General features: G+C 42.0%; 1 protein-coding gene across 1 annotated transcript; it reads right to left on the bottom strand.

Annotated features, from left to right (window-relative positions):
* Positions 1 to 484: 484 nt before the first annotated feature.
* RGSL1 (regulator of G protein signaling like 1) lies at positions 485 to 50,688 on the bottom strand. Its single transcript, XM_061161266.1, has 21 exons — positions 50,676 to 50,688; positions 47,226 to 47,308; positions 42,790 to 42,864; positions 41,230 to 41,359; positions 38,080 to 38,241; positions 36,050 to 37,017; positions 33,252 to 33,314; positions 32,598 to 32,820; positions 28,805 to 28,912; positions 22,421 to 22,526; positions 18,726 to 18,919; positions 16,445 to 16,562; positions 15,924 to 16,038; positions 13,362 to 13,488; positions 11,537 to 11,708; positions 8,478 to 8,616; positions 8,115 to 8,239; positions 5,168 to 5,277; positions 3,207 to 3,299; positions 2,088 to 2,154; positions 485 to 970 (listed from the first exon to the last, which is right to left on the bottom strand). The coding sequence occupies exons 1-21, from the start codon at positions 50,686 to 50,688 to the stop codon at positions 934 to 936; spliced, it is 3,228 nt and encodes a 1,075-aa protein (XP_061017249.1). The 3' UTR covers positions 485 to 933.
* Positions 50,689 to 60,639: the final 9,951 nt, after the last annotated feature.

Below are 60,639 nucleotides of genomic sequence, written 5' to 3'. Positions count from 1 at the left end.
TAGCAGGATACTTTGTCTGGAAATTAGACCAGATTCTTCCAATAAGCTTTCTAGTTTTTCGTTGTCCTGCAACCCATGGAATAAATGAGCCACATGGAGGGCTTATTTAGGATATTCTGACCCATTTTGCTCCCAATTGTCTGCAAAGGACAGAAAATGGGCCTGGCCACTCTGATGACAGTAATTTGGCTTATAGGCTAGACATTTCCCTGAGTCTCTTTATCAATTAATTTGGCAAATGGACAGAATTCCAGGAAGGACTCTTCCTTTGGTGTGGAAAGTTGGGCAGATGGTCACCATGCAATAACTGGCCAGAGAAGTGGTGTGTTCTGGTCCAAGCTCTGCCACTTACTACTTAGTGATCTTGAGAAATTCATTAACCTTCTCTGTGTGCCAGTTCTTCATCTATTTAAAAATAAATGATCTCAGACATGGTCACTCACAGGATTGTGAAGATCTGCTGAGACAACAGGGGTGTGAGTCATTGTCCGAACGGGAGGATCCTAGCAACAAAAATCCAATCTGATAAAACAGTACCTTGCTTCCTAGAGTGTTTAATGCCATCTGCACATAGGTCTCCTGGGATTCTTCAACCACCTTGCATCAAGGATTTGCTCAAGGCCATGCGGCTGCAGAGTGCAACAGGTGTCCAGACCCCGAGGGTAGGTGTTCTGTTGCACAGCCACCATGGAAAGACTGTCTCTGACTCCAGGACGGGATAGGGTAGGGGGCAGAGGTGCTTCTGTCTGTGCTCTCCACTCCCATCTTAGCCACTGCAGTCTGGTCCCGCCACATCCGGGCTGCTCCCCCACTGATCTTTCATGGGGCAGATGGTGTCAGGGCATTTCATTTCTGACCAGAAAAGGTTCTGTCAGTGGGAGGAGGCTTCTGAGAGATCATGTGCCTCTGTTGGGGGTCTGACTTGATTACTGGTTACTTCTTCTCCTTTTTGGTGCTGGGTAATTTTGGCCTGAAGGAAGAGAGAAGAGCGGCCAGTTATCACAGTGGCATTGAGGTAACTAGCACTGTACTCTCTGCTGGTTGGTTGCTGTCCTCCCCTTTAAGTGTGGCGATGGCCAAAACTGAAACCCTTTTACCGTCCACATTCTTATCCTCATCTTCCTCTTAAAGAACTTGTAACTCTGAAGCAACACATTGCCTTTCTGTGCAAAGAGCCCCCAAGTCTCTGGCTTGTCTTCCAGGTACTAGCACCGGCAAATGATACTTGGGCAACTCCAAGCCCCTGTTGGATTTACAGTAGGTCTGAGAAGGTGGGATGACTGGTGAGAAGCCAGGCCTGCCATTCATAGAGCCTACTGTCTATAACCTTGACCTTCCAGTAGCTCTTTGGCACTGTTTCCATGATGCCCCTAGGGATTCTCCTATAGCCCTAACTTACCATCAGTCCTGCTCTGATGCTTGTACAGATGTGAATTAGGCTGAATCAGATTTTGACAGTCTCAAATCCTTTCCATCCTTATTGCAATATCTGGCCATGCAGAAGAATAGCTCTTCTTTCCTGTCTTATACATTATACTTTGGAGGACTGGAGTATTAGTGTGCTATGTTGGTTCAGTCAAGTCCGACTCTTTGCGACCCTATGGACTGTAGCCCACCAGGCTCCTCTGTCCATGGGATTTCTTCAGGCAAGAATACTGGAGTGGGTTACCATGCCCTCCTCCATGGGATCTTCCCGACCCAGGGATCGAACTCATGTCTCTTACATCTCCTGCATGACAGGCGAGTGCTTTACCCACTACCGCCACCTGGGAAGCCCCCGGAGTATTAGGGCAGCCAGCAACAAAAGATCTGGGACACTTCCCCCAACAATAGCATTCTACCGGGAGGTGGGTCAGGGGCTCCAATTTCTTAAAAAGTGTCCGTTTTGATGGAGGTGGACAACAACCCATAGAGAAACCCTTCCCTCACTAGCCTGACTATAAGCCTCTTGAGCAGCTCAGCTTCTCGGTTCTGTATGCCAAGGGGTGTCGGGATGTGGAACTAGGTTTCTCCCCACTCTCCCATCATCTACTTGGACAAAGCAACTTCTCCTGGACCAAAGAAGAGGACTTCCGGCTCATGCCTACCCTAGGACAGGACACAGCTGGATGGCAGAGATCGCATGTCTTGACTGAGTAAAGATGCTAGATGAAGCTAAAGACAAATACAGAGAAAAATACATCAGCACTAATGGCACAGGCACTCATCAGAGGGTCATTCCAGGACAGCCTCCAGGGAAGGAGTCGGGAAAGGGAGGGGGAAGCAGTGGTGCTCCAGGGACAGTTAGGAGCCTCATTTCCAGGCTGCAATATATATATTTTTTGTCTTAGGAGACATTTCATTTGGATGCAGAGGTCATGATGCCAACCTCATAGACCCAAGGAAGTAAAATAAGGAGATTAATCTGCCAGATGAGCACTAGAATCACAAGACTTTAGGGCTGTTTGGATTTTACAGATCATGGCAATGTTCTGTAGCTGCCTCCCTCATTAAGCAACAAGGGGACATAAACGAACAAGCAGGTAGGGCAAGCTGGCATCTCATGCCTTCAGGAAGCAGAGAAGCTGTATCTCCCGACCTGGAAACAAATGCTGACAACTGGGATAGACAGGAAAGGTTGGTTGGGAGAGACCATGTAGACCACAGAGGCAGGTTTACTGCTTGGGGGTGGAACTGACTCGAGGCTGAAGATGGGGAAGAAAAAAAGGATATAACAAGGACCCCAAAATGTGAAGCTAGAGCCAGAGAGTTTATTACAGGGTAAGATCAGTAGCAGGAGCCTCTGGAAAGTAGAAGGTGTGGGGCGGAGGTCCTGTTTCAGTCAGCAGGTACTCTCAGTGGGAGGAAAATGTTCTCATTGGGATGTTACAATTGTCTCTTAATAAAGATCACACACCATGCCTGGAAATGGTTGAGAGCCAGGAGAGAGACAGAGAAGCTTAAGGCATTCCCCTTCAAGGGTCTATACCAGGAGCCATCATCAGGAAGATATAATTATTCAAATAAGAGCTGTGCATGGAGCCCTGGAAGGGTGGTCGGGAGACCTGGTTCTCACCCTCCATCCCTTGTGAGTGGCAGTCACTTCACATTTTGGGGGTCTCAGTCTCTTCCTGATCAGTAAGGAGACTTGGCTGAGTTGGCCTTCCCGTCACCCTCTAATTGAGCAGTGCACTTTTGATATCAGTGGACTTCCACCTCCAACTTACAGTTTTGGATTGGACTTCCTAGCGCATCCCGAGGTTGAGGCTGCAACCACTCAATACCTCTGCACAAGGTGAACCTTAGGACGGCTTGGTCTCCTGGGGAAGGAAGAAGGGGCACAGTACAGTGATGCCCAACAGAGTAAGTGTGTGTAAGTCAGCAAGAAAGGCCCTGTTTACATTCTTCAGATGATAGGATGTGAGCGATAGAACACTGCCTGCACCCACACCTCTGCAGCTGAGATCAGGGGCGTGAGGCTGAGACAGGGGAAGAAGAGGGTCCAGGGCGCTCCAGGCTGAGAACCCAAGCGGCCTGCCCCTCGCCAGGCACCCTGCTGCCCTCTTCAGACATCAGAAAAGATCTGGGCATTTGCCTCCTGGGAACTCAGCAGGAGGAAGGGAGCCACCCCCAAGGGACACTTTCTGGCCCTTCTGAGTGAGCAGCACTTGCCCTGCCTGCCCCGCTCGCTCTCCTTTTCCTCTAACTGCTCCTCTCCTCCCCCACCCCACCGGCATCCCAAATAAGCCCTCGCACTCCCAGGGACATTCTGCCCCACATCCTAAATAGACTGCTGATTTCCGTTTGCTGGTGTGACACTTCCGTCTGCTGAGACAAGGATGACGAGCAATATTCACTGGCCCTTGGGGTGACTGCAGCAGGAGAGGTAGGTGATGCCTTTCGGACTGAGGTGAGGACACTCTCAGAGGGGCAGGACACTACACCAGCCGGCCTTGCTTCCCTTCCCATTTGGGGGTCAGCCAGAGATGGACTGAGGTCTCAAGGACCCTTGTTTGCACTCCAGGAAGCAGGTGGGGTGCTTGTTTGTGGGGATTGGAATAGGGGCAGGGGTGAGTATCTGGGGAAGTGGACGTGATAATGGGACGGGTTTGAGCTGAAACGACAGAACGCTCAGCTCCTGTTGTCTCAGGACAGTTAGCTGCCATTTTTAAGTTTCTTGTCCTGTCTCCGTGTTTTGTCCCGATGCTGGTACAGTTCACAGACCTGTTATCTTTGTTCCCTGAAATTTCTACTGCAGAGACATCCAGCCTTACTCTCGCCAGGCACTTCCCTGTGAACCCGCCTCCCTCTCTTTAAAATTCCCTTTTTTGCTCAAGTACTGATCTCACAGCAGGTATCTGGGAAGAGGCTGACTTTAACTGCTCTGCATTAAGAAAACATACATATGTATATATTTATTGATTAATATATGTTAATAATAACTGTATAAGCCTCTCATAATCACACTACCCAGAGATAATTCTATTGATTCTTTATTTCTAAGTTCTTTCCTGTGTTTCATAAAAATTACATAAATACATATTTATATATACTTACCATGCTAAAATCATACTCTCCCTCCACTTCCTAATTTTCTCACTTAACACTATAAAATAGATGCGCTTCCCCGGTGGCTCAGACAGTAAAAGATCTGCCAGCAATGTGGGAGACCCAGGTTTGATCCCTGGGTCAGGAAGATCCTGTAGGAGGGCATGGCAGTCCCCTGGAGAATCCTAGAGAATCCCATGGACAGAGGAGCAAGGTGGGCTACAGTCCACGGGGTCAAAAAGCATCGGACACAACTGAGTGACTAACACTTTTGCTCTTTCAAATGGTAGGGTTGGATGGAGTTGGTAGGGTTGGTAGGTTGCAGCAGGAACTTTCATCCATGGTAGTGAAGTAGCTTGCCACCTCCGTTACTGACCACGGAGTCTGAGACCTATGTTCCCAGAGGCACCCTGGGAGGTACTGCCGGGGAACAGTGTGTGGGTGGGGTACCCTTTTGCTAGCACCGAGAGCCACAGATAAAATAAGGTGTTAATGCTTCTCTGAGGGCCAAGTTAATAAGATGGCCACCTCCCAGCAAACACCCTCTGTGAAGTCTTACAGCTGGTCCTTCCAGGCTTTGCTCTCCCTTTGTGAGTCTCATCTGCTAGAGAATGGGGCTGTGGGTCACAGTGAAGCTTACCTCCACTCCAAGGAGGGTACTTGCACACATGTTTGGGAGAAATTATTGTGTCCTTGAACTTCTTTCCCATGTACTGGAAGTAAGAGTGGATTGCCTTCCAGGCACAAAACCTGTGAGAAAAATGGCTTCGGGTCACAGAGAGAAAACCACCCACTGAAGGGCTGGACCACTGAGCACAGAGGAAGTGGGTGGGGACCAGTCCTCACAGAAAGGAGGTGGTGTCCTACAGAGAGGAGGAGAGCCCTGGGCCTCAGAGTGCTGCCTGTCAGAGGCCCTGCTGAGGCCGCCTCTTTGTCCAGGCCTGGCTCCAGTGAATGCCTGGCCTGGGCGCGATGTGAGGACTTTCTTCTGGAATCCCAGTGAATGGAGTCTGTAAAGAATGTGCAGCACTGAGGCCTGGGTGAGGCTAACTGCTGGGATGCTGACTTCAGCCTTAGACTGGGGGGGTGAAATCACTATCTATAACCCTACCTGGAACACTCAGAGTGTCTGACTGGCCTCCTCCAGGGGTCTGATTCTTAGTTTCCAACCTGTCCCTTAACTGGGGGCTGTGATCCCCTCAGCTCATTCCCTAGAGCCCTTTCCCTGGAGTAGACCCTGGTTCCTCATGCAGACTCACTGCAACCTGGGAACTCTCGCTCCCGAGAAACCCTGGAACACTCCCCACCCATTCCTCCCAGGCCTCTAACCCTTTGCTCTCTGTCAGCCTGCCCTTGGATGGAGACCTCTTGGAGGTGGGTCTTGGTGTCTTGACCTCCACCCTTCCTCCTCCTCCCAGAAGGGTACTCTATTCATTCAGAGTTGGCTTTTCCCATTCCACTTACTGAACTGGGTGTCCCTGTCATCATGAACCACCCACTATGCCACAAATGCATTTTTTATGGTGCTTAATAGACCAAGCGACCTGGTTTCTAGTCCTGGTTTTACTACTACTTACCAGGTGATCCTGGGCGAGTCCCTTAATCACTCTGAACCTCAGTTTCCTCATCTATAAAATAGTGACAGGAAGACTTTGCCCCACCCACCTCACAGTGTTGATGAGAGGCTATCTGAGGTAATGTGCATGAACACAGTTTGCACAACATGAAACTCTTTGTAAGTGCATAGGAAAGGAAGTAAAGAACCGGCTCCATGAGGATTAGGGATTCAAAGCCTGCCTGAAGCACCTCTATACTTCCTCAATAGGTCTGAGGAAGAGCTGAGCACTGACTCCAACCAGGAACAGCATGTATTTCTCAGGGCTTCTAAACATCTGGAAAGTTTCAGGATGAGTTTCCATTGAGTCCTAGTTTGGAGAACTAGAATCAAGTCCAGATTTAAGTGCTAGATAAAAATTGGTGTTCAAAAGGCTGACCTGGGGGCTTCCCTGTTGGTCTCATGGTTAAGACTCTGTGCTTTTGCTGCAAGGGGCACGGCTTCGATCTCTGGTTGGGAAACTAAGATTCTGCATGCCACATGGGGTGGTCACACACACAAAATAATAATAATAAAAAATAAAACAGAAGGCTAAACTGATTATCTTGATCTTAGATTTTTGTATTTTTTAAATTCTACATTAAATAATTTATTATCTTGGTGATTTTAAAGTAAAGGGTAATGATGGGTAAACAACCTATGGTTTAGTCGCTGAGTCATGTCCAACTCTTATGACCCCATGGACTATAGCCTGCCAGGCTCCTCTGTCCATGGGATTCTCCAGGCAAGAATATTGAAGTGGAGCCATTCCCTTCTCCAGGGGATCTTCCTGACCCAGGGATTGAACCCCGGTCTCCTGCATTGCAGGCAGATTCTTTACTGACTGAGCTATGAGAGAAGTGTAAACAACCTTTACACTTCTATTTTAATAAACAACATTTTTTTTTTTTTGTAGGAGAGGGAAACCCTTAAGAGTCAGAATCACATAATAGTCTAAATGTCCAAATTAGCCTGGTCTGGGAACATTTCAGCCAGCTGTCCTCTGGTCACTATCCCCTAGGGTACTACCAGTCACTATGTCGATGGCATGAGCTGGAGCTGGAGTAGATAACTGGAGTTAATGGCTGGGAAGACTGTGAGGACCTGGGTTAGTCTCTCAGCCCAAACCATGACAAGTAGGTTCTGAAACAAGTGGGCCTCATGTATCTGCCATGCAGCCATTTGGTTAGTTTAATGTTTGTATTTTGACCTTCACAGCTTCCTCACCATGTTTTCATTTTGAGTTAAAGGCCACATTTGCTACTTTAATCTTGAGAGATATGGCATGCAAATCTGATTGTCTATCTCCTTTGAAAATGGAAATATCTAATAGCCGTGCTCCTAGTGATAATTATGGGATTTGAGCCTAACAGAGCAACGGTTTTCTGGTTATTGCCTCCATGAGGCTCCTTAAGCACAAATACAATTGTGTTAATCTTGACAGAATTTCCCCCCAAGTAGTTGCAGTCCACTCTCATCCTTGGGGCTTTCCCAGGTGGAGATAATGGTAAAGAACCTGCTTGCCAATGCAGGAGATGTAAGAGATGCAGGTTCGAACCCTGGGTTGGGAAGATCCCTTGGAGGAGGAAATGGCAACCCACTCCAGTATTCTTGCCTGGAGAATTCCCATGGACAGAGGAACCTGGTGGGCTGCAGTCCATGGGGTGGCAAAGAGTCAGACATGACTAAAGCAACTAAGCCCACACGTACCATCATCTTTAGGCGAGGAACTGAAACCTAAGAAAACCTAACACCTCTTCCAAGCAAGCCCAGAAGAGAGGGGGAGCCAGTTACCCACCCCTGCATGGCCTTCCACCCTCTGATTCAGTGTTCAGTGTGAGGGATAGAGTGGGTGAGCAGGATAAGGATATACTACTGTAGCTCCCACGAAAGTAGAAAGTAAAACAGAGGCCTCGAGGAAGACAGAAAAGTCTCTCAAAAGTCAAACGTGTTTTTCTGACCTCATGGTCCTCAGATGAAGGGAGATAATTACCTTTTCCAGAAGTACATAATGATGGGGAAGAGAGACATGATAGCCCCGTGGAAGATGCTCCTATCCAGGTGGCCGTCTGAAATGGCAGCAAGGATTGTGTCCTTCTGGGCATCAGAGATGTTCACCTACCCGCAGAGTAGGAACCTGTCACTGGCAGAGGTTCCAGGGAAGGCAGGAAACCTCTTTTGGACCTCAGGACTTTTATGACCATCCCCTCCCCAAAGGCAGTTTTTAATGGGACTGCTAGGTAAAGGTTATCGGGTTGACCCAGATCTAGGAGGTGCCTTATGAAAGCTTTCAGGATTCTTGTAGTGGGAAATGCTTCTTGGCAAAAGGCCAGAGAGGAGTGGGGGTCCTCCTTACTCTCAGCCTTGGAGGGACATCTGCATGCAGGTACAGCTTTAGGATGATACTAATTTTGGACTTCATTAGGGCCACATCATTTTCGTTGTATGCCCGGTTGACTTGTAGCACACGAGCTGAACTCACCAAATCATTAAATCTAAAAAGAAGTAGTAAAAAGGAAATTAGCAAGGAGAAAATGCAAGATTAAACAGTGTTTCTGGCCCAGATCTATTTCTGTCCTAAAAGCATAAGAGCTAGTCCTGGGCCAGGTCATTCATTCAATCATAATTCATCCATTGGCAAATGTTGAGCACCTACCACATGTCACAGGTTATGCCAAGTGCTTCTTCAAGTATATTTCTTCACTGCAAACTCCCTTCTTTATCCCGTCCTCCCTTCTTTACCCATCCTGGACCTTTCATCAGTTTTGCCTGCAATTATTTCAAGAGCTAAGTTTTATCTTCCTCTTTTTTCCCCTCCTGTGCTGACCCTCTCACAATTACCACTACTCTCTGAAGCAACATATTCCTTTTCTTAAATGTTTTTATTATAGTAAAATATGCAGGACATAAGATTTCCAGTTTAATCATTTCTAAGTGTAGAGGTCAGTGACATTAAGTACATCCATATAAACTGTGAAGTCATCACCATCATCTGACTCCAGAACTTTTTTCATCTTCCTAAACTAAAACTCCATACACAATAAGCACTAACTCCCATTTCGCCTTTCCTCCAGTCCCTGGCAGCAACTACTTTTTGTCTTCTAGCAGCATATTCTTTTACTAACCAAAATATCTGTCAGTTATACCTTAAGTACACAGCATACTTCTCTCAGGCCATTTTAAATCTTAACTGTTTAAAATCTTCCTAAGAGTAGAGTACCATGGGCCTCCCATTATAAGCCTATTCTGCATGTCCATTCATATACTTGATCAGTGGACAGTTAATAAGGTTTTACTCTGTGCAGGTGCAGTTCCAGGAGCAGGGGTTCAGCAGTGAACACAGTAAACAATATCCTGCTTTCCAGGAGCTCATAATCAGTGAGAGGAAGAAGACAGATTTAAGTAAACAGATGAATAATTCAATATGCAGTAGAATGCTAAGGAGACAACAAAAGGGGATGAGTGACAGGTAACGGGGTAGGCACTGAACTTGTACAATGAAAAAGAAAAAGATGAGGGCAGGGGCTTCTTCCCGCCAAAAGGGCAGGGGTGCAAGGGCTCTGAGGCAGGCACCATCCTGGGAGGGCACTGGTAGGACAGAGCAGAGACCCTCCTTGCTAGAGCATGGGGCAAGTGGTAGGTAGCATGTGGTAAGCTCCAAGATACAGGCAGGCTCTGTTCATCAAGGCTCTTTAGGCAGTGAGAGGATGTCTGGACTTCATCGCAATGGGAATGGGAAGCTGCTGGCACGTTTTAAACAGGAGAGTGATATAATTGGTCTACACTGAGAAAAGGCTGCTCTGGGCTGCTGTGTGGACAAGTTTGTAGAGGGCAAGTGAGAAAGCAGAGACGATGGTGGCAGGACTTGGAGCACCAGGGAGGGCTGTTCACGGTGGTATTATTTTTCTGCCCCTCAGTCGCCTCCCCCTTGAACACTTAGAAAAAAACCTCACTAACCGCTACTCATCCTTCAAAGTTCAGCTTAGGTGACCTGTCTCCCAAGAAACCACTCCTAAGCACTCAGTTGTCTAAATGTACTTCCTGGGCTTGACTTGACAACTATCATCCTACTTCTTAACTTCCATTTGTGTTTTTTTGTCTGCCATCCCATTAATTGGTGGGGTCTTAGAGAACAGAGAACATGCCTTGGCAGGGTTTTTTTTTTTTTTAATATTTGCAATGTTAAATTCAGTGCTTAAGAAATAATAAACAATCAATAAATATATATGGAACTGAGCCAAACTCTTCCTTGGGGTACCAGTGGAAGATCTCTTAACCAAACACCCTTAACTGGTGTGCTGAGTTACCAGGTAGGTGCCCTGCACGTCTAAAGAACACATTGCCTGATACCAATAGCACACCCACCATGTACATTGCTGGGACCGTTTCATGAACTCTCTCACTTTTCTGTAACTAACTGAGGCAAATAGTTACAGAGAGTTATTCATATCTCTTCCCAAATATTTTTGCCTGTTGTTACTTTAATTTGTAATTTATGAAAATTGACAAACTATGAACATAAAAAGAAAAGGAATTTGTTGTTTTTGTGAAAACAAATTTGAATGCTTTGGGATGTTCCAAGAAAGGCAAGTTTCTATTTAAAAAATTGCTATTGGGACTTCCCTGAGGCCTAATGGCTAAGACTCCCCACTTTCAAGGCAGTGGATGAGGGTTCAATCCCTGGTGGGGGAACTAAGATCCCACATGCTAACATAAGTTTTAAAAACTGTATTTAAAAATGGCTAATGAGATCAGCTAGACTCCAATTTTTAAAAATTAAAAATTACTGCTGAGTTAGATAGGTGTGGAAGGCAATTTTAAATGTTGAAAAAACAAGTATAAAAATCCAGAAGGATTAAATTGCTTTGCAGTAACTATAGTTTCTCCTTCCACTACAGAAGAGAAAAATTAGAAATAGTAGATTGCATTTTGGGTATGGTTTACACAAGAAAAATATGTAGACCTCCAATTAGTGGAATGGTTTTGGCTTTACTTCAAGTTTTACAGGTAAATTTACATGAATATGTTTTAACTTAAAAATTTATCTGCTTCATGTCATACATTCACACACACACATTTTATAATACCTTGCTTTAACGAAAGAACTATTGGTCCAGTTATGCAACATAAGTGGACATCTATCATATTAACAAATAATAGGGAAAAAGTGCTCCACTTCCTGGGTATAAATAAGTGCATTTCAACATCGGGAACTGCAGAATATGGAGGAGCTTTTAAGATCGAGAGGAAAGAATGGTGGGCATGGATTCAGGGACCTTGCGCAGTGGGATTTTCAGGTGGAGGCTGCTGCCTGGCAGAGCTGAAGTTCCTGTGTCACTTCCAGGCCACTGCAGTCTTTGCTGGGAGGAACTAAGTGTGGAAAGCTGTGAGGGGAAGGAGAGATAGGAAACTTACTTTTCCATTTCAGAAAAGAAATAGAAATCATTGACGGCATAGTTGATGATGATAATCCTGTGACCAAATACCCGGCGCTTTATAAGGACTATGTCTTCATTTTCAAGATCTATGCTCCGGGCACTGGGATGTGGTATTGGGCGTCCTGATATGTGTGGGGCTGTGGAGAAATCTGAGAGAAGGGGAGAGGGACAGAGAGAGAGAGAGAGGAGTTAACATTTATCAATGGGATCATTCACCACAATTCTATAAAAACAGCAATACTGACTAAACCTTTTAAGTGTGCATGCTGTGTGCTGTTGCCTCAGTCGTGTCTGACTCTTTGCAACCCTCTGGACTGTAGCCCTCCAGGTTCCTCTGGGCCTGGGGTTCTCCAGGCTGGAGTGGGTTGCCAGGCCCTCCTCCAGGGGATCTTCCCCATCCAAGGATCAAACCCATGTCTCTTACATCTCCTGCATTGGCAGGTGGGTTCTTTACCACTAATGCCACCTGAGAAGCCCCTACCCTTTTATAGCACTTACTATTGCCAAGAATAGTTCTAAGAGGCTTTACATGTATTAACTCATTTAATTCTTACAACAACACAATTATTATTCCCATTCTACAGATGAGGCACAAAGTCACTTATGCAGGATCCTCCAGTTAAAAAGTGGCAGATTCAAATCTAGGCAATCTGGCTCCAATATCTGTGACTCTCATTTTCTGTCTTGCCCTAAAAATGGGAAGCCATAAAGGCTGATCATATGCTGCAAATTCATTACTGTATCTCCAGCACCTGGAAAAGTGCTGGCCATACTGTGGATTCTCAAAAAGTGCACTGAATGAACAAATGAACTAATGAATGAGGTAGTTGAATAAATCTATACAAACAACATGAGGAAGTAGTTTTGTAACATGTGAGAATTCAAAGTTCTTGAGACTGAATCATTACCTTTCTTTCCTGGCTTCTGAAGCAGAATGCACTGGGCTCACAGCCTCACTATGTGGAACTAGGCTTGCCTTCATACCCAGGACCTGGAGTTCTTGCTAGACCCCAGGCTAATGCAAGCATTGAAAGCAAACAGGACCCTGCAGGGCCTTCCCAGGGACAGACACCCCCACCTCCACCCCCCAAGTCCCCTGCCTCTTGTTTGTAGAAAAGCTTTAGCCTCCTGGGCCTTCTCTGAGTTCCAAAGAACAAATTGAATCAGAGAAGTGAGAAAATGCAGCAGCAACTAAGGAAAAGAGTCAAGCAAGACAAACTAATAATAGTTATCCATAGTTTATCCAACCAAGGACCTTTGGTTCCTCTTCAAAAGCTATAGATGATAATCTATATGAGCTATATCCTTGAGTTGTTTTATGAACACTAAAACCCCAATCAGGTGAAAGAAGTTAATTGCATGCTGACCACCAGCATGTAGATCCCAGACCAGTTTGAACCAGAAGGTTGATGAGCTTGACCCCCAGTTATCTCACCACCAACCAGTCAGAAGAATGTCAATGAGCTAATCAGGTACCCTGCAACCCTCTGCCTCATCTTGCCTTTAAAAATCCTTCTCTAAAAGGCAACGTGAGTTCGGATGTTCTGAGCATGAGCTGCCCATGCTCCTTGCTTGCTTGGCTCTGTGTTGGATGCCTTGCAAAAAATGCTATACCTTTCTTCACCACAACTCAGTGTTGGAAGACTGGCTGTACCGCAGGTAAGTGAGTGAACCCAGCTGTGGTTCTGCAATAGCATGACATAAAGCAACAAGCTCTGTAGCTTCTTACCTGGGTTAACCCTTGTAGCTTGTATCAACCCTTGTATCAACAGGGAAGAGGAATAAATAGAGAAGTGACTTACTTTCCTTGCTGTATACTTCCTGGTGAAGATAGTCTTCAAGTTCCTGGCACTTATGGGGATGAGACATAAATCTGCGGTAATTACAAAAGCTCTTGATAAAGCTGATCATCTTCAGCCAACCTCTCTTCTGGGGAAAGAGAAAGGAGCGCCACATATGCATTAGCACAGCCTGCTGTTCACTGAGTCCACTATGTGCCAGAAACTTGACATTCATTACATTGAATCCTCACAACACCTCCTTTAAAAAGTGTAAGTTTTAGCTTCAATTTAAAAGTAAGGAAACTCAGGTCAAAGAACTTATATAACCTTCCCCAGAATAAGCCAGAATCACCCAGGCATGGCTGAGGCCACTGACAATGTTCTTTCTACCATCGTCTTCCTACAGTGAAGATTTGAGATGCCATGAATGGGAAAGGGCATGTGAGAGCTAAAAACAGAAAGAGATAGAGGACAGAGATAAGCATGACTCACAGGAAGGGGAGTAATAGCTCAAGCAGATTTTGAAATGATGAAGAAATAAGGAAATGAGTAAATCATTTCTAAGCATTATAAAAGAAAAATATAACTACACGTGCACACACTCATACACTCCCTCCCCACCAACACACAGGGACACATTAAAAATGCATGTTACATTTCTTCACCTGTTTCTTAATAGATTCCCAGTGACAGTTCTCTAGTTTATTTGCCCCTTGATAAGCTGATGTTTAGAGCCAGAAAGAATCTTGATCAACTAGTTCAGTTGTCTCATTTCATAGAGAGGAAACCTCAATGTAAGTTTGGCTTTAGAGAGCCAGTGAATGAATGAATTTTAGTCACTAATTTGTGTCCACCTCTTTTATGACCCCATGGACTGTAGCCTGCCAGGCTCCTCTGTCCATAGGATTTCCCCGGCAAGAATACTGGAGTGGGTTGCCATTTCCTTCTCCAGGGTACCTTCCTGGAGATCCCTCCAGGGATCAATCCCGCCGTCTCCTGCAGGCGGATTCTTTAATGCTGAGCCACCTGGGAAGCCCATAGAGAGTCAGTGGCAAAGCATATAAACTACTGGATTTAGTGTCAGAAGTTTTGAGTCTGGAGCCTATCTTCACCTGAATTGGGTAATTTGGGTCAACTTCCTAAATGTATGTCTCAGTGTCTCCATGTGTAAGAAAGAAACAATAGCCTTCAGGGTTATGGTGAAGGTTAGTCATAATATATGTACATCAATCACTATGCGCAGTGCTCGGCACAAAGCAGGCACTAAGGACATGCTGAATCCTTTTTTACACCTTCTTAACTAACAGCAACTGAAAGACCTGAAATTAAAACTCAGCATCCTGGTGTTGGATGCAGTATTCTTTTCACTCTCCCAAATGATCATTCATGGTACCCTGACATAGAGTTGAGTTGATCCACATATGGAGGAAATAAAAAGGAGAAAGAAGGGAGCAGCATGTTATCATACCTGGGGTTCTGCATTAGTGGGCATAGGCATTATTTTTTTCACTATTCTAATATAATTGTTTTTATTTCACCCAGTGGGTATATAATTTGATATAGTTGTGATTATAATACATATATGATTTGGAGTTCTGTTGGGTTAAAAAAATTTCTTTGTCACATCTTTTTTTAAAAAATTGAATGAAAACTTCTTTAAACTGTACTCTACAATTTTCAAAAACTTCATGCATATGATTTCATATAGTCCCATAATAACTCTTCCTTCCTGACCCTTATCTTGTCCCTCCCTACTTTTCTCTCCTCACTGGTAACCATAATTTCTTCCTTATATCTGTGAGTGGCATAGGCATTCTTTTCAGCGATTCTTTGGCATGATCTTTAGTGTCAGATAGAGTTGGGTACAAATCTTTCTGATGACCAGTTCTACAACATGCTGATCAAGTGATTATTTAAGAGGAGTATGTGCTTTTTTTCTCAAACCCTATGAAGAGACTTTCCTGAATCATATTCCTGTCTCCTCTTTCTTTCCTTCTTCTGTCCTCCCATGGAAGAAAGAATGAGTTTGGTAGTTGATGAGCTTGGCAGCAGGAAAAGGGCAGGCTTTGTTCTCTAGCCTCCTGAGTTCTCTCTGGGAGCTGCTGGTCTGCAGACACCTGTGTTCAGGCCTGCCTTTTGTCATACAGTAGGGAGCTCACCCGGCTAAGTGGGGGTCTCACTGTTCCTCTTTGTTAGTGACTGGACATGTAAGTAAGTAAGGGAACAGAGAGGATTATTTAACCCACTTGACTTCACAGCCAATCCATGCCCTCAAAATCAGCTTTCAGTAGTCAAAAACAAACAAACTGACATGTTGATCTCCATATGACCAGCCTCTGTGCCTGTCATTCAACTGGTTCTAATCACAAATAGTGAAGACAGGGGTTTCTTGAAATTCCCTCTGTAACAATTGCTCTGAGCCTCAAATTCTTCCGTTGTAAATGGGGATTTGAAAACCTATCCCAAAGAGTAGCTGCTTTGGTGAATAAATAAGCAAACAGTGAAACTCTTCTGTGTGGTTGGCAATGCCTAGGCAGTGGTTTCCTGGTCCCCAGTCTTGTCTTTGCTAGCTTCCCCACTGACCTGGGATTCCTGCAGGTAAACTGCTGTCCTTGAGGGCTTCTTGGGTGAAGCTAGTGGTATTTCAACTTCCTTCTCCAAAGGAAGAGGTGGAAACAGTTCTTGGTAATCTTTAAACCTGCCAGCAGGAGACCAGGAATATTAAGGAAGGCAAAAACATGGTACATAAAAGGTAACAGTCCAGGCAAACCTCTCTCAGCTTTTGGAGGAAGGGGAATTTGGTGAATGGTGAGATATTCAAAAATACTTCTGTAACCATTCCAATCCTTTGCTCATGTCAGTCTGTTCTTCCTGACCAATACTGTAGTGTTCCTTGCTCAGGTAGGTGAACAGAAATGTGTGTGTGTGTGTGTGTGTGTGTGTGTGTGCAGGTAGGCAGGTAAGAGGGTTCAGAGAAAGCTCTGCTTTTATTTTGTAGGGATGCTCTGGCAGTGAACCGTGAGAGTAGACTCTGAGACTAATGTGACTTTCAGAAGTCAATGAGCAGCTTCAGAGAATCACTGCCTTCACCCAGCAACACTCACCACTTTTCTTCCAGAGATTTCATGACATAGTCCTGGACCATTAACAATGTTGTTGTGCTGACATGATGCATGAGAGAGACTTCCTTGATAATAGGGGCATTACACTGCAGCATTTGTTCTAAAAAATGCAAGAGAGAAGAAAAGTCATCATTTTCTTATGTACCATTTCTGAGGCGGCTAGGATTTTTCTCATCCAAGAGCCTCATGGTTCCTTGTTCTCAATCTGGCCAGATTCAGCTCTCCACAATCTGGCTGAAAATCTCAAAAGTACATTTGGAATGCTATGTGTGCACGTATTTGTAGAGCAAATACTTCCTGGTTTAGTCCATTCCAAATTTCAAAGATAAGTGCATAAAGGGAAAGCAGTGTTTAAAGGACTCCATTTCTGCAGCTAGTTTGAAGTTTTCAGTTAAGGAAGAGAATAGAAGAATAAAGGATTAAAGTTAAGTGGCTGAGGCAGATGGGAAATCCAAGGTTACCAATAAATATTCTAAGGGCAGTATGATTCTCCAGGTGTTCAAAGACTACTGTGTTCATTAAAAAGATTTAAAAGCTTATTAAGGACAGGATCTGCATATTCTCCTTTCTCTTCTAGCTCATTCAAAATGATGCACAAAACTTAATATCTTGCGACTCAATAAATAAATATTACTTACAAGTAAAGACCTGCCCCTTTTACTGCTTTTTCTGCTTTCATAATTTATAACCTTATCTTGGTTTAACACAAGCAACACACACACACAAGCCTATCTGTTCATCTGTGCCAAAACAGGAGGCTTCTTCATTGCTTTGCAAGATTTGTTTACCTCCAGGATGGGATCATGCTCACCCCCTTTTGTTTTCCTCTAGAATTATAGGTCAGTACTTTACTTGCAGTTTCTGCTTCTGGACAAGATGAATTTACATGGATCAGATTTACCCTCCTGCCTTAGGCAAGAAAACAAGACAAAACTTACGCAACAAAGATTTTCAGGGAGACAGTTCTTCTCAGCACCTTTCAGTACTCTTTACATCCCATGGATGGTGGACACTCTAGCTTTGCATCCTGCTAACACATGATTTTGGATCTAACGCCAGTCTACTTGATGTGAAGGATCAAATGACTGGAGTTTGAATTCAAGTTTTACTAACTGGACAAGTTAGTTAACTTCTCCATGTTTTACTTTCCTAGTTAGAAAAATGGAGTTATTTATCCCTACCTTCTAAGTTATTTGTACCTATCTCTTAAGGATTAAATTAAATCCTACTTTCAGGGTTGAGAGGATACATTTCACATACAAGCAGAAGTGTCGTCTTTTATTTGTGGTATTATATTTTGGATTTATTATTGTATTATTATTTTAGTTTTTCAATAGCAATTTTCCTATTTAGAAAAACTAAATACTAACACATGTTAAGAATTTAAATAAAACTCCTGCTTCAAGCACATTCTGATTTTAACCCACTATCCATTCTGTCTTATCAATATTATACTTCAGAATGGTTACATATAAAAGAACAACAATGCATGTAGTTTTTTGGGCCTATGTGTCTTTCTTTCAGTTTTATCTTTAAGAAAAAGAATGATAGATTTGATTTGTTTTTTCTTTTTTGAAACACTGCATGTTATCACTTATATGTGGAATCTAAAAAATAAAGAAAATGAATATAACAGAACATAAACAGACTCACAGATATAGAGGATAAGCTAGTGGTTATCAGTGGGAAGAAGGGAGGGAGGTGGCACAAGATAGGAGGAGGGGATGAAGAGATATGACCTATGTATGAGATAAATAAGATATAAGGATATGTTGTTGGATAAGGAAATGGCAACCCACTCCAATAATCTTGCCTGGAAAAACTGCATGGACAGAGGAGCCTGGTGGGCTAGTGTTCATGGGGTTGCATGAGTCGGACATGATTTTGTGACTTCACCACCACCACCAAGGATGTATTGTATAGCACAGGGAATATAATCTTATATTAACTTTATATAATATAATATATAATATTATATAATACAATATAGTAATTTATAATAACTTTAAGTGGATTATACTCTATAAAAATACTGAATCACTATGCTTTATATCTGAGATGAATATAATGGAAATTAATTATACTTCAATTTTTAAAAGTGCATTTATTATTATTCTCTGCTTTCACGGTCTTCGGCTTTGTCTCAATACTGCCCCATGTGGCCGCTGCTCTGTTCTGCTTTCTCAGGGAGAGAGCAGTCTCTTCCCCAAACTTAAGATTCTAAAGGGTAAAGGAAACAATTTCAGGAGAGGAGAATGCATACCAGGAGAGTTTTTGCCATGGAAGAAAGTCTTGATTATGTTTTCAAAGAGAGACTTATAAATCTTTTCATTTGTCTCAACACTGATCTTCTGTATGGCTACCAGGAACTGCAATGGGGTTTCAGCCCCCCGTTCTCTGAGGAACTCCCTGAAGAACTCCAAGTGCTGTGTGTTTAGGAGGACTTCTGTCAAGTTTCTGGAAAACAAGAAAGCATCATTGGCGGAGAGAAAGAGATGGTGACCCTGGATTCTGCTCCAATTAGGGAATGGGGAAGGGTCTCTCCCAGACTTCAGGGCTTTGAACTGTGATTGAAGAGCAGAGTGGATAAACTGGTTACTCTGCTTATTTATGGAGATGAACTTAATGTACCCATCCTAAGCTTGGTCTAATCATTTGACAACCCCAATGGAAGAAGAGAAGGAGTATTTTAAAGGGGGCTTTTTGTTGTTGATGTTGTTCAAGGAAAACTTCTTCCATTATGGATTCACTGGCAGTCATTTCAGCAAGACAGAGCATGAGTGACCAGCAGTTGTTATAGATCAATATTTCTAAATTTCCACTGCTGATTTCTTCTTTCACTGTTTCTTGAGTACAGGTGTTGCCCTAATGTTTCAATTCAATTCTCTTGACTCTTGCCTTATGATTTTTTTCTGCTAGGTAATCTCTACATCCTCTGTGGTTTCAGTTTTCATTGATATGAGGAAGTGATTTCAACTTTCACTGTTACTGTGAAGCTATATCTCTAGTTTCTGTGAACTCCACAATTTCAGCTGCCCATCGAACCTTATCTTTATGTCATTTGTCATTGGTAGAACCTCTCCATACAAATTCACGAGTTGTCCAACTTGTTCTTCTCCTATTACATACTTGTCTTGTTAAGAATGATGCTAGCTATAGGTTTTTTTCTTTTTAATTTATTTATTTATCCGAAGGATGATTGCTTTACAATATTGGTTTGATTTCTCTCATTCATCAACATGAAGTAGCCATGCATTAGGCTCCTCTGTGTATGGGATTCTCCCAGCAAGAACACTGGAGTAGTTGCCATTTCCTTCTCCAGGGGATCTTACGAAACCAGGGATCAACCCTGAGTTTCCTGCAACTCCTGCCTTGGCAGGCAGATTTCTTTTACCATTGCGCCATGTGGGAAGCCCATGAATCAGCCACCCGTGTACACAGGACCTCTCCCTCTTGAACCTCCCTCACATTTCCCACCCTCTCCCACCCCTTCAGGTTGTTCCAGAGCCCCAGTTCAAATTCCCTGAGTCAACCAGCAAATTTCCACTGGCTGTCTATTTAATATATGGTAATGTATATGCTTTCACGCTACTCTCTCCATTCAGCTCACCCTCTCATAAATGTACTTTTTAAGGGTGAGATGATTCCCTTCTAAGTTTATTGAGAATTTTTATCATAAATGGATGCTAGATTTTATAAAATGCTTTTAATGCATCAATTGAGATACTTGTGTGAAGTTTTTTCCCTTATTTTATTAACATGATGCATTCTATTAATTTATTTTCAGATGCATTATTTCCATTCCTGGAATAAATCCCACTTGGTTATGGTATATAATCCTTTTAAAATGTGGTTGAATTTGGTTTGCTAATATTTTATTGAGGATTTTCACATCTAGGTTTTAGAGGGATATTGGTCTGTAGTTTTCTTATGATAATTTTGTTTGGCTTTGGGATCAGGATAATACTTGCTGGCCTCATAAACATATTAGAAGTGTTCCTTTTTCCTCTATTTCCTCAAAGAGTTTGTAGACTATTGGTAGCATTTATTCTTTAACTATTTCATAGCTTTCTCCAGTGAAGCCATGTGTCTAGACTTTTATCTGTGAGATTTTAAATTATTAATCCAATTTCTTCTCTTGTTATAGAGATTTACTCACATTTTCTATTTCTTGAGTCAGTTTCAGAAATTTGGGTATTTCTAGAAATTTCTCTATTTCATCTAATTGTCATTGTCATACTCCTTGCATTTTCTTACAAACAGGTTAGTTACTTTAGGGTCAGTGGTCCTCTCTTTTGGTCTAGGTTTTGAAAATCTGTGTCATCTCACTTTTTCCCTTTTGTCAGTATAGTTAATGGTTTATCAATTTTGTTAGTCTTTACAAAAAACCTATTTGTGCTTGGATTTTCTCATTTTTCTTCTCTGCATATTATTGATTTCCACTCATGTATATTATTTACTTCCTTCTACTTCCCCTGAGTTTAGTCTGAATATATCATCCCACCACCTTTAGTCTCCATTGTTTTTTTATTGAAGTATGGCTGATTTATAATATTATATTAGTTTCAGATATATAATAAAGTATTCACAGACTTGAAAATACTAAATTTTCAAATAGATTTGAAAATCTGTTAAAACACAGAATACACAGGGTGAAGGGACATAGAACATAATAGTAGAAAGCTAGATTGGGGGAATTCCCGGGTGGTCTAGTGGTTAGGATTCCACACTTTCACTGCCAAGGGTGCAGGTTCAATCCCTAGTCAGGGAATTAAGTTCCCACAAGCTGCATGGAGTGATCAAAAAAAGAAAGAAAGAAAGAAAAAAGAGAGAGAGAGAAGGAAAAGAAAAGACTTCTTTTATATTCAACTAAACTGGGAACTACATATTTCTGTAGACATAGTGGAGAGTGGTGAATAGTATAAACTGGAACAGCAAAAAGAAAAAATGATTGAATTTCAGGGAATAATTCCAGTTCCTTAAAAAGGATAAATGATTGAACTTCAGGGAATAATTTTAGTTCCTTGAAGAGGAGGAAGCTCCATCTAGAGAATTTAGAAGAGACAGAGAACTTATAACCCTCAATGAACATTATCAGTAACTGAAAACATACTTCTGTAAGCTTTCTCTATACAAAATATTCTGCCAGTGACATTGACTAACAAATTTGTATGTGTTAATATATCTCTATCATCTGTAAGATAACTTTTCATACAGCTAGTCATTAATAGATAATAATAAATTAAAAAATAAGTGCCTCAATGAATGGCACGGATAAGAAAATTATCGTCAAGTGAGAAGGTGGAAAACATACTTAAAAAAGTAAAAAGTAGTAAAAAAAATAGAACATGGTAAGTTCTTGTATTTTAAAGGTTTATTACTTCAGAAGAGGTGGAAGTCACAGCAGACATACAACTGGAGGACTTTATTTTGTAGAGATGGAACTTGTGCTAAGGTGAATGGAAAGAAAGAGTGGGCATTTCTGAAAGAAAAGATCACAGACTCTTTGTCTAGCATTGGGAACTTATCAGAGGGTGACTCTAAGACTGATCATAAAGGGGAGAGACAAGAAGTAAGGAGCTAGTTAGGAGACTACTACAGCTGTATGCAATCCACAAAAACACAAACTGGCAAGGACATCCAAACAAAAATGTTTCTTGGGGTACTATTCATGGCAATGAAAAAGTAAAGATAATATACATGTTCATTAAAAATATATAGTTAAATAAACCATGCAATATCCATAGTATGGAAGAAGGTAAATCTATTTATATTGACATGAAAGGATATCCATGATAGTTTGTTAAGTTTTAAAAAGTTACTGTATAATATATATTGCATGGTGCAAATTTTAGAAAATAAATAGTGATTTAATATAAAGTATCCCTGTGCATGTACAGTATGATTAAGGAGAGCTTGTGCCTGGACATATCGTTGTGACCAGATCCTATGTCTTACCTGGGTCTCATTGAAGGCTTCCTCACATTAGCCCTTCTAGAGAATGACATTCTCCTTTTTGAGGGTAAAATCACCTTTGGTTCTCGGACAATTTCTACAGTAAAATCTAAAAATAAAATTACAAAAGTGTGGAACATCATATTATAAAGAACACTGAAGACAGTAAGAAAGAACAAAGAGTGAAGGACATTATCATACATTGAATGCGTGTAGAAAAACCAAAGTCCCCAATGACCAATGGCCTGAGATAGCAGCTGTTATGGGGACTTGCTCCCTAAAACTCCTCTTCATGGATCACAGTCTTGTCGTGGCAAAGGGGTTTATATAACTCAATGAAGCTAAGAGCCATGCTATGCAGGGCCACCCAAGATGGATGGGTCATAGTGAAGAGTTCTGACAAAACCTGGTCCCCTGGAAAAGGAAATGGTAACCCATTCCAGTATTCTTAACTGGACTAACCCATGAACAGTATAAAAAGGCAAAAAGATATGACACCGGAATATGAGCCCCCCCAGGTTGGAAGGTGCCCAGTACGCTACTGAAGAAGAGCAGAGGATAATTACTAATAGTTCCAGTAACAGTGAAGCAGCTGGGCCAATGTGGAAACAATGCTCCGTTGTGGACATGTCTGGTGGTAAAAGGCTGATGCTATAAAGAACAATATTGCATAGGAACCTGGAATGTTAGGTTCATGAATCAAGGTAAATAGGACATGGTCAAGCAGGAGATGGCAAGAGTGAACATCGACATCTTAGGTATCAGTGAACTAAAATGGATGGGAACGGGCAAATTTAATTCAGAAGATCATTATATCTACTACTGTGGGCAAGAATCCCTTAGAAGAAACAGAGTAGCCCTTATAGTCAACAAAAGAGTCTGAAATACAGTACTTGGGTGCAATCCCAAAAACAACAGAATGATCTTAGTTCATTTCCAAGGCAAACCATTCAACATCACAGTCATCCAAGTCTATGCTCTTACCATTGAAGCAAAAGCAGCTGAAGTTGACCAGTTCTATGAAGACCTACAAGACATTCCAGAACTAACACCAAAAAAGATGTAGTTTTCATCATAAGGGATTGGAATGCAAAAGTAGGAAATCAAGAAATACGCAGAATAACAGGTAAGTTTGGCCCTGAAGTACAAAATGAAGCAGGGCAAAGGCTAAGAGAATTTTGTCAAGAAAATAAGCTGGTCACAGCAAACATCCTTTTCCAACAATGCAAGAGATGACTTTACACATGGACATCACCTGATGGTCAATACAGTAATCATATTATGTTCTTTGCAGCCAAAGATGGAGAAGCGCCATACAGTCAGCAAACACAGGACACAAGATCTGGAGCTGATGGTGGTTCATGAGTTCCTTAGTGTAAAATTAAGATTTAAATTGAAGAAAGTAGGGAAAACCAGTAAGCCATTCAGGTATGATCTAAATCAAATCCTTTGTGATTGTACAGTGGAGGTGAAAAATAGATTCAAGGGATTAGATCTGATAGACAGAGTGCCTGAACAACTATGGACAGAGGTTTGTAACACTGTATAGGAGGCAGTGACCAAAACCATCCCAAAGAAAAAGACATGCAAGAAGGCAAAATGATTGTCTGAGGAGGCCTTACAAATAGCTGAAAAAAAGAAGAGAGGTGAAAGGCAAAGGAGGAAGGGAAAGATACACTCAACTGAATGCAGAGTTCCAAAGAAGAGCAAGGAAATAAGAAAGATAAGCGAGATAAGAAAGCCTTCTTAAGTGAACAATGCAAAGAAATAGAGGAAAACAATAGAATGGGAAAGACTAGAGATCTCTTCAAGAAAATTGGAGATACCAAGGGAACATTTCATGCAAAGATGGGCACAATAAAGGAAAGAAATGGCAAGGACTAAACAGAAGCAGAAGATATTAAGAAGAGGTGGCAAGAATGCACAGAAGAATTGTACAAAATAGGTCTTAATGATCCAGATAACCATGATGGTGTGGTCACACCTAGAGCCAGACATCCTGGAGTGTGAAGTCAAGTGGGCCCTAGGAAACATACTACAAACAAAGCTAGTGGAGGTGATGAAATTCCAGCTGAGCTATTTCAAATCCTAAAAGATGATGCTGTTAAAGTGCTGCACTAAGCACTATATACTAGCTACTAATACATATAACAACACATATAGATTATAAGTAAATGGATAGAGAAAAATATACTATGCTAACACTAATCAAAGGAAAGGAAGAGGACTTCCCTGGTAGTTCAGTGGTTAAGAATCTGCTTGCCAATGCAGGGGACACAGGTTCTATCCCTGGTTGGGGAAGATTCCACATGCAACTAAGCCCATGCAACATAACCACTGAGCCCGCACGCTAGAGCTCATGCTTTGCGACAAGAGAAGTCAAGGCAATGAGAAGCCCACAGGCCACAACTAGACAGTAGCCCCCACTAGCCTCAACTAGAGAAAGCCCGCGTACAGCAATGAAGACCCAGCATAGACAAAAATAATTTTTTTAAAAAAGAAGAGTGGCTCAGCCGTTAAAAAGAATTCATTTGAATCAGTTCTAATGAGATGGATGAAACTGGAGCCCATTATACAGAGTGAAGTAAGCCAGAAAGATAAAGAACATTACAGCATACTAACACATATATATGGAATTTAGAAAGATGGTAACGATAACCCTATATGCAAAACAGAAAAAGAGACACAGAAGTACAGAACAGACTTTTGAACTCTGTGGGAGAAGGTGAGGGTGGGATGTTTCGAAAGAACAGCATGTATATTATCTATGGTGAAACAGATCACCAGCCCAGGTGGGATGCATGAGACAAGTGCTCGGGCCTGGTGCACTGGGAAGACCCAGAGGAATCGGGTGGAGAGGGAGGTGGGAGGGGGGATCAGGATGGGGAATACGTGTAACTCTATGGCTGATTCATATCAATGTATGACAAAACCCACTGAAATGTTGTGAAGTAATTAGCCTCCAACTAATAAAAAAAAATAAAAAAGAAGAGTGTTAATTTTATACAGAACAGTCTTCAGAGAAAGGAGTGATATCAGAGATAAACAAAAAATATTACACAATGATAAAGGGGTCAGTTCTCTTAAGACAATACAACAATTTTTAACATACATGTGCCTAATGGAGTATCAAACTATGTGAACAAAATAAGAGTTCTATGTGTGACAGAACTACAAGGAGGAAAATGTAAATCCACTTTCAAAGTTGGACACTTCAACACCCCTCTGTCACAGATGGAAAGATCCAGCAGGCACAATATCAATAAGGATCTAGTTGAAATCAACAACACCATCAATCAACTAGAGCAATCAACTAGATAGCTACAAACCACTTTATCAAACAGCAGTAGAATACACACTTGGCTGAAGCTCACATGAAACATTTACCAATGCTGAACACATTCTGGGCCATACACATACCTTAAAAAATTTAAATGAATAGAAACCATATATCTGCTGTCAGACCACAATGCAATTAAACTAAAACTCAATGACAGAAAGTTAGCTGGAAAATCTCAAACCACATGGAGATTTAAAAACATACTTCTAATAACACATGGGTCAAAGAAGAAATTTTTAAAGTATTTTAAATTAAATAAAAATGAAAACACAACTTATCAAAATTTGGGAGATGAGCAAAAGTAGCAATTAGAGGAAAATTTATAGCATTTCATGCATATATAAAAATAGAAAGAAATATCATCTAAATCAATCATCTAAGTTTCTACCTTAGGAAAGTGAAAAAAGAAGAGCAAATAAAATCCAAAGTAAGCAGAAGAAAAGAAATAATAGAACTTAGAGCAGAATTCAATGAAATTGTAAGGAAATCAATAGAGAAAATCAATGAAGACAAAACATGTTTCTTTGAAAAGATCAATAATATCAATAAGTCTCTGGCTAGACTAAGAAAAACAGAGAGAGGACACAGATTACTTGTATCAGAAATGAAAGCAAGAATATCACTACAGATACCATAGACATAAAAAGGGTAAGAAAAGAATACTAAGAACAACTACATGTCCCAATTTGAAAACATTGATGAAACGGATCAATTCCTTGAAAGGTACAATTTGCCAAAGTCATACAAAAAGAAATAGATGATCAGAATATATATATATATATATATATATATATATTTGAAATATGAAGATCTTCGTATTGTATCTCAAAGCCCATCAATAAACAACCACTAAGAAAGAGGCACTAAAGGACCAAGAAGACGGAGGGACTTAGCCAGTTGATATCAGCAAGTCTGATATCACAGTTCATCTGAAATCACTGTCTGTCACAGTCCATCCTAGCATTGGCACAATGAACTCATGAACAGAGTAGGTAGGTGAAAGGGATGGAGGCTGTGTATGAACCCAGTAGCATGGGCCCCATACTCATTAAGGCTGATTTTAGCTACCAATGCTGCCAAACGTTCAACTTGCCAGCAAGAGACAAACACTGAAACTCACATATTTCAACATCCTTCATGGAAAATCAGCTACCCACTTGGTGGCAATTTGGTGACATTGGACCTTTTTATTCTGGAAGGGGCAGCTGTTTTGGACTGGAACTGACATGTATTCCTAACTGTGAGGTTTTAGTTAGCATTGATATTTGAGGGCTTACAAGTGTTTGATCCCCTGAATAGGATCCTCCATAACATTGCCTCTGATTAAGAGATATAGTAAAGGGGATTGGCAAAGGCATACAATAGTTGGATCCTATGAGAGCTATGACAGCTGCTGGCCTGGTAGAGTAATAAAGCCATTTTTTGAAGGTCTAGCTGTCACGCCAGCTTGGAGATGATACCTTTTGAAAAATGAGGCATCATCCTCCAGGAAAAACCGAAGACCATAATATGGTGCTGTGGCCCCCAGTGAGTCGAATATTGAGTATGAGCATCAAGGGATGACAGTAGAAGAGATCCATTTACCGTTAGTATTGGTGACTTACTTAGGGAAATTTTTAATCCTTACAACTTTAGGTTCTGTGGATCTGGACCAGTGCTGTCCAATAAAAATATAAGGGGAGCCACATATATTATATAAATTTAAATTTTCCAGCAGTCAAATTTAAAAAACTAAAAGGAAAAGAGTGAAATTAATTTTAGTAATGTGCTTTATTTAACCTATTGGTACCAACTATATTTCAAGAGCTCAATGGCCACAATGGGACTAGTGGCTCCTGTATTGGACTGTGCCAACTTGGAGGTCCAGGATCCCAGAGTGGGAATGCTACTACTAGGGACCCAGTAGGAGCTCAATCACTTCAAGTTCCTTATGCCAGAAGGCTAGCAGGGAGGCAAAGGAGTCACTGCACTGGCAGGGCCATTGACTATAATCATCAGTCATCAGTTTTGTAGCAGGGGCTGTGCAGAATTCACTTGGCACTCTTGGTATTCCCTTGTCCAACTGTGATGATAAATCAACAGGTGAGCAGCCACAGCCTGAGAAGTCATGATGATCAAGGGCTCATGTCTCTTAGGGGTGAAAGTCTAGGTTATCTTGCCAAGTAAGTACCCCGAGACCAGCAGAACCACTAGCAGAACCACAGAAGGAATCTGTCATGAGCAGAAAAGCAAGGAGAAAAGGAGTATTTGTTCTGATCTCCAGACAAGCCGTAATAGCGCATGTCAGCATTTCTTATGTAAGTTCCCTAGGAAAAGAAGCCACCAGACTCCTGGAAGAACTGTTCCAAGATGGGGTAAAATTTCCTTACAAAGTAAGTAGACAATACTGAGTGCTCTGGTGCATGCCTTAGCTCATTTCTTTAGGAGCAAAGCACTCATTGTCCCAGCTGCCTGGAGTTATTGACTGCTGCCACAGGTGAGGTCCCCTCTGGAAGTGTCTTTGGCCAAAGGGCACTGCCTGACCCAAGGTTATGTCCTCCCAAAGTCAGTCACATCCCATTTGAGTCAGTGAGGAGGTACAAGTTTCTTGCCTCAGTGAGCGACAACTCTGAAGGGCTATCTTAGCTTTAGAGCTTCCTATAAGATCTGCTGATGTTTATCATAACTACCTCACAGTTCAGCATCTACCTCTGCCCAGTTCTGCTTTCCTCATCCCCAGATGGGTGTTATTTCTAAGAACATACTCCCCAACAAATCTCCTTCCACAAAACTATGACTCCAGAAATCTTGGCAGGAGACAAGTCTGCATTGTTGAAAACCTCAGAGTGATAACTAGGTAAGAAGGTAGGAATTAACAATTTCATCGTCATCTTCATTCATTTACAATTGCATCTGACTTTCATGATGCCCTTCTTTGGCTTTGTAGGAGGAAAGACAGACATGGTCATTCTCTGCTGACCATCCTTCTTTTGGTTTATGCCTCTTGAGGTTTCGAGATTCTCTCTTACCTGGTTGTCTCATATCTATCCTTGAGTGTAAACACTTACCTATATGAGGTACTTTTTCACAATATATTTTGTAGTCATCACTGATCTTCTCTATGGCCACCTTTGGATACTTATAACAGAGTTCCTCAAAGGCCATTTTCTCTATGTCTGTCAAATAGTGAAAAACAAAAATGGAGTCTTATTGTCTACTCTGGTTTCAAAGATTCACTCACTTTTTTTTTTTTTTTTTGCAAGTATAGTCTTTAAAACACTATTTAAGTAGGACAATAGTGTTTTACTGGAATGTTTATATAGGAAATACAAGTTTCCTAGGCCAAATTAGAAGCAAGAAAATACTGCCTCTCCTGTCCTCTAGAATGGAGGCTTTTGTCCTTCTTGGGGAGACCTGACCCATTGAAATTTTCTGCCTAAGGGTAACTGATATGACTTTGAAAGAAGCACTAAGTGTTAACATACATACTAGAAGTAATTCATCCAAATGAATATGGACCCCTTCAAACCCCATCTGGTATAGGGAGGAGCTGCAAATGCATTCAAACATTCTGTTATTGCACCAAAAATTTTGATGCAATTACCTTCAGAATTGACAACTCATATCTCTGAATATCACCAATAGTTGTGAATCATTGTCCTTTGAGAGTGAATTATTTTTTTCTAAAGGTAGCTATATATCATGTCTAGTCATGCATGGTGAATTGGGAGGGAATGACTTTCTGTATTCAAAATGAGATGGGACTGTAAGGATGAGGCAGCAAGAGAAGTTTTAATGAGGTATTAGGCAATCCTAAAGGAAATCAGCCCTGAATATTCATTGGAAGGACAAATATTCATTGGAAGGATGAATATGAACTCATGCTGAAGTTGAAACTCCAATATTTTGGCCACCTGACGTGAAGAACTGACTCCCTTGGAAAAGACACTGATGCTGGGAAAGATTGAAGGTGGGAGGAGAAGGGGACAACAGAGGATGAGATGGTTGGATGGCATCACTGATTTGATGGACATGAGTTTGAGTAAGCTCCAGGAGATGGTGATGGACAGGGAAGTCTGGCATGCTGTAGTCCATGGGGTCACAAAGAGTTGGACACAACTGAGCAGCTTAACTGATACTGATAGGCAATGGCAGAATAGCAGCACTGTGCCTACCAAGGTCAAAACACTCATTTGTGTTATGAGCTCTGAGATTTGGGGTAAATTTCATCACCCACAGTTTCCCTGAAACTCTCCAGGGCAGTCCAGGACTTTTTCAGGTTATACTGGTGGAATCTAGAAGGAATATGGGGTGTGGCCCTCTGAATGTCAGTTGTCTTATGTCAACATTGTCATTGTCATCATTACCATCTCTCAGTCAGAAGACTCTGTAGTGGTAAAAGCAGTGGATTATTGCTGCTATCGATTCAGTTTTCTAGTCTTTCATCAATTCCTCCCTTGCTGAGAAACCTTGGGCAAGACTCTTACCTCAGCTCAGTTTCTCTACAAGAAATATGAGAGTATTCTAGCTCTGATGCTCAGAGACTTTATGGTATAGCCTGAGTGGAGGCATCAGCCTACTTGGGGAGCCAGGGCCCGGACTTGGACAAATGCATGGGAGGCCCTTCATTGGGGTAGATTTGCATTTCAAGAAAGCAATGGCAGAGGGTATGCTGAAAGGAGGGAGGGGGCATCTCCATGGAGGTGATTACCACTCTTCCTGACTCCTCCTGGCATTTCATGGCCATCAAGGGGAATGCCCCTTGCCCAGCATGTATAGGGTCAAATTTATCCGCCATCCTTTCACTTTTCTCTTGATTCCTGGGAAAGGATTTGGAACGTTTGGGATTTAGAGAAGGAGAAATCCTAAGGTAAACCAGATGTGGCCTGTTCATGCTAGCTTTTAATAACTCATGCCCGAGTATGTTCCAAAGGGCAAGCACCCAAAGCAACCTGCTTTGTACACAGAGTGCACATCAAAGTTTTAAAAGAGGTGAGGGTTACATTTTTTAGTGGAATCTAACAAGTACTACTTGTTGAGGACCTACTTGCTATGCAAATGCATTACCGCCTATCCTTTCAACAGTGCCATCATCCCCATTCTATAGATGAGGAAATGAGACTCAGGGAGATACAGTGGCTGGCCAAGTAAGCTCACAGAGCAAAGGAGTGGTGGAAATGAATTTTCAAAGCTCTTGATTACTAATTTCATGGCTGCAATCACCATCTGCAGTGATTTTGGAGCCCAAAGTCAGCCACTGTTTCCACTGTTTCCCCATCTATTTGCCATGAAGTGGGCTCCAAAATCACTGCAGATGGTGATCGCAGCCATGAAATTAAAAGACGCTTACTCCTTGGAAGGAAAGTTATGACCAACATAGACAACATATTAAAAAGCAGAGACGTTACTTTGCCAACAAAGGTCCGTCTAGTCAAGGCGATGGTTTTTCTAGTAGTCATATATGGATGTGAGAGTTGGACTATAAAGAAAGCTGAACGCTGAAGAATTGATGCTTTTGAACTGTGGTGTTGGAGAAGACTCTGAGAGTTCCTTGGACTGCAAGGAGATCCAACCAGTCCATCCTAAAGGAGATCAGTCCTGGGTGTTCATTAGAAGGACTGATGCTGAAGCTGAAACTCCAATACTTTGGCCACCTGATGTGAAGAGCTGACTCATTTGAAAAGACCCTGATGCTGGGAAAGATTGAGGGCAGGAGGAGAAGGGGATGACAGAGGATGAGATGGTTGGATAGCATCACCAACTCAATGGGCATGGGTTTGGGTAGATTCTGGCAGTTGGTGATGGATAGGGAGGCCTGGCGTGCTGCAGTTCATGGGTCGCAGAGTCGGACATGACAGAGCGACTGAACTGATTACTAATTTGTATGTCATGACTCAATAGAATGTCAAAAAACCGTTATTACCAGCTTTTACAAAATGAAATGGAATAATATAGAGAGTATGAGAGTATATAATCTTATGTAATAAGGACAAGCATTGCTTTGTGAAAAAATTTTAATATATATTTATACACACACACATACTTATACAGGTATATATTTCCCAAAATGAAGTAAAAAATACTTATCGTGCTTTGAAGTTTGAGAAACACTGCAGTACTCTGACTGCCTCAGCACTGATAATTAAAGCAGCTCGTTCAATTTAAACAATACTGGCTACTCTTACTATTGCCAAATGTTGTGTTAATAGCTTTCATGGATGGTCTTGGGTCATCTTCACAACAAGCCTATTATTCCCATTTTACAGTTGAGAGAAACGGGGCTTGAAGATAGGTTAAATACATTGTTCAGGTTCACACAGTCACTAGCAGAGCTAGGATATAACCCAGATCTGTGAGACAGCAGAGCCTTGTGTTCCTAACCACGGCTCTCCACTGCCTGAGTGGCTGGTGTGTTATATTGGGGGAAGCAAGTGGCTGTTAAAAATATATCCACAGAAATGTCTTAGACCTGATTCTGGGGAGGTATGGCACATGTTTTTCAGAGGCATGAAATGGAGTAATCAGTATAACTGTGGTGATGTCTTGATGGGCATGAGCCTGGTCAAACTTGAGTTCTCTGGTTCCCTTTCAGAGCCAGTGGGGGCCTCTGCATCAGTCCGTCTGGATTCAGATCTTGACTCTGCCACTTACTGTGTGACCTTGGAAATGTAACTTGTCCTTTTCTGTGCCTTAGTTACCCTGTACTTACCTCACATGTTATTTGGAAGATCAAATGAGGTCCTCTTTATCACCTTTGCATTGCATAGTGCTGACACATGGTAAATACTTAATGTTAAAATACTAATATTTCACAGCTGCTTGTATGTAAGGATAAAAAAAAATTATGGTGACTGACCTTACCTGCCAGAAACACTGGAGACTTCCTTTCTACCTGGAGGGACCCACCTTGCTTCAGGTTCTCAGTAGCTATCTTTTGCCATTGCATAGATTCCATTTCTTCCATGTTAGCCAAACCCTGGCTTAACTCCAGTGATTCCTCAAATCTCTTGTAAAGAAGAATGATCTCTTCTTTGCTTATAGATTCTTTTTTATGCCACCTGGTGCAGATGAGCCTGCTCTGAGTCTAAGAGAAGGAGATGGTGACAGACAGCATTTGCTGTAGGAACTAGGCCAGAAGCAAGATTTTTACAGCTTGGTCCTTCTTTGCCTCCCTGTCACATGGACTCTGATTACTTTCAGTTTGTTAAGAACTATTGTTCTTTTACAGATACACACACACACACACACACACCATACATACCACACATCTTCAAATCAAACTTTCTCTATAAGTGAGAAATTCTACATGAATGTGACTTCTTCAAAGCTAGTTTATGCCCTTGAATCTTTTTCCTTCAGAGGTTTCTCTTTAGAACATCAGAGACCATCAACCCCAGTTGATAGAAAAATACTCAACATTTCATTGACTTTAGCAAAGGGCACTTCTGAAAGACCAGTAACTCCCTTTTCTTCCCTCAACCTCATGATTCCTCCCCAACTCAAAGTCCCTCCTACTGTAAAAACGAGAAACCAGTAGTCCTCTTCATCCAGGAACTCAGTATACCAGGGGCTGAGGATCTGAAATCCAAATACAACATAAGCATTATGAGGAGAGGCTTGCTGCCTCTGTCCTGCTAGTACTCACATGGGAGAAGAGAAGGCCGCAGATTCTGGATTCTCTAACTTGGAGATATGGAATAGCAAACATTAGCCATGACCAACCAGGAAGTATTCCTTTGCCTCTCTGAATATGACAGCTTCCATCACAGCCTCTCTCTGAATCGCAGAGAACAGTGATTGGTATTTATTTAAGAAGAGGCTTCCTTAGTAGCTCAGACAGTAAAAAGTTTGCCTATAGTGCAGGAGACCAGGGTTCAATTCCTGGGTCAGAAAGATCCCCTGGAGAAGGGAATGGCAATCCACTCCAGTGTTCTTGCCTGGCGAATTCCATGGACAGAGGAGCCTGGCAGGCTACAGTCCATGGGGTTGCAAAAAGTCGGACACAACTGAGTGACTAACGTGTTCACTTTCACTTTAAGAAGAGAAACAACAAATCCTTTACTGAAGGGCAATTATTTGACATCTACATACTTATTTGTTCCTTTGTAAAGTACTATCTCATTTAATTCTTAAAAGGGTCCTGGAAACCAACCACCTAGCCAAACGGTGATAAAACCAGGATTTAAAAGCTTTTTCCTATATTCCACATGGATTCTGTTTTCACTTAAGTGAATCAGAAGTTAGGAAACAGACATATATTAGCTGGCATGCTATCAGTATTCAACAAAAGGTAACTGGATAACTGGAGGATGGTTGAACAGATGGGTGAAAATGAGAGTTCTTATAGAAACAAGTGTCTCAAACCAGAAAATATTGTCCTGAGCAAAGCCCAAGGTAAGGGTCATCTCCAGTCGGGATTAATTGATTCAACAAATGTCTGCTGAATGCACTATTGAGCACTCAGCACTATACTGCCAGTAGCTTTCTAGATGCTGGGAGACTAGTGACAAAACATAAAAACCTCTGCCCTCATAAGGAGAAGGAAAAGAAGCAAAATAAGTAAAAAAAAATCTATCTATATAACACACACACATATAACATATATACATATTGTGTATTTATTTAAAATATAATACAAGTATATGTGTATATAATAGATTTACACTTTACACACAAATGCATACATGTGCATTATAAGGATTATACACGCATTATACATGCATACACACAAAGTGTGTGTATGTCTGTGTGGAAGGATACATACATGGATCCAGATCATGGTAAGTGCTAAGGAAAAAAGTAAAATGGGGATAGGGCTGAAGTTTTATGTAAAGTGGACAAGTAAGGCCTCACTGAGATGACTTGAGCAAAAACCTGAGGGAGGCAGGGACTCAGTCGTACGGGGATCCACACATTACACACAGTAGGAGCAGCACGGCTGAGCTGGCCATGTGTCTGGCATGACCAAAGTGATGAGCATGGGGGCAGAGGAAGATGAAGCCAGAGAGCAGAGGCAGAGGACAGACAGTCTAGGCCTTGCTGGTTTTAGCAAGGACTTTGGCTTTTACTGGAGACAGCCATCTGTCTTCAATGTCCTCTCTTTTATTTTCAGTTAAAGCACACAACTTATGTTGTGGCCAGTGCAGAAATGGATCTGCTGAGGGTCAAGAGTAGATCCAGAGGCATCAGCTAGAAAGCCACTGCAGTGATCCAGGTGAATTTGGACAGAGCTTGGATAAGAGTGGTTATAACAGGTAAGGGGAGGAATATCAGATTCTGCATATTTTTAGGGTTGGACCAACTGAATTCACCCATAGACTAGACACGAGTGTGAGACAAAGAGGTGAGTCATAAATGATATCAAATTTTTTCATCTTAGAAACTGTGATAGCCCAGCATTGTATAATAATATAAATACCTTTAATATCTTTGCAGCAGACCAAAGGCCAAGGGAGGGAGCTTTGCTGTGTGGATTTGCTGATGCAGGAAACACAGCCTACTTAAGCCTCCATCTAGTTCCAAATGCCTCCACAAAGGGTAGGGCAGGTAGGGAGGAGGGCTCTGGAACTTCTATTCGGGAACTGTGCAGACAACTTTGACTTTGTACCCTCTGGACAGATCTCATCCAACATTGCCCAGATGTGCAATCCTGGATAATTAAGGTGCATTGGAAATTGTGCTGGACTTAGAGCCAAGAACTCCTGGGTTCTAACCCTGGTTCCTCTACTAGTCCAGCACAACTTCCAATGCACCTTACTGGCCCTGTGGTTTCCCTACCCTTCTTTGTAAGCAGTCCCTTTTTATTGAGCTCTCTCCTCAATTTGGTTCAGTCACTTGTTTTCTGCCAAGATTTTGACAATAGTCAACCTATTACTTCCTGTGGGTGTCTAGGATAGCCCCATGCTTTTATCTAATGTTTTGGGATAAGAATAAATCCTCCCACTTGGCCATTTCCATGATGGCTAGGCTAGGAAAGGGAGACCCTGTATTTTGATTCATGACATTTAGCTCAGAGTTCTTAAAACATCTCTCAGTAGAAGAGTCTGAGGTTGGGAGACTCCATATCAGGGGGAATTGAGGGAGAAATAAAAGGTGGGTAGTGACTACTCTTCCACCTTTATCCTACTTTGGGATTCTGGCTACTTCTTGGGAATTTATATAACTTACTCATAAGAGATCAACCAACTCATCAATACATATTGTGTGGGTAGTTATATCATTAAGTTAGTCAGTATAGATGACCAGGTAGGATTTTTGGTCAGTCTTGACCTAATCTTCCAGATACCAACCCATTTCTGTGATGCATGGCCTACCTTGCAGATCTCCTTCTGGGTTCTGGGAATCCAGGGGTTCACATCCCCACAAGGCAGCATCTCCTTCAGGCCTTCAATGGTTTGGGATTTGAGCGGCAGGCGTGGACCAATCTGCTCATTCAGGTAGAGCTCACAGATCCTGTTGCCCAGCATGTGCCGAAAGATGGCTTTCCCAGTCTTCCTGTTACTCATCAGGACACTGAGGAAATGGTGCAGGTCCTGCCAGAGGTCCAAGAGTTGGATCTCCACTTTCAAATTTAGCTTCTTCAGGTGGTCCCGGAAGGGACTCCCTGCACAGGTGTCCGCACACAGGGCCCAGTGGATGTACCCCAAGGAGAGGTTCTGCTTCACGGCCTTCTTGATGGTCACGTGGGAGGAGTAATTGATGATGGGGGTGACAGTCCTCAGGTGGGTTGAGAACGCTGTCTCAAAGATGCCCTCCATGTGGAGGTGGCTCTTGGCCTTCTTCTTCACATTGGACTTCCTGGCATAGAGAACATCCTTTTCCAGGGAACTAATGATTCTGTCCTTTGAAGAGGCCTCTTTTAGGAAAGGCTTTTGTATAACCACCTTGTCTTGAGAACCCAGTTCCTGGGGGGACAGTATATTGGTATCTGGATTGGTATCCATTTCCAGAGACCACGAGCCACAGTCTATCAAGTGCCACATCTTCCTCTTGATCTTCCTGCTTGAGTACTGCTTCTGGGGTTGGTGGGCCTTCTTGATGTTCATATTCAGAGGGAGCCCTCCTTCATGGGTATAGCAGATACTGTACAGGCGAGTCTCATATTCCTGCATCAGAGCCTGGCATGATTCCTCCTTGGCCATGACTGTCTTGGCGTGGGTGTAAAAGTTGGGGAGCCAGTAGCTCTGGAGTTTGAACAGGGCCACTTTTTGCATGTGGCTCAGGATCTCCCTCCTGGTGGTTGACTGGTTGGGATGCCAGATGGACAGGTTCAGGAGGGCCTCTGGAAAGAATAAAGAGAGATAGAGGATGAAAATGATGTGGGGATAGTTAGGTTTATCAATTTTTCCAAATGTTTTTGTATATAGCATTTCATTCATTCCTCATGCAACCCTAGACAGGTCAGAGATAAAGTGAACATGATTTTAGGGTTTGTTCAGCACACAATGACGCCTTATTACTCTGATCACCTTGCTTCCTCCCCAGAGAAATAACCATTTTGTGAGATTCCTCAAGGTACTTTTTAGACTACTGAACATTATTTAAAGAAAAACAAGTGGTACCAGCAAATATGTTTAAGAACAAGAAATATGTACCTCTGAACGGAATTTCTCAAAGTTAGATATGACCAAAGGAAGGAGCTTGGATTGGATAATTTGGTAAAGTCCTGACTAGCCCTGATTTTAATATCATCAATTCCCAATTATCTATATAAATAGAGAGGAGTGTGACTAACCCCAAACAGTGCAGCTTCTGGAGCACATCAGTTGTGTTTGGGTTAGGAATGCCTCCTCATTTAATAAATAAATACATTTGAATGAATTTGATGTTCTAGAGAAGGAATTGGCAAACTTTTTTTCTATAAAGAGTTAAATAGTAAATATTTTTAGGCTTTGTGAACCATTTATAGTCTCTGTTGTACAGTCTTAAGCTTTAAAAAATAAAAAAACAGTCTTAGCTCATAGGCCACATGTACTGCATTTGGCCTGTGGACTGTAGTTTGTTCTAGAGAATCCTAATAGAAAACAAAACAAAACAATAGAAAAACACAAAACAAGCCATGCAGGCTTAGAAAGTGCAGAAACTGTTCAGTTACCTTGTCCCAATTCCCCTTCACTCTTTCCAGCTAACCTTCACTAACAAGCAACATCTCAGGAAGAGGCACATACCAACTTAAGGACAACTGTCTCTCTCAACCATTCCCTGTTAAGGGTTGGGGTTCCCACTGGTATCCCTAATGGAGAGAGGAGTAGTCTGCAAGGCAAGAGACTGAGGAGTATCAGACATTGGATTGATTTTTTCTTCTCCCAGGGATTTCACCTCAGATACGCTTTATGATTCTTACTGATGTTCATGTTGCAGAGAGTCAGCACCCGTGAGCTCTCCTGCAGATGGGTGGCCTTCAGCACAAAGAGGAGGGAAAGGTAGTGGTCTCTCACTTCCAGGTCCATCTCATCTATGCTCAGGATCTTCTCAACAAGAATCCAGAAATCCAGCAATTCTTCACCTATGGATCAGACAGGACCACCTATGGATCAGACAGCAGACTGAGCTGCATCCCAAGCTTGCCCCTTCAGCAGTTGCATCTGAGTGTGGCAGCTGACAATCCCCACCCCATCTCCACCCCCAGCCTGCTCTACTGCCTCCAACATCACCCTGAGCCACTCCTTTGGCTTAAGGGATCATTTCCAGAAACGTTCTAATGCAGGAGCTGATGGGAGACATAGAGAAAAGGGACTTAATGGGTAGGACTCTTTCATGATTTTTTTTGGGGGGGTGGTTTGTTAGAGAAACTGTCAGTTTAGGAAAAACCACATGAGAATAGATCATTAGACATTCAAGTTTTGTCGGAAAAATAAAGATCAGGGTAAAAAGAACAATTCCTAGATCATGAACCCAGAGCAGCCTGCAGAAGGACCCTGGAGCCCAAAGGTGCCAAAGACTACATTCCCCATGTTACAGCTTTGCCAGGGCTGAAGTCTGAAGGACCAACTATAAGACAAATCTGTCTAGTTCTTCCCTGCCTGAGCCCTGGAAATCCAGAACTTCACCTTTATACTAAGATTTGTTCTGTGTCAAAGTTAATGATGCTGAACTGGAAGGTCAGCTAGTATTCACTGCCAGCCTCCTAGAACTCATCACCTACTGGACCCAGTAGAACAGAAAGCACTTTTGCTACAGGGATTTGTGTATATACGTGTTGCTTGTCTGTCTCCCCACTGTCATGTCAGCTTCGGGAAGCAGGGACTTAGGGCTCTTGTTCACCTTTGTATCCCCACCTGCAAGCACTGTGGCTGCGATACAGTGGTGCTCAATAAACACTGTTGAATGAATGAGTGAAAGGGACTCTGAGTGCTTTTGCCATAACCTACACAATAGACCCCAGTTTCCAAAGACTTCTACCCAAGCTGTATTATAAAACACTTTTTGTATTCACCATAGATACACAGAACTGTTAGTAGCAGCAGTAGAACTGCTCCAGGGTATCCCGGAAGCTGTTAAGAACTTATAAAGGCCCCAGGAACAATTCTAAGAACCCACCTGCACTGCCCTTGAGGTAGGTATAGAAGCGCCACATCCCTCTGACCCCGCCAATGCATTTCTGGAGTAGCCACTGGTCTGCCTTTTGCCATCTCATCATCTTGGCTGCCAGGAAAAGTCCATGGTAAGAGACTGAGAATGAGTTCTTCCCCCAGCCCCTCTCTCAGAGTGGCACGTGGCCAGACTCCCATTCGCTCATCGGGAGTGAGGAGAAATGGTGGCCAGTGAGATGAGCAGGGCTCTGACTACGTGGTGCTTTTGAAGCCAGACCCAGGCCCTCCAGTGACACGCATCACGTGACATGGGGCAGGGGAGGGGGGAACCCACAAGCATACATATAATCCACAGATCAAAACCACCCTCCAAACGAGGCCCCTGGCCTTCCATGGTCCCTACCTGACAGCAAGTTTTCCAATACATATGTTGAAGGAGGGAGATGAGTATAATGGGCAATTTGTTACAACATTTTACTCAGTGGGATTTCCCCAATTGTCACTTTCCCTAGTTTCCTTTCGCTAGTTGAGCTGAGTCAAGCTATCAATTCAACCCTAGGTGAAAATTTTATTCATTCATTCTTTCAACAAGCATTTATTATAGGCCTACTAAATGCTGGGTACCATTCTAGGTGTTTGGGATACATCTGCAAACAGAACAAAAATCCCCACCCTCAATGAGCTTATATTCTAGCAAAGGAGACAGACAATAAATGATAAGCATAATAAATACATTTTCTAGTAAGGCTGAAGGTTATAAGCACTATAGGAAGAAATAAAGAAGGAAAGGAGGGTATAGGTAAAGCTGGGCAGGGGCTGGATGGGTGGGCAGTGGGCTTCCAGGGTAGCTTTCATTGAGGAGGTAAGAAGTGCACAGAAATTTAAGGTGAAGGGCGGGGTGGGGCACCAATGTGAATATATTAGAGGAGCAGCACCCCAGGCAGAGTGAACAGCCGGTGCAAAGCCTTGAAATGCAAATGTGCCCAGCATGTGTGAGGAACTGCAGAGGCCAAGGTGGTTGGAATGGAATGAATGATGGAGAAATAGGAAAAGATGAGATCAGAAAGGAAATGGGGCCAGGTCTCTAGGACCTGGAAAGGAATTTCAGGGGCTCTGGATTTCAGATTGAAACGGGAGCCATTGGTGGTGGTGGTGGTGGTGGTGGTGGTGGTGGGAAGGGACAGCAAGCAGAGGAGTGACATGATCTAAAGGAAGTTTTAAAAGGCTCACCCTGCTGCTGGGGGAAGAGAACAAGAGCACGAGCAAGGAGACTGATTCAGAGATGATGTCAACAGCCGGGTGAGACAGGCAGAAGACGAACTTATGGTTGCCAGTGCGGAAGGATGGAGGGAAGGGATAATTAGGGAGTTTGGGATGGACATGCACACACTGCTATGTTTAAAATGGATTACCAACAAGGACCTAATATACAGTACATGGAACTCTGTTTAATGTTATGTGGCAACCTAGATGGGAGGGGAGCTTGGAGGGGAATGAATACATGTATATGTATGACTGAGGCCCTCTGCTGTCCACCTGAAACTATCACAACATTATTAATCGGCTATATCCCAATATAAAATAAAAAGTAAAAAAAACAAAAAAACCCAAAAAACAGCCAGGTGAGAAATGATGGTGGCATAGGCCAGGTGATAGCAATGAAGGTGGTGAGCTACCTTTGATTCTGAGCGTATTATAGGCATTTTGGCCATCATTACTTCTCTCATTTCTAGCTGCAGTGAGGCAAATAGCCCAGCCCAACTAACTCCAGTTTCTTGTTCTTGGTACCACTTTTTCAGCCTAGGATATCACCTATTGCCACAATACAGGCTAAGCCACCCACACATCTAAGGCTGTAAAGGCAGCCAGTATTTGTACTTATACTGTAGGACTGAGAGACGTAGGATGGTTTGCGACCTGGCTCCCCATGTTTCTATACACACATGCCCCCACATGCTTACCTCCTTCTGGGGACTTAATGAAACTGATGAACTCCTGACAGAGAATGTAATGGAAACATAAGTTGGCTTTACAGAAGAAAGGTAATCGATATTTTTCCAACCAGGTCAATAATCCTTTGTACTTTGCAATCTAGAATCCAAACAAAATAGGAACAGGAAGGAGAAATGGAACTGAATTGCTAAGAAATGCAGCTTAGCAAGGAGCAATTAGATAACCTTACGCTTGTAATATTTGGCCCAGAGGTATGTTGATTAAAAATAGTATCTAAGAGGCTCTCAAAGGAGTGAATGGATTGGTAGGAAAGAAAAGACTTTTTCCTTCATCAAAAAAATCTTATTCCTGAGTGAGGTTAAGAAAAGACCTAAGTAAAAAACAAAAACAGAGCAATGACACAATCCTAAGCTTTGCTTGATAGAGGAGAAGCAGAAGAGATTTTGGTCTGTGGTGTCAAGTCCTAACTCTACTCAACTTGCTTCTAACAAGCACACTTGCTGCTTACAAGCACACTTACAACTTTTCACAAGCTCCCAACCCATATCAACTGCACAACATGTACAAAAACACACAAAGACTGACACATACCATGTAAGTAAGGGAGGAATACCCAAAGGATCAAATCCCTGGAGACGGGATAAGAAGATAAAAGTTTTAAGTGTTGGGACTCTCCTTGGGAAACCAAATACATGCATAGGAATCAGAGTGCAGTGTCTTCCTCAGCAATCCAGATTCCAGAGAAAAATAGAACTTTGCTGTGAGAATGGCTTAGTGCTTAGTGTGATTGTTCTGATCCCACCTGTCACAAAAAAGGGCATGAGGGAGGCACTGCTGAGTCCAAGGTCTACAGAGTAGAAAAGTAGAACAGGAAGGGGGAAGAAAGACAGACAGTGGACAAGGACAAGGAAAAAACATATAAAAAGAAGAAAAGACTGGGGGCAAAGATATACCCTGTGGTCAAGTAGACATTAGGAACTGTCAAGCGTAATCTTGACTCATTGGGAAGGTACCCTGGAGGAGGGAATGGCTACTCCCTCCAGTGTTCTTGTTTGGGAAATCCCAAGGACAGAGGAGCCTGGCAGGCTACAGTCCATGGGCTCGCAAAGAGTCAGACACGACTGAGTGACTAACGCTTACTTTACAATGCAAATAATTGCTATGGGCCCGTGGGCTGCACTTCCTTTCCCACACCCATGCAGGCATTGCCCATCAATTCCCAGACTCTTTCTGGCTTAGGTGTGGCCTGCAGAGTTCTCAACACAGTGCTCCAAGCATCGACTACCCAACCATCACAGTGGACATGAGAGGTTAACTTCTTTTGCTAACCATGGACTAAAATACAGAGGAAAGAACTCAGCAGCAACTGTCTGCCTAAGCGATAAGAATGCAAAAAGGAGAAATGTCTACCTGGCTTGATTCTGTTTGTCCTACTCACCCGCTTTATAGTTTCTTCCATAGTCATCCTGTCATGAGCTCCTGTCCCTTCCCCTCTCCCAATCCACACTTCAAATCCATCTGCCTCTTCCCCCATCCCAAACCATCCACCATTCAAGAATCATGCTCACCAAGTCATGGGGTATTTCTGGCCACAAGCTCCACTGAGAATTTTCAACAGTGTAAAATGGTGTCTGGCCAAAGACCTGAAAAAGAAAGCTAAGAAACAGCCAAAGGGGTCTAGAGCATCTTTTCGTGAAAGTGTCACGGTCCATCTGTAGTCACAGGGGAAGAGAGGTTCCACTGCTTTCCTATTTCAAGGGACATTAATTCTTAAATTTATTCCAGTGAATCAACTTGCTTTGCACAAAACAGCAAAGAAAGATTAAATTACAAGATTCATTTATTTTTTGGCTCCATCCCGCCCCAACCTGGGAGTTATCTTGCCTGTATGCAAAGGCCAAAGCTCATGACTTTAAAAGGTGTTTACTTTGTGTATTGCATTATTCATTTCTCCAGAACCTAGAAAGTTAGAGCAAAGACTTAAAGCCTTTTCATAAAGAGAACTATCTTTGGATTTGCCTAACCTGTTGAACTGGAGAAAGCAGAGAGGACTGACGAGGTGAGGAATAAGAGTACAAATTATTGATACTTAGGGGGGCATTAAGAATATCCAAAATCATATAGAAAATTCTAGGCTACTGTCCTCTTTTGTCACAGAGAAGGGACTGAGACTTAGGCAACCAGCTTTGAGATTAATGGGAAATGGCTTCTCTGTTTACAGGTATCTATGCTTCTAGAACTAACACCCAAAAAAGATGTCCTTTTCATTATAGGGGACTGGAATGCTAAAGTATGAAGTCAAGAAACACCTGGAGTAACAGGCAAATTTGGCCTTGGAGTATGGAATGAAGCAGGGCAAAGGCTAATAGAGTTTTGCCAAGTGAACGCACTGGTCATAGCAAACACCTTCTTCCAACAACACAAGAGAAGACTCTACACATGGACATCGCCAAATGGTCAACACTGAAATCAGATTGATTATATTCTTTGCAGCCAAAGATGGAGAAGCTCTATACAGTCAGCAAAAACAAGACCGGGAGCTGACTGTGGCTCAGATCATGAACTCCTTATTTCCAAATTCAGACTTAAACTGAAGAAAGTAGGGGAAACCAATAGACCATTCAGGTATGACCCAAATCAAATCCCTTATGACTATGCAGTGGAAGTGAGAAATAGATTTAAGGGACTAGATCTGATAGAGAGCCTGATGAACTATGGACAGAGGTTCGTGACATTGTACAGGAGACAGGGATCAAGACCATCCCCATGGAAAAGAAATGCAAAAAGGCAAAATGATTGTCTGAGGAGGCCTTACAAATAGCTGTGAAAAGAAGAGAAGTGAAAAGCAAAGGAGAAAAGGAAAGATATTCCCATTTGAATGCAGAGTTCCAAAGAATAGCCAGGAGAGATAAGAAAGCCTTCCTCAGTGATCAATGCAAAGAAATAGAGGAAAACAACAGAATGGGAAAGACTAGAGATCTCTTCAAGAAAATTAGAGATACCAAGGGACCATTTCACACAAAGATGGGTTCAATAAAGGACAGAGATGGTATGGACCTAAGAGAAGCAGAAGATATTAAGAAGAGGTGGCAAGAATACACAGAAGAACTGTACAAAAAAGATCTTCATGACCCAGATAATCACAATGGTGTGATCACTCACCTAGAGCCAGACATCCTGGAATGTGAAGTCAAGTGGGCCTTAGAAAGCATTACTACGAACCAAGCTAGTGGATGTGATGGAATTCCAGTTGAGCTATTTCAAATCCTGAAAGATGATGCTGTGAAAGTGCTGCACTCAATATGCCAGCAAATTTGGAAAACTCAGCAGTGGCCACAGGACTGGAAAAGGTCACTTTTCATTCCAATCCCAAAGAAAGGCAATCCCAAGGAATTCTCAAACTACTGCACAATTGCACTCATCTCACACACTAGTAAAGTAATGCTCAAAATTCTCCAAGCCAGGCTTCAGCAATACATGAACCGTGAACTTCCAGATGTTAAAGCTGGTTTTAGAAAAGGCAGAGGAACCAGAGATCAAATTGCCAATATCGGCTGGATCATCAAAAAAGCAAGAGAGTTCCAGAAAAACATCTATTTCTGCTTTATTGACTACGCTCACAATAAACTGTGGAAAATTCTGAAAGAGATGGGAATACCAGACCACCTGACCTTCCTCTTGAGAAACCTATATGCAGGTCAGGAAGCAACACTTAGAACTGGACATGGAACAACAGACTGGTTCCAAATAGGAAAAGGAGTACGTCAAGGCTGTATATTGTCACCCTACTTATTTAACTTATATGCAGAGTACATCATGAGAAATGCTGGACTGGATGAAGCACAAGCTTGAATCAAGATTGCTAGGAGAAATATCAATAACCTCAGATATGCAGATAACACCACCCTTATGGGAGAAAGTAAAGAGGAACTAAAAAGCCTTTTGATGTAAGTGAAAGAGGAGAGTGAAAAAGTTGGCTTAAAGCTTAACATTCAGAAAACAGATCATGGCATCTGGTCCCATCACCTCATGGCAAATAGATGGAAAGACAGTGGAAACAGTGGCAGACTTTATTTTTTTGGGCTCCAAAATCACTGCAGATGGTGCTGTAGCCATGAAATTAAAAGACGCTTACTCCCTGGAAGGAAAGTTATGACCAACCTAGATAGCATATTAAAAAGCAGAGACATTACTTTGCCAAGAAAGGTCCATCTAGTCAAGGCTATGGTTTTTCCAGTGGTCATGTGTGGATGTGAGAGTTGGACTGTGAAGAAAGTTGAGCGCCGAAAAATTGATGCTTTTGAACTATGGTGTTGGAGAAGACTCTTGAGAGTCCCTTGGACTGCAAGGAGATCCAACCAGTCCATCCTAAAGGAGATGAGTCCTGGGTGTTCATTGGAAGTACTGATGCTGAAGCTGAAACTCCAGTACTCTGGCCACCTCATGCGAAGAGTTGACTCATTGGAAAAGACCCTGATGCTGGGAGGGATTGGGGGCAGGAGGAGAAGGGGATGACAGAGGATGAGATGACTGGATGGCATCACCGACTCGATGGGCATGGGTTTGGGTAGACTCCGGGAGTTTGTGATGGACAGGGAGGCCTGGCGTGCTGCGATTCATTGGGTCGCAAGGAGTCGGACACGACTGAGCGACTGAACTGAACTGATGCTTCTATGTTTCTGTGTTTACAGGTATCTATCTCACCGTGGTCATCAAAATGTCTCAAAGTAGTCCCAAAGCATATGTAATAAACTAGAGGCTAAAGCTCCAATTTCTGGCCGAACTCTTGGAGTATCACATTTCTAAGGCATCTTCTTCTCTTGCTACTCAGTCCTCCAGTCATTTCTTCTTGCTTCTTTATCCACCCTTCCCTCCCTATCTTCACCCTCAGCCAATCATCAAATACCTAGTTGTTTTTTCAAGACTTGGTTTGTGTCACTTCTGCATCGGTCCCTTTCTGATTCTCCCAAGTAGGAATAGCCTGTTCTTCCAGTGAAACCACCTCCTAGAGATGTCAGTCATGTTACACGCAACCCTTTTTTGCACTCACCTTAAATACTGGTCTCTCACATTAGACTGGGAATTCCTTGAAGACACGATGGTATATAATTAATATCCATGTCCCCAGTACTAAGCCTAGCATCTGGCACAAAGTGACCACCCAATAGGTATTTGTGCAATAATAGTGTTTCTTCCTAGTTGTATGAAATTTCAATGAGGTAGCATTCCATGGAAAAAGGCACACTGAGATAAGCAACTATTTATAAGGCACCAGCATTCAGATGTAACCAAATATTCAAACAAAAAAAAAAATGCAGGATTGATGTAGGTCTGGGTTTAAAAATATTTTGACGTATGAGGTTTGTTTGGTTGCATAGATTAAGAAGTTATATAGATTTGCTTCCAGTTAACAACTCAGCAATTGCTATGTGTTAAACACCCAATTACGGGAGTAGAGCAGAGTGAATAATCCATGGTTCTTGTCCTGGGGGAATTCACAATTTCACAGTCCAGTGGAGGAAACACACTCATACAACACAAGAGAGTAGCAGAGTGTGGGCGAGATAAGTTCTGATTGGGAGATCTAGGAACTCCTTAAGGAGAGCAGGATTTAAGTAGCTATCTGAAAAATGATTAAGAGTTTGGTGGGTGAAAATTTAGAAACTAAGAACCCAGGCAGGGAGAGGCATGGAGGGAGAGAATGCCAGGTGAATACCCTCTGCAGGGTAGAGATAGATCACGGGAGCACTGGGTACCAGCAAAGGGTGTGATGAGAGATAACCATGGACAGGTAAGGAGGCTGGGGATTGGGATTTTATTATATCAGTAATGGGAACGCCTGGAGATTTTAGAGGATTTTCTGATTCACATTTATTTGCTCAAATTGAAATAGTTTTGATTTGATATGAAGTTTTTATTTATTTTTTAAAAAGGCACTCAGCTCAGTGATATTCACTATTTGGCTGTTGATGAAACATTTGGATTTAAGTCTGAGAATCCTTACCGGGAGAGAAAGAAATGTGTTGAAAAAATCAGCAAAGATTTCATCCTCTAGCAGAATTATAAGGTTTGTCGAACCAATTATCTCTATAAGGGAAGAAAAAAAACCTCATAAGCAGGATTGCATTTAGGATGAGAAAATGAAGCAATTGAATGGGTCATTTCACAAGGGCAAATTTCCACATGATGATGGCCTTTAAGTCATCCAACTCAATTTCCCCCCTTTCCAGAACCCTCCTCTGCAACCCTGCTTAAACACTCCCAGCTGTGGAAAGCTTGCCACCTTACAGGGCTGCCCATTCCATTTATGAAGAAATAAAATAGTTTTTTTCATTCTGTTCATGGGGTTCTCAAGGCAAGAATACTGAAGTGGTCTGCCATTCCCTTCTCCAGTGAAACTCCAATACTTTGGCCACCTGATGTGAAGAATTGACTGATTGGAAAAGACCCTGAGTCTGGGAAAGATTGAAGGCAGGAGAAGGGGATGACAGAGGATGAGATGGTTGGATGGCATCACCGATTTGATGGACATGAGTATGAGCAAGCTCTGGGAGTTGGTGATGGACAGGGAAACCTGGAGTGTTGCAGTCCATGGGGTCACAGTCAGACACGACTGAGCAACTGAACTGAAAAGAACTGAAAATAGTTTAGTAATATCTTTCCTATTGTGAACTGCCTTCCTTTATTTTCTTTCTATTTGTTGAAATTCTGCCCTCTGAAGCTTGACCAAATTCACCTAAGTTCTCTTTTAAAGGGCACTGCTCCATATTTATAAAGACATCACAACATTTTGCTTACCTCTGCCCACTCTGGCTAGTCACTAAGCATTTCTTCAGTACTTCCTTGTGTGGCCTTCTTTCCATTTGGCTCCCCTGCCATTGGCTGGAGAGGCACCCATAATTCAAGCATTTCACATTCTTCCCAGGGAAGAGCATAAGACAACTATTGCCCATCTTCTAAGTTATACTAGTGTGGCCAGAAATGAGGTTAGCTCTGGGCACTCTCACATTACACTATTCACTCCACCATCTTTAATTTATGCAGTCACTTTACAGAAACCAAGTCAAATTTCAACTAGTTGGTTTGGGCCCAACATTAAAACCCCCAAAGAGCTTTTTTTTGGAAAAATATTGGTTATATAACATATTTATTATTTCTCTCAAGCTTGATTATTGTGCTGCCCAAATTAATACAAGGAAAAAATGCTGACTGTCTCAAAGCCAAGCATAGAGACCACTGGTGGCCTCTCTAAGTTTACTCTAATTCACTGTCTATGCTTTTTAGTGTCTAATGTTAACTAGTGAATAGTAAATTAACTGTCCTATTAATGGCCCAGCATTTTTCTATCATACTTAAAATTTGTAATGAGAGACTCATAAAATGAGAAACCTAAATATTAGACACTAGACCTATCTCTCAGTCTAGCTAAATGTCTGATGAGAAGAGTGTCACTCCACTAGGGTGAAGTTACAATAATATAAGAAAACTAAGCAATTCCCTTCATTGCTTTTCCTAATGATATTTTGGTGGTTATTCTTTTCTTTTTTTTAATTTTTTAAATTATTTTTTATATTATTTTCTTGTAATAGAAAGAGAAACCCAGACAACCAAACACTATTATAATAGAGCAGATGCCAATTTCTGCCCTCTGTTCCACAGATGTCTTTTTTGTTATCTAGTGTAAATTATTATGTTTTTCTGTCTCTCTCTTCAGCCCTCTGCACATCTTTTTATAATTCCCTGATTTATTTAATCTATCCCACATAGATAACTTAAGAATCTATGTTCTCAGTCCAGACTTCTTTCTTCGACTCTAGGTTCAGTATTCAATGAACTATGGGATGTCTCCACATGACACCCATCAGGCACTTTCATCTCCACATTTTCAAAGCTGATCTGATAGTTTTTTCCCCCCAACCTGCTCCTTTTCCTGTATTCCCAGTCTCAGTTACTGGAACCACCATCCAACTGTCTGAACCAGAAACCTGAAAACCATCTGGTTTCTCTTGCTCTCTGTTTTTCTCTCTCAATACTCCCACATGCAGTGGAGCGGCATGTGCTTTCTCGTTTTATGTATCTGTGGCATCTATTCTTGCATCTCCATCCATAAAAAGTCACTTTCTTATTTCAGGCCTCTATCATTTCTCATCTCGACTGTTGCATCAGTTTCTTCAAATGTTCTTGCTATTTCTAATCACTGCCACCATATTATTGTTAAAACTCTTCAGCAATTCTTCATTGTCCTACAAGATGAAGACTAAATTCCTTAGTACAGTATCTGAGGCTTCACCCAATCTGGTTTTTGTGTTCCTTCCAAGCCTCACCTGGGAGGCTCCACTCCATGTTACCTCCTGTTGACCTGCCAAGATACTGCTCTTTCCTGCACAAGCTAATGCACTCTCACATCCAACCTCTGTATCTTTGTTCCCACATTTCCATCCCCTGAAACATCCTCTCAACCCCAGGCTGCTTCGCAAATTGTTATCTATCAAGAAATGGTTTTACATGTAATCTCCCTGGTGAACCAAGAATGGCGGAATGTACCACAATAGTAAAATTGATCACTACTCCCTGTCACCTCACATGGTCATGTACAACTTCCATCACAACAATCAACAAGTCATTGTTTTCACTCACTGATGTATGTATCTTCCTCACCAGACTGAGCTCTCCATGAGAGGAAAGACGTCTGTCTGTTCATTGTTTTTCCTCTAGACACTAACTGTTTGCAAAGTGTTCTGTAGTGTTGAGTGAATTGTTCTTTCAAGAGAAGATCTTCAATGTTTTGGACTTTTGTTCACTTGTTTGTCATTCATAAAGCCTGGTATGGATTTGTTGAACAGACTATTGAGAGGATCTGACCGCAGGAAAGTGATGTTTGGAAGAAACTTCTCCATCGATTGTTTTTGCAGCCACACATACACTGATGGTGACGAGGGGCTGGACTGTGACAGAGCTTGGCATTAACAATACAGTCTCCATGGGGTGTAGGAAGAAGGCTGTCCATATACTCCCCTTCCCCATCCTGTTTCTGCATTCCTGTTTCTCCATTCTTACCTGTTCTGCCTTCAAACTTCAGAATAATCTGAGGCTTTCAACATTCATCCTATACAACAGTGATGCTGATTTGGTAATAAATAAACTGTTGGATAACCCCAAATCTCATGCCAGCCTTCTCCCTGGAGGAGGTATGACACGCAATGACTGATATGCATGTTAATCCTTCCCTTTAAGGTATTCCTCCTAGTTGCCTTGGTTGTGTTATCAATGGGACCCTATCTGATCCTCAAAGATCTGATGGCATGAGTTGGGGGAAGGGGAGGAGAGAGAAGAATAACACAGAGTCTACATGTGGTGTCCCTGACTGACTCATTCCTGTTAACACCGCGAAGGTGAGTGGTTTGCCTTACTTGGGGTGCTCAAAGCTGCTGAGACATCCCTCTCAGAGACTCACCAGCATTGCTCATATTGCCTTGATCTTCCTGCTACTGTGATTATTTAGGAGCGAAATCAGCCCCCAGTCAACAGAACCCTGCCCCTTATGAGTGCACAGTGACACCTCCTGCTAGGGGTTCCAGATTCTATACCTCTGGTATAGAACTCAATCTGAAGATAAATCTTATGTTAACTGAGCTCCTGAATTCCCTTAACTATACAGACTCTTTCTATACCTAGGGTTTTAGTCCATACTATTTGGTGTGCATTGACAGTTTCCTTTTAATTATTGTCTAATTATAGATCCTGAGTTGAAGTTCTGTCTCTTGAACTTGACTTCATTCTTTGAGGGAGTAGGAATCTGTTAACTTCTGATGTGTCTTTTGGATCTAATATCCTTCTAGAAATTTAACTGGTATTCAATGAATATTTAATGACTTGACTCTCAGATAAGCTGGAAAATTCAACCTAATATCCATGCTGTTTTCTACCCCTTCTCTTCTTTTCCAGATAGCTTCCTCTGGTTGGTTGTGGGTTTGAAAAGAGATTGAACAAACATTAGCTTTCATGTAGGAGAATTAGACTAGGTGTTTGTACTTTATTTTCATTCAATTCTTAGTCATGCAAAATAGGGATTATCTTCACTTCCTTTTCAATGCAAAATAGTAAATGCAACACTGAGATTGGACTCTGCCTATTTGATTCAAGAGCTTGTGTTATTTCAAATATGCCAGTAAATCAAACCTTCCTTTCACATGAAAAACATACTTTAATGGGGTTAGAAATAACTCTCATGGACTTTCTCACAATAATGTATTTTTCTGTATAATTTCTTCCACTACTTCTTATGTATATCCTTATATGTTTAATTAGACTTTCCCACAAATGTTATAAAGTAAGATGTAAAGAATATCTGTATGGAAAGAGCTACTTAGAAAAAGGTATCCCGCATATCTAAGAAATTAACCGTAAGACTGAAACAGAGCTATTCAACATTTTCATCGAATCACAGCATACAAATGAACTGGAGATTTTCTGTGACCAGTTTTGACCAAGAATGTTCTATTCCTGACCAATTCCTCATTCGTTTAGGCCAATTACTCCAAGAAAACAGAGGTATGAAAGAGGCGATCTGGGAAAGAAGTTATAATTCTTTCATTTTAATTTTTCTCAGGATAGTATGTGTGTGTTTAGTCTCTCAGTTGTGTCCGACTCTTTGCGACCCCATGGACTGTAGCCTACCAGGCTCCTCTGTTCATGGGGATTCTCCAGGCAAGAATACTGGAGTGGGTTGCCATGCCCTCCTCCAGGGATCTTCCCAACACAGGGATCGAACCCAGGTCTCCTGAACTGCAGGCAGATTCTTTACCAACCGAGACACCAGGGAAACCCACGGATGGTATAAATGGTATAATGTTTTTTCAATGGTAAACTGGGCCAGGCCTACTTCTGGGGTCATGAGCAACTCAAAGACAAGAGCAGAAAGTTTTTTGTCCACATGGAAAGAGTCTTAGAGATGAAGAACAATAATAAATGAAGAGAAAATAGAAGTTTCTAACATATTCCCAACATACCAAGGTCTAAAACATTTGTCACAAGTTGGCGATTTGGAACTCAGCATAATTTTACTCACAGAGAATGACCTGTTGTAAGACAAGTGTTCAGAATATCTTAATGTGGAAATTAACTTTTGTTACTCATTTTTTATTGCCTTCAAATGGGTTTGAAGACTAAGCTCATGTTCACTTGAAGGAGAGGCAAATCATTTTGAGTAGTCCCAGCTTTGGGTCTGATTTGCCACATTTAGATCCCTCCACACACTGTCCTGGGATACACATAAATTAGCCCAAAGAGGATCTTGAACACCAAAGGGGTCAAGAATAAGTGCATTGATTAGGCTTTTGTGGAGTTTTGTTTTGGTCAGTCAGTCTCTGACCATTCTCCTTATTTGAGATGAAACATTGTGTGAGTCTTGGAGGGACTGTCTCCCATTATAAATGCCTGAGGGACCAGACAGCACTTTGGCTGTCCTGGCACCTAAGACTTGGACACCTGTCCTAGATTCAGCGATCAGATCCTCCATCCAGAACTTTTCATTTCTAAGGGGTGACTCAAAGACTCAGGGGCAAGGAGAGATAACGCATGGTGGTGCCTATGACAGCAAACGTTCACTGGTGATGGCGCCAGCAGTAGTGGAGATGGCCACAAAGGCTGGAAGAAGATGCTGTGGTTGCAGATTAGCTTTGATTTTGTTGGAGCAAAAACAGAAATGAGTGAATAGCCTTTGGCACATACCAACCAAACAGGCCTGCAAGAGTTAAACAATCTTGGTTATTCTTTAGCTGTTGCTGCTGGTAAACACTTGTAACTAGACATGTCCTTCACAAAGCTTCACAAAGCTAATTACTCTTTGATTCCATATAGATTATACTCTGCACCTGGCATTCTTCTCCCCCTACACTCTCTTCTAGCATTCTGCATTTCAGAAAGAAGGTCAAGGGCCAATAACTTCAGGCCTAGTTGCTGAGTTGCCTGATGCTAGCTGTGGTCATTTTGAAACTTTGCAAGAGAAAAAAAATGCAAGACCTTCATAAGGATATAAAACCTTTCCCTATTCCTGAGAGATTGGGGCACAGTTATTGAGGTGCTAGCCTGTTGTGTTTCAGTTTTGCCTGGCAAAAATAATAAAGATACTGTTTTCTATTTCCTCCAAATTCTGTCTCTGTATTTCTATTTGGCATCAGTGGACTGGGAGCCAAGATTTTGGCAACAATTTTAATGGGAGGTGCTGCTAACCGCCAAAGATAAAGTATATGTTGATATCATAATAGTAACTATGGGGACTTTGCTGGTGGTCCAGTGGCTAAGACTCTGCTCCCAGTATAGGGGCTCTAGTTTGATCCCTGATCAGGGGACTAGATCCCACATGCCACAACTAAGAGTTTGCACGTGAAAACTAAAGATCCTGTATGCTGCAATGAAGATCGAAGATCCTGTGTGCCACACTAGAACCCAGCACAGCCAAATAAATAAATAAAATAGTAGTAGCTCTGGCATGTGGATATCAGAATGATCCACCCACAGGTTCTTGGTGATGGCTATTGATCATAGAGTCCTTTGGAAAAAAAATATGTGGCAACTTGCTCAAATTCTAGTTGAGAACATAAACTCCATGGTGGCAGGAATTTTTTTTATTGTTTTATTTAATGATGCATCCCAAACATCTAGAGCAGTTTCTTTCACATGGAAGTGCTCAAATATTTGAGTGAAAGAAATAATATGAATACTAACCAAAAATGAGCTGTCCTGTAGAATTCTAGACCCCTCATCCAATTTTCAATCCTGAGTTCAGACCTAGAAGCTCTTAAATAAAAGAAAGTATTTTGTCCTTTAGGAAGAACCTTGCATTATCCTTCCAAGTATTCACTGAGTCTCTTCCAAACTTTCATCAAAGAGATTACTGGAGTAAAGTAGATGCCCAGAGCTTTGGGAAATCATTGTTAAGCTGGATCTGATCCAACACACAACTGGGAAGTGTTAGAGCTGAGATGTGAACTCAGGTATAGTTTTTAAAAAATAATCTATTTTATATTTGCCTGATAATAATAACCATCTGGCAACTTGTAAAATATACAAAACTCTTGTGCCTCACCCAGGCTTTTCTACCAGAGCAGGGACCTGGTAATATATGTGTTTAATGAATACCTTGGGTGATTCTTATCATCATACAACTTGGGGAGACATCTGACACCCTTTTACTTGGGGAATTCTAGGTCTTGAAAGGGTCAGGAATCTAACTGCATGTAATTCATTGTTGGCTTTCAGTCCTTGCTATTACTGGGGTGACAGCACTCTATTTGGTTGCTAGTAGATCCAGTAGTTAGCCTCCTTGAGCTGCAGGGAAGACAGTAGGGCAGTGATTCGGAGTAGAGAGTGGCTTCACATAGCTTTATTGAAGACAAGTCTAAAAGCATAGTGTCTTAAGGAATGTGGGTATAGATCGTGCTGAATAGGCCACTCTTTTAGGAGGAGAACTAAAAGAATTTCTTTTGCCCAGGCTATGCTAGCTCTTTTCCAAAGAGGTGATAATCTAAGGAATAAATGTGATTATTAAACTATCAAGAGTTCACCCCGAATTCTCTTAAGATGAGTGGGCATGTATACCCGTTAAGCTGATTAATAAATGAGGTAACTGATGATTGAAGAAACATGGTAGGCTACAACCATCTTGGAATACATAAAACATTAAGAAACACATGCAAACATACTTTAAAAAAAGGTGTGCTATTTTGTGAATGTTGTTTTTTACATAATAAGATGCTAAGTTTTTGTTTTGTATTTATTTAAAAGTCTGACATTAAATTTACAAGAGCCTTTTAAAGTTCTTAGGAGAATTTTCTTTGTTAGGTTTGTAAATCTACCTGGTATTTAAATTTTTTTTGAAATCATATTTTCAACTCAAAATATGAAATGTCTAAGAAATTGTAGTTTAGGAAAATTCTGTTTAGGAAAATTTATCCAAAGTATGATTTTATTGAAAAATGAGGAACAAGTGAAAGCAATTTAAAGTAAAATTATATTTATAAGTAATTTTGTATGCCATGTTTAAAAGTTTACTAATTAGTTTATTAAATATGTACCATAAAATATTGAATATTTATTATGACACAAGCAATACCAAACATTTTGTTCTTGTTGGCATCATGCTCCCTTGTAACAGCCTGTTAATAACTTTCTGCCTTTAACCTGAAAAGTAAATTATCAAGCTTTCCATAAAACAATTTTCAGGGTTCTTCCTTAACTACCTTTCTTAGGTGGGGCAGGAACTCAGTAGTTTTCTCTGGTACTATCGGGCCATGAAATTCCATCACTGGAACTGTACCACCAGGCTTATGAGTACAGGAATGTACCACCTCAGCATGCCTGCCCTGAACTCCGCTAACAAACTCCTGCTTATCCCTCAAAACCCAGATCAGAACTAAACTGACGTTTCATCCATGTTACACCTACACTAGATGTTTATTTAGACATTCAGTCAACTATTCATTGTATGCCTATTCTGTGATGAGTTAAACAAGCATTTTGATGATTTTTATAGAGTTGCTTAAAAAAGTCATTTTAGCTCAAGCATTTTGACACTGCTATGTTTTTGAGAGACACACACACATATATATCTATATATTTATGTGTATATAGCTACCTGTATCTATATGTCTACATAGATATTCATATGTCTATATATCCATCTACCTATGCATCTAGGTATATAGATCTATACACATATACCCTACATCTATGTTGAATCTGTGCTTATTCATGTCCACACATTTAAGTTTAATAGGAAACAAACAGACCTTCATTATGCTTACTAGATGCTTGGAAAACACTCGCTTATACATTTTTTTACCTTCTTTACACCTCCCTCGTTTCTTTTAAATTGATGAGTGTGTTAGTCGCTCAGTCGTGTCCGACTCTTTGTGACCCCATGGACTGTAACCCGCCAGACTTCTCTGTTCATGGGGTTCTCCAGGCAAGAATACTGGAGTAGGTTGCCATTCCAGTACAAACGAAGAGCAGGTGTCCCGTTCCCAGCTCATGGAAAGATGGTGCCCTCTGGTGGACAATGGTAAAGATTACACCTTTCTCTTCAAAATTCTATTTGAGTTTTTTATTTGTTTTTTCCAGATTTCTCTTCAGTTGATTTTGCATTCCACCGTGATTAGGGTTACTGTCAGAGTGCTCGTACCTACTGTGATATGAGGAATACAGAAAGTTTCTTATCACCTGAATAGCAGGCCTGCCCATTCCATTTTATCAGGCCTCAGTAATAATCCTTTGTGGTTTGAAGGCCCCTGCTAAATATTTATTATTTCACCTCAGAGATACATGTTGTTGAGACATAATAATATTTGAGGCATTAATTTACTATAAGAAACGAGCTCATCAGTATCTGACCTCAAAAGTACTCAGAAGAGAAACATCTGAGAAACTCAGAAGAGAGACATCAAAACGTGGTTTTGGTATCTCTCCACCTTTTATATTTATATAGATAAAACTTTTATATTTGTATAGAGAAAAATATCTTAACATATTAATATTTGGGATTTTCTTGTCTGCCCTTATATTTAACTTTTCTCCTAATTAGTGAAAGACATTGCTGCAAGATGAGGTCATATTGTAATGGCAAAAAAATAAATAAATAAATAATAATTTTTAGGTTAAAACAATCCAAAATACACTTGCAATATGAAAAAAAGAGCAGGCCTAAGTGAAGTAGAAAATGGAGTTTTGCCAAATCACTAGGAAGGAGTGTAGATGAAAAGCAGACTCCCTACTAACCCCACCCCAAGGCACTGAAGGAGTATGAGCTAGGCCACGGGAAGGAGGAGCTGCAGGGCTGGACAAGGCCTGAAAAGATACCCAAGGTTGTGGGTGAGAAAGAAAGGGAAGGGATCCAGAGGTGACAACCAGGAAGACGGTAGAATCTCTAGGGGAAAGTGTGGAGCTCCAAGGTCACCAGGAGCAAGGAGAAGCGCAAAACTGGACTAGTGCCTGGAGAATATTTTATTTCCGCCTGGTGGGGGGGCTGGGAATCATGGCTCATCTCTCCTGTGGTGCAACATGGTTACCAGATCATCCCACGCGTGCAAGGTGTGAGCTTCTGATGGAGAGTTAGTCCCTACTTGCACAGTGGATGTTCAGCGCATGCATACCAGCCCTCCCCCTCATCCTGAGACAGCGCTGAGCCCCCTGTAAATAACACTGAAAGTACCCCCTTCCTTTGCAATTTTCAGAAGGCTCACAGCTCCTAAAACTAGAGGGCAGAAGCTTGTAACAGCCAGACAATTTACCCCTGCTACACCTTAACTTTTTTTTAAGGCTTTATTGAATTTGTTACACTATTGTTTCTGGGTTTTTGGGTTTTTTTTTTTTTTTTTTTGGTGGCAAGGCATGCGCGATTACTTTCCTCCCCAGGGATCCAACTGCATCCCCTGCACTGGAAGGTGAAGTTCTAACCACTGGGCTGCCAGGGAGGTCCTTACACCTTAACTTTTGAACAAGAAAATTAACAAGGAAGAATAAGGCAGAACCAAAGGAAAAAGGCTCCATCTAGTTTTCCTAGGAATTGGAAGCAAAGGGGAACTGGAAGGATAATGACTCTCTAGAATCCTTGCCCCAACCTCACTCCATCTAAGCATAGATATTTTAATCATGACCACGAATGAGGGAAGCTTAGATTCTCCATACTCTGGGGACGGGAGGGAGAGCTCTGAATGGGTGGGCTAAAGACATTCTTTTACAAGTTCCTAATAATTTAACTCTACTCCTCAGAATTTCATTCCCTTTGACATGCAGCTACTGGCATTATGTGACATGGTTAAATGTCTAGCTACCTTAAGCCAGCTTGTTAAGACTTTTGAGTTTTAGGTTATCATCTATAAGCCTACATCATACAATATTTGTGAGGATTAAAAAGAAAAGTGGGGGAGGGGAAGTGGGTAGAATAAACAAGCCATTGGATTTCATTTTATAGGAGACGACCCCAAAAGGAGTGGGTCCTGGTGAGTCTTACTTGGAAATTGGTTGAGGTGTGTACGGAGCAATGGGTTGATCTACCCAGGTAGAAGAATCCGGCAGACACTACACTGGGTGAGATGGGGGTGGAGAAATTCTGGAAGCAGGCCCTCCTGAGCCCTCACTACATGCAGGCTTCTGCTCTGTTCTACTAGACCCTGCAGGGGAAACTGCCTTGATGGACTTTGGTGATGGTGGTGGTGGTTTAGTTGCTATGTCCAACTCTTGTGATCCCATGGACTACAGCCCTCCAGGCTCCTCTGTCCATGAGATTTCCCAGGCAAGGATACTGGAGTGGGTTGCCATTGGATGGTATCACAATATATTTATGTCAAACTCATCAAAATGTATACATTGTGTCCAATTTTTTTTGGTATATTAAGTACATCTCAATAAAGCTTTAAAAAAAAAGCATCTGACTTTCTGTTTGATAAACCATAACGTAATAAAAAGAAAGGCCTCAATAACAGTCCTGTGAGTTCTAGATGGTCAAAATATCAGCTCAGATTTAGTATGAGTGTTGAAGCAATCAAGAAAGAGAAAGGATGAGGGGGTAGCTGAGGGGGTAGTTTTATGATAGGTAAATTATTATGTTGCACTGAAGACTGTAAATCATTTTAATTACTAAATGCCAGTGACAAGTGGTAGGTATTCTATGCAGTGGGTGAGGGATATTTATAAAAACCCAAAGGCAGGATAGAGTACATTTATTTTCACATTCTGCTGGGTTGCGGGGGGTAAGGAATACAGAGAGGAGCACAGCAAGCAGACGCTTTGGCTGAAGCTGAGGTGAGATGGGGGAAATACTTGGGGAGTTGAAGGTGTAGGTCATAGCAACAGGCCTCTTGGGCTTCATTTGCCTTTTCTCTGCTCACTGCTTAGCAAACAAGACTGAGAGAAGCCTAAAGAGGAGAGAGTCATACGCCCTTGGCCCTTCAGAAGGAAAGGCACCCGGCCTTCCTCCCTGACAGCTTCTCTTCCCTCAACTTCTCTTCCAGATGTTCCGGAATGTGCAGGTGACAGGAACCATTCCAGGCTCACCTTATTTGGGCATCAGCAAACGTAATGATACCACCAAAAGGAAAAGCCATAGATCCAAATCATCAGCATGGCAAGGGAAGCCACGTGCCAGCAGAAGAAGGTGGTAACAAATAGAATATCATTTTTGTCATCATCCATCCATTTGTAGCCAGAGATTGGTTTGAACAGCATAAAGCCTATCTGAATCAGCCAAGAGCCTGCAATCATATATAAAAGAGCCTTCATCACCCAGAACCGCAGTGAGTTGGGAGCCCACAGCTCTGCGATCCCCACCAGCAGCAATAGGAACAAGACCTGGATGAACAGGATGTGACTCTGTAGCTCCACTCCTTCTGAGTCCTCCAAGTGAGACACCATCAGGGTCAGAATCAGAAACATGCTCAGTGCTTGGGCGCCTTGCTCCAGGGCAGGAGCCCTTTGGGGCAACACGTTCTGGCTTACCACGTCCACACATCCGCTCAGGAAGAAGGTCGCGTACAGAGTAAGATGCTGCCACTGTTTGTGGTACAAAAAGTCTCTCTGATGATATATCTTGCTGATAAGTACAAACTGCCCTTGAATGTTATGTAGTTCTTGGGCCACTAAAATAAAGCTGCTCAATATCTTCACCAGCCCCACATAGTGTATTTGCTGCAGCCTTGCCCATCTTCCTTGGCTCCAGGGACAGCGTGGCGGATACTGGACAGGGCAGTTGCATATCAAGGCCTTGGAGATGAGCCGTGCATGATAAAGTCCATAGAAGAAGATAGACAGTCCTGGGAACAGATGACCCTCGAAGCCTCCCATGAAACTGAAGGTAGGTCTGACCACAGGCAGAGACAAGAGGCTCAGGTGTGGTCACGTCAGGCTCTAGAGTCTGCAGCGAGCCTGTAGACTTTTTGAAGTCTACTTATATTCTCTATTCAGCTCATAGCATCCACATACAGAAGGAAAATGATCTTGGAAAAAACCCAATCTCACGGTGGGGTGGGTGTCATGGTTTCCGTTCTTGTCTTCTGCTCTGGTTCACTGATAGCTAATCAACCATTGCCAGATGAAGAAATAAACACATTATCCAGCACAATGCTTGGGCAACTTCCCTTCTCAGAGACTATGCTTCAGATTTCTCACTTCTACCTTCCTTCCTTCCTTCCCCAATTCACAGAATGTCAGGAAGTACTCAGAAAGCAGGGAGAACACACAATATAGGTAAACATCCTCATATATAAATCCATACAAATACTAGGAACTAATGCGCCCTTCTGGGTATAAATAGTTAAGACTCACAAGTAAACATACACTGCCCAATTATTCTGATATTATTTGAGGATGACCAGAAAAATGCTCACTCCTGAGAATCTCTTCTGCTCATCTCCAGATAGACCTAA

Source organism: Dama dama, chromosome 14, assembly GCF_033118175.1.
Source record: "Dama dama isolate Ldn47 chromosome 14, ASM3311817v1, whole genome shotgun sequence".
Taxonomy (NCBI): Eukaryota; Metazoa; Chordata; class Mammalia; order Artiodactyla; family Cervidae; genus Dama; species Dama dama.
The sequence above is the reverse complement of the archived record's forward strand: the minus strand, read 5'-3'. Positions and strand labels throughout refer to the sequence as shown.

What these genes read in the sequence shown, in the direction of transcription:
- RGSL1 (XM_061161266.1), bottom strand. An exon ending in AAATCTCTGGAAGAAAAGTG is followed by an intron (nt 16,039 to 16,444) that starts GTGAGTGTTGCT and finishes TCCTGCTGGCAG; the next exon opens with GTTTAAAGATTACCAAGAAC. An exon ending in AGGAAGTCCAATCCAAAACT is followed by an intron (nt 2,155 to 3,206) that starts GTAAGTTGGAGG and finishes ATTTGTCTTTAG; the next exon opens with CTTCATCTAGCATCTTTACT.